General features: G+C 35.2%; 1 long non-coding RNA gene across 1 annotated transcript; it reads left to right on the top strand.

Moving 5' to 3' along the window:
- The first annotated feature begins 65,169 nt into the window (after positions 1-65,169).
- On the top strand, positions 65,170-71,001 carry LOC131033966 (uncharacterized). The gene is made up of 2 exons (XR_009103723.2): positions 65,170-65,303; positions 66,731-71,001. It is a non-coding gene; the product is annotated as an uncharacterized LOC131033966 (long non-coding RNA).
- The last annotated feature ends 1,088 nt before the right edge of the window (positions 71,002-72,089 follow it).

Here is a 72,089-nt window from a genome sequence, read left to right as displayed (position 1 = left end):
GATCGATGTCAATTATCTTTCAAGACCTAATTTGTCTTCCAGGGTTTTTGATTTAATCATTTAACCTTGTGTGTCATTTCTTCCTCTAGGATTAAATAATTTATTTATTTATTCTAGGTCTTCGTGTCGCAATTAAATGTTTCATTTAATTGGCTAATTAATTATTCCTCTTTTTGTGAATTAATTAATAAATGAAAAATTATTAATTGATTCACTTAATTTCCTAATCTTTCATCAATTTTCCTCTCTTTGTGAATTAATTAATAAATGAAAATTATTAATTGATTCACCTAATTTCCTAATCTTTCATCAATTCTCCCTCTTTGTGAATTAAATAATAAATGAAAAATTATTGATTAATTCACTAATTTCTAATTTTCATTAATTCACTAATTTCTAATTTTCATTATTTCCTAATTCCTAATTTCCACCTATTTTCTAATTCCTAATTTAATTTCCACCTAATTAACTTGTCTTTAGTGCTCCCTATTTTTGTGCTTCATGCGCCATAGTCTTGGCATAGCAAGATGTCATAAGGTCCTAGTTCTCTAACCATTGCATTGGAAATATGTCATAATTCATGATATAGAAGGTGTCATAACCTTCCCTTTTCCACTCAATTGTGCCAATTTTGAAATTAATTGCTTCTAATATCCATTTCATGCTAAATTTGATCCTATCTCCAATTTATCTATAACTATAAATTGGATGATCTTCATCAATCAAAGGCCTTGAATCCCTAATTAATAATCAGACTATTGAATTTCTAATCACTTTGTCAAATCAATTCTTCTAGTATTCTTGTGCCAATATCAATCTTGCTTTCACATTAGGTTTGTGCACTTGAAGGTGAGATCCACAACAAAAGGCTATTTGGAGAAGAAAGAAGGACAATGGAGCCGCATGGAAGGAGCATTCAAGTCTGCATTTGGTTTGCATAATCTTTCATTTTTGAATGCTTTGTTTTTATGTCTCTATTGAGTGTGCTTAGGATTAGATCATTGCAATGTGTGATTGAGCTAATAATGAATAATATGTCCTTTTATATATTGCTGTGATGATTTCCTATTTCCTAACGTACAACAACATAAATTGAAATCCCCTAACTGGGTAAGCTCTAACAAGCTTGGTTACTTTCTAAATCCTCTAACAAGGTGGTCCATTAGTTTGGATTTTCAAATCCTCTAGCGAAGTTACTCCTAACAGGGTATTGCTCTTTTCATCAAGGCATATTTGTAAATCCTCTAATCGGGTGATTCCTAACCAGAATTAGTTCTTAACAGGACTTATTGTAAAAGCTTTAACAAGCTTGGCTCCTAACAGGGCGAACTTCAGAAGAGTGCAGATAGCTATCCTTGTGAGTCTCATCTCACCATAGTTTTTACCTATTTGGGTTTTCCACGTATAAATATTTGTGTCAAGTGGTGGATGCTTTTGTGGTTATGATCTTATTTATTGATTTGATTAACTACTTAACTATTTAGATAAGGCATGATACTGGAAGCATTGAGAGATGAATATGTTGATATTTGATTAAGCATTTTTTATGTTTACAAGATTGATGTTGTTTACTGTTGAGTTGGTATAATAGTCAAACCAGTTGATGTTAGTTGATATTGGTTGATGTTGAGTAATCTTTGAGATATTATCTTGACAAGAGTTATTTGTTGATAAGTTTATTTTGAGTTTGGGAGTTTGTATCAGTTTTTCAGTTTGTTGATTCACCCCCCTTGCCTTTTAGTAATCTACCAGATACTATTCTTTCATCATACCATCAGTTTCATAACCATTCACATGCATCATATTGATTGAAGAAGGTCTAGTAGAGATAAAATCATGAGGTCGTTCATAAAGAGGATTATCAACCTTAAATATTTCTTCGTGAATAGGTTTTTATTTGGATTTGATGAAAGGGAAATCCTCATAGAGAGGAGTATTGAGGATATCAAGCCCTTGTGACCTAAGATCATTCTCTTGTTCCAAAGTATCATTACAAGGGGTGTACATTTTAGAGAAGGATCAACATCATTCATATGATGGGAATTATTTATAGAATTATTGATAGTCTCTTGTTCCACCGATATGTTATCATGGATAGGATCAATTTTGGGATAGAATAGTAATATGCATTAGTGCTTCATCCCTGGAGGGAAGGTTATTGAAAGAAGGTATAATGTGACTAAGAAAGTTAGCTATAATATATTCCTCTATCACTAAAGGATCCACATGGGGGAGGTACGCTCTAGGAAAAGGGTCAACATTACTTTTCAAAGATTCATCCTTGAGAGGGAGATCTTTGAAAGAAATGTTAACAATCTTTTCTTGAACTATGGTATCCTCATGAGTAGATCCACCTTGGGGAGGAAAACTATTATCAAGGGAATGGTCAATCATATCACCCTCTTTTACCATAATATCCTTTTCTTTCACCGAGGTATTCTCATCAGAGAGAAACAAATTAAGAGAATAATCAACATCATCATCCAATGGTTCATGCCAAATAGGAACTAGTACATTTGGAGCGGTTTTTTCCAACGACCATTCATTGAAACTCAGACAACTAAACGTCAGAATTAAGATGTATTTAGGGAGAAAATCCTGATCGCTATTTTTTCGTCGGTGATTTCAACGACGGGATTCAAGTCGAAATTCTGACCACACCACGTCGGAAATTTCTATGCACCTGCGACATGTTTTTTTGATGAGGAGACATCAAAATTCTGACCTTGTTGCATCCTTTATCGTCGTAAACTTTGCTGATGACCTTTTATTTATTGTCGTAACCTTTGCCGATGCATTTTGAAATTGCTAGTGTCCATCAAGATAAGTCTTACCGATAGCCTCATCGACTATCGACAAGAAAAGATTTCTCCATTGCCACTAGGCGACATGTTTGTTTGATGAGAAGACATCAAAATTCTGACCTCATTGCATCCTTTATTGTCATAACCTTTGTCGATGACCCTTTATCGTCGTAACCTTTGATGATGCATTTTACTTTTGCCAGTCTCCATCGGGATAAGTCTTACTGATAGCCTCATCGACTATCAGCAAGACATGATTTCTCCATTGTCACTAGTGTGTGTTCTATCAATGGACCATCTTCAAGGAAATATCATAATTTTGATGATTACAGTGATAGACGAGGCTACATCCTACGATGTTTTTGTCATCGTAGGTATGGAACATTGTCGATTGTCTTTTGGTGTTCATCATAATTCTAACCTTCCCCAACATTTAAAAATAAAAAATAAATCCCGACTGCTTTTCTCTATGTTGATTATTGTCATAACCTTTGCCGATGCATTTTACTTTTTGCCAGTATCGATCGGGATAAGTCTTACCAATATCTTGATCGGCTATTGACAAGACAAGATTTCTCCATTGCTGCTAGTGTGTGTTCTGTCAATTGACTTAAACGGTGTATGCTATCCCGATAACATACTTCTACTTGTTGGTGTTACCATCGGGTTGACTTTTGTTGATTACAAAGGATTAATATCAGTGAGCTTACAAAGGATTAGGCACAGTAGGTACTTCATTTTCAAGAAGATAAAGATGAAATAGCTACAAGAATGTATGATAATACTTATCATAAGGAATCATAATAGTAAATGCCATAAATGTCTTTCAACCAGTACATAAAGAATTCATAAATAGTCATACAGATAGTCATATTGTTGTTTAAAAATACTATCAAAGGAGGATATTATAAAGATAGAGACCTAGAACTTAGTATGCAGTCATGGATAACAATGTAGGGTTAGGTATATTCCTAGACCTTGTTTAAAGGGAAACATGTGATAGTACATGTGCCCAAGGAAAACTATACAAAATAATGAGCAGCAAGACTATCAAGAACAATATTTCAGTCTTAGGCATACACAACTCAAGGAGATAATCATTAACAAAGAAAGCACTTACAAAGATATATCTAGTCATAAAAGATAATCATCTGAGTTGGAGACATGATAATATTGTAGAACACAAAGTAGACGATGCCATGATAAGGTGTACACTCCATTTCAAGGCTCCAAACTTAAGGGCAATACAAGGAGATTCCATCAATGCTAATTGTAGTCCATAAAAGCCTTGTCAAAAAGAAAATCAAAGACAAAGTACAATCATAGAGAGATAAGAAGATCAAGTCTATGAAAGAAAATAAAGAACTCAAAGGCATTCAAAGATGTAATAGTCATAAGGCATGCACAAAGTCTCAGTACAATGGTGATACAATATTGTAGACCAATAACGAGGAGTGAAGAATAAGGATTGTGATAGAAATTAGGTCCTAAATATAGAGGCACATGATAGTAATTTTGAGATTAGACAATGCAACATGGAGATATGATCACCTTCTATGAGAAATGAAAGTGCAGTCATGATAGTATTTTTTAGTAGATTGGACTACCATAAAACATGGGGCACATGGAAATGACTAAAGGGTGGGAGTTTCAATTAAGTGAACTTCAAGTTAGAATGCGAGTTCTTAGTATCATTCATTAGTTTAAGCATTAGTTATTAGAGAAAATGTGGATTTCTAACTTCATCATCAATTTGAGGCTTGAAAAGGTGGAGTTTTAAGGACAATTTCATCAGTTAGAAACTCCTCATAGATCATACATGAGATAAGATGGCTTTTAGATAATTTAATAGCCAATTTACCAATTCAGGTATGCATACATATACAAAATTAGGTATGGATTCATAAAATCGGCAAAAAAAATCATTGGGTATGGGTACGGGTACATCTGTACACACACACACATATATGACATAAAATCTACTCCAATTATATAAAAGTAGCTGAGACAAAATTTAATCTTGAATTTATTTAGTTTATGACAAATTAAAATGAAATCAAAGTAAACACTCATACAGTGAATTACATAGATGCAAAAATTGATTTGATTAATGATGTTCAATTAGGTCTTGAAACCCTCAGAAAAATATTGAAAATACTTGATCTAGTCATCAAGATAGTAGGACGACAAAATCTAGTGATAAATAATTCCACTATAACTATTGGAAGATCTCAGAGCTGATTATTAATCAATATGATAACCAGATGACCAATAAGAAATCACTAATAGCAGTTTCACATCCTTATGACAATATGAAGAAATCAACAAAAATAGAAATAGAGATTAGATTGCACCAATGATTATAGGTTGTGTATTTATGAAAATTGCAATTTGAATAGTAGTTTGGGTCAGATCACACCCCTTACAAAAGGTTGCAGCGTATATGAGATAGCCATTTAAATTGTACACTTTGCAACCAACACTACTTTATTAATTTGCCCCAAAATTAGGCACAACAGATGATGAATAATCACTGAGGACCTAGCCACCTAAGAAGGACCTTGGAGGAATCCAAGGGGAATCAGGCTCAGACTAGGACCCAGGCAGAATCAAAATTAGGATCCAGGGGTTTTAATGAAGAATCAGTAACTTAGTTTAACAATCAATTTTCAGCAGCTCCACCTCCTTTTATGCATGCTCTTTCTTCAAATTCAACCCAAAATAAACTCAAAATGAACAATGAATGAACAAAATGAGGCAGTGTGTCTATTCTAAAACAAAATAAACAAACGTTAAGGAATAAATAGAGAAGGTATGTCTATTATAGAACAAAATAAACTCACAAAACCAATATCGCATGCATTCACTTGTAATGGGTAATTGTCTCATAGAAGCATGTTCACAAGCAGCAACACTGAATATGTAACCTGGAAACAAGATGCTTAGCATCAATAATATTAACAGTGGAGCATAATGAAATATTGAAAAGTGTGTTACCTTATTGAGCTTCTCTTTGTTTCAAGAATAGTTTAATATTCTCTACTTAACATGGCCAACTGAGCGAAGGTGGAAGCTCATTTAGCCCCTTCCCCCCCCTAATATCACTCTAAATTCCCCGTTAACATCTAAAATTATTTCATCCATTAATGAAACATAAAATTCATTCATTATCACGTAACATTCATTAACACATAACATTCATTAACATTCATTAACATTCATTAACACGTAATATTCATTAACATTCATTAACACGTAACATTCATCGACATTCATTAACACATATCATTCATTAACATTTATTAACATATAATTAAATTCATTAACACATAAAATCCAGTTGTTCACATAATAAGATTACAATAATTTATTTTCTTTCTTTTTGAAGCTTGGACGTAAAGACTAAGTGGACCATCGTTGTCCTCATCATTTGTCCCCTCTTCAATTCTTTGGTCTTTTACTCGTAGTCTAGTCAATGTATGCATAGTCCTGTACTCACGACGATGACGCGTATGCAAGGGGGGGGGGTCTGCTGAAATAACAAAGAAATGGGTTAAATTCATGAGTTTTATTATTATTGTTACAAGTATTTCATTAATTAAAAGAAAATTTAAGGGGTGCTCTTTACTTGATGGGGCCACATCATCTTCCTAATCATTTTGTCTAGCCTCATTCTCAACATCCTAAACACCCTCTAAATCCTCTAGAGTTGAAACACGAATGGTTTCATTAATCAATACACCAATTGTCATTAAATCCGTTTAAAGGAATAACAATGGTCCTCTTTATCTGATGGGGCCCCATTGTGTTCCCGATGTTGTCTACCTGGATTATGCTCAACTTTCTCACCATGGTCTACATGCTATAAAATAAAAACAAAAAAGGTTACATTAATTACTACACCAATTTCAATTAAAGATGTTTAATTGTAATAATCGTTACATAATTTATTTTTTATGCACGTAAATACCTCCAATACCGGGATGCACACCACGACTTTTATCATGTGCAAGTTATGTTCCACCCTGTGCAGGCTGCATTTCAATGCCATGTGCATTGTTATGATTGCTTGATTATTTAAAACAAATATAGTCACATTATGTTGGAAATTAACATCAAATAGATTATTGCTAAAGTATTCAATTTTAAATAATTTTTATTTAGCTTATTTACATGATTGATGCATGCACTGGATTCTTCTATTTTCCCACTCAATCCTTTTAGACATTCAACCATGACTCTATAGCCCTCTCGGAAGGCAATTTTCGTGTCATCTTCTGTGGGCACTCTATTGAATTCAAAGCCCTGCATTTTTTGCTTAATATCATGAATTTTGCTTGTATTATTTAATGATTAAAAAAATTATTTACAATTTATTATTTCGATGCGATATTGTATTTATTGATACTTACAATTCGTGTGACAACTTTCATATAGCCACCAGAGTCGAGTTTGTGTTGCCCATGCTTTTCTAGTCTTGCCTTAGTTGTCATTGATGTGTCGAACAATCTATGAAAAGTTTGAAATATGTTAGATTATATAAATATAAAGAGTAATTATTAGATAATTACGTTCTTAATAGTATCACATAGGGTGAACCCACAATAGTGGGTTATACTTTTTTGCCAACTTTGACACTTCAATTTTCATTTTCAGAAAAAAAAACCTCACATTCAGACACTTATTACTGCTAAACCATAAAGAATCTGCAGATGATGTGTTATTGGTCCTCCCACAAAATAGTCCTACAAGAAAAACTATGAGGGGGGGGTATAGAATCTGAACCCCCTACTTTTCTAAAGGGGGCAGGGCCCCGCCAAGGTAGAGGTGAGCACACATCTATGGGGGAGGGAGCACACACATTGGCTAGGGAAATCAATATTCTAGGGGGGATTCATTTGAATGAGGAAGAATGGTGGGGGGAATTCTAGCAGGGCCTTCTCGACTATCTAGAATTCCTCCCCACCCTGCAGGGTCGTGATTTGTGATTTTTTTTTGTGTAGATTCTAAATATTTTTAATTTTTTTTTTTGAATCAATTCATTTTCATTTTTCTATCTCCCTCAAAAACTAGTTGTTTACAAAAAACAACATTTTTAAAGAGTGATAATCATTTGGTATGGCATAACTTTTTTTTTCTAAAATAGATATGAATGTGATTCTTTCGAATTTAGTTTTGTGACATCCACATCTAATGTTTCCAATTGGTTTCATAATATTATCTTCAATGTTTCATATTTTATTAAGTTTTGAAATCAAGTTAACTGTAATTTTGACATATGTTCATTTGGTTGATCATAACTTGTTGTGTGTGTATCCAAATTTAATTTAATTTTTTTTTTTGGAAAGAGGACTTCAATACCTAGTGCACAAATATTTTTTAGAATTTTTTTCACTTGTTTAGTATTTTCCATAACCATTGAACTCAAAAGTTGATGTTTGGTATAAAACCTATGTTTAGTTAATCTAAAAAAATCATAAAAAAAAATTTATATATTAAAATAATAGTCATTAGAAAGCTTGCTTCGAGTACTACTATCATGCATTTGGGTTTGTCAAAATTCATCCATTTGAGTCCCCAATTTGAGCTTCGAAGGCCAAAAATTTGTAAAAACAATGAGAGGTTTGGGGGGAGTCCAAAACCAAGCACTTTCGATAGAACATATGTTCTATCGAAGGGGGTTCGATCGAACCCCCTAATACAAATTTTGTATTTTATGCTTTTTTGGGTTCTATCGGAAGTGGGTTTTGATCAAATATATTTTTTACATTCAATCGAAAGGGGGTTCCTATAGAACATGGCTAAAATTGAGTTTTGGACAAAAGTCAATTTTTTTCGTTCGAAAAATTGTAACCCACTATTGTGGGTTCACCCCATACCTTCTTCTGCCTGGTGGTGTATTTCCTTTTTTCCTTTCAACTCTCTCCTTTGCATCCAAAATCAGGTCCTTCCACTCCCTCTTTGGAATCATGGGGGACACTCGTACTTTTTGTTCTTCTCTAAGTGTGTCCTATATTGGTCCCTCACATACTTTAGATGTTTGCCAGCTTGGTCAAAGACCTTGCTTTTCTCGAATGCGTCCTTTCTGAACAACTTGACCAAATAGTTTATGAGCTCATCTTTTAACTTTTTTTCTTGCTCATTCCACCATTTACATATGGTGGACCTGAAGATCTCCAATGTAGTTTCATTAAGATTTTTATAAAAAGTATCATTTCTTGCAAACAAATTATGGGATTATTAGTCCAAAACAAGTGATAAATAAGTAAATTACAATTACTCTATATAACATAGTGATTTTAAAGTACCCGAAACCTTCTCTATCTTTATGGGAAACAAATCTTTGGTCACCACAAATGTGACTGGCAACATTCTCATACTAGCAGTACGGGAAGATCCAAGAAATGCTGCTATGGTATCACCACTAGTGGCCTTTACATCTTCATGTACATGTCTTGCTATAGAAAATGAATCCACTATGAAATGCCCCCAAGAAAGAACACTTCAAGGGAAATAAACACATAACAAAAGAGAGTTAAAAAGAGGGATCTACCAACTCTGGGGTCAGTATGATGTGCACTAGTGGATGTCTACATGTTGTGTATTGCCGACATTGCAATTGGCAATATAGGTGGGGATGATGGCCTCTGATGAGGCGACATTTGCACAGGAACATGGACATCACCTGAAGAATAATACATTAATTATACAAAACATTAAATATATGAGAAATAACACGATGGTGCAGGAGAACCAAGAGCACAATGAGGAACTAGGACCAATTTTTTAAAGTATAACAGTCAATTTTAGATCCTTTGAATAATAAAAACTTTTGAATTCCCTGCACTATTCTCAGTTTTTTGAATATTGCAGTCTATTATCCACATGTTTTCCACCATAAAATGCATTGATTGGCTTTGGAAATTGGTTTGAGATTGAAGTGGCATGAATATACTTTCATTTCCTTTTGGTTTCATTAATTTTGGATCTGTATTTGAAAAGTTATAGCCATTTTGGTGAAAACTGTCCAAACCCTACCTAGGGTTGGCAACAAGCACTCAAAATGTAATATCTTTTATTTTCTTTGCTAAATAAGCCCACAAATGGGCATAAATCTGTATTATATTGTGTAATTTCATTTCATCAAGTGTGCATGGTTTTCACTCCAAGTTTGGTATGTGATTCTAAGACTTTTGGGACTCTTTTGGGTGTCTCAGTCCAAGAAGGACAGTGAAAAGGCAGATTTGTGAGGGTTTGGTGCAAAAGTACATATGAATGAGTGTTGATATATTGTTGGGGGTTGAATAATTTGTGTGGGGAGTCATCTCAGATATTTCAAAAGATTTTTGAAGCCTTAAAAGACCTTGAACCAAAGATGTGACATGATTGTCCTTTTGTATTGCCTCATGACAACAAACTTCAAAACAATGATAAAAAGCTTTTGAAATGTGAGGGTTGAATGAAAAATATTCTTGGAAGATAGTGTGGATGGAAACCTCAGTGTGTGGTGTGTGTTTGGAAGGAGGGTTGAGTGTCTTGAGTCAAGATTGGGTGTTAATGACAAGTGATTGCCTAATTCCTTTGTGACTGTCTTAAACTTTACATATACTGTCAACTTATGAAAACAGTGAGAATATTATCTCTAATGTGCAAACCAAGTGATGTGTCAGTATGTGGGGGTCTCAGTAAACCCTAGGAGTAATTTTTAATACCATTGGGAATGATTGAGAGTTCCAAAGTGAGGGTATGAAGTCTTAGATAATGGCTGTCGTAATTGGTATGTTTGAGTCAATGAATTGTGACTCGACAACTCGGGTGTTGTGAAACCTTGAAGGATGTATGAATGTATTGTGCCATGTATGGAGTCATAAAAAATAGATTCGAATGGTGTGTGATTCAAATGAAATTGAGTGGAAGGTTGTCCCTAGTTAATGAGTTATAGTGTGGATTCTCTGCAACAATTATAAAATGTGCAGGAAAGTCACATGTTTGATAACAACAAGGAGCCTGTGAACACATAAAGGATATATCAGAGCATCAAATTAGTTTTAATGTATGGAACATGTTCATCACCTAAACTACCCGGAGTACCTTGATCATGGCCACTAGCTTGACAAGGACACAATATTTATTGTAAAAACAACACGTACATATTTTAGTTTCTGACATAAAACAATATAAAATATAAACAATTTTTGAACTTATGTTATAAATAAAGATTTCATTAGTGCTTACTTGCAAGTTTTGTGCTCTCTGCATCAATTGTTGCTACCTCTCTTTTATTGCATTAGTTTGAGGGACTTGGTATGCCAGAACAATCATTTCTCTATTTTTTTTGGGATCTTTCTCATCATTGCGACAGGGTCTGTGGAATATGTGATGTCATCATCGCATAATAGCGAGTCCACCACTGTATTGTCAACAAGTAATGTAGGTACCTTTCCCCAAACATCCGTTTGTGACAAGAATATTAGTAACATTATCAAAATTACTTGAAAACCCTAAAGAAAAGAGTATAATAATATAACATTTTGCTTCTATCTAATTTGTACAATTACAATGAGGTTTACGTGCTGGGTAGAAGGGGTGGGAGATACATCCTTGTCTGTGCTATGTGGCAGATGAATGTCACCCCGTGACAAAGATTAAATATTAAAAAAAACATTAGCGAAATTAAACCAATAGACTTAGCAAAAAAACTTAATAATAAAATGGTATATTGGAGTCATTAATTGAAGGTTGGTTTAAATGGTATATAGTATGTACTACCCCCATGATAGTAACTTTGTTTGTATCTATGCGATTCAAATTGTAATCAATTAGCAATTCTTCCCCTGCACTTATTGATTTTATTGCGCATACAAATACACGATTTCCCTCGCACGCCTCAAATATACAATTGGGTTGCTTATTAGTTGAACTAGGTCATGTAATATTTATAAAACCTACAATATTCCCTATTGCTTTTGGCCTTCCATCAATGCATATAGCCACTCTTTTACTTTGATCATTATCTTTCCATTGTATATAATTCGTTGAGAGTGCATACCTACGCATAATTTTTTTATATTGAACAATCTGCATCTATTTTTTATAATAGTAACAAGGTCCAACATACTCCATCAATTCAACAACTTTGCTGTAACAGACCTTTATGTCGTCCATGGAAAATATGCCCAAACCATGTAATGACGATGGTGCTATGCGATATATCCTCACATTAACACAAAAATCAATGTTTATTGGAGGAAGTTCCTTGGGTACACATTGTTTTTGTAGATGTTTGTACCTCAAGGGCACCTTGATGTCTCATATTCTCTCATCATCATAAGAACATGACCCCCCTTGAGCAAGAAAAAATTACATGCGTTTATTCAATTTTCTCCTAATCTTTTGACATCTAGTTGATATCCCTCTTTTAGATGCACTACATATCTCACTTTTGTCTCCTCTTCTTGGATTTCCCTCGCTCAAGGAAGACAAATTTGACAAATACCTATTTGGTGGTACTTGCACTCCATCAAAAGAAGAAGTCCAACCTAAAGTTGATGTTGAGATTAAAGTTTGAATGAGCCCAACTGGGGCCTCAAGTGTTGATAATTGTATTAGATTTGTTGCATATAGGAGGGTTGAGAAGGTGGAATGAGCTATAACATGTGGTTTTTATGAGAAAAAAAATCAAAGTTTTGACAAAATATTGTTGCTAAAACTTAGCTTGTTTTTAAAGAGAAAGCAAGTAATTAATAAATGGTTTATATAGGGTGTATTGACTTATACCTATTGTTCCATGACACTGTGCAAGATCCTTGTCAAAGGGGTTTAGATTCTTGCATATGTAATTCATTTATCTTATGCTAGCTAAAAATTACATGATACTTATGCTAAAAATTACATAGTAGATAACATGAACAATATGTAGACATCATAATCATTGTATATTTTTTTTCCTTACCTTTCGTTTATCTAGAAAGTGTAGGGTCATCAACAAAAGGGTTGATGATGTTTGCAGTCAATTACCTGTTTCCACCAAGGATGACAAAATCAGACAAAATATATACATATAATCAACACCAACAATTGAGCATCATAAGCATTACATGATACATACGCTAAAAATTACGTAGTAGACAACATGAACAATATGCAGATATCATAAATATCATTGTTTTTTTTTGCTTACCTTTCGTTTATCTAGAAAGTGTAGAGTCCTCAACAAAAGGGTTAAGCATCATAAGCATTATATTTGCAAATTGATAAAAATAAATACATGAAATATATGAGTAATTCACCACGTATGTATCATAAATTACCATTCATCACATAGCTACTAAATAGTCCACATTCAATAAATAAATATAAACTTCAAAAAATGTCACACAAAATGAGGCTAGTCGACACTCTATCTGTCTCCATCTCCTACAGGTGGCATGGTTCTACTATTAGGATATCATGAATAAATTATTTAGTGACATTAGAATTTAAAATATAATGAATTAATTATGTGACCATATATATAAGTGAAATAAATTTCTATCAAGAAATCAATATCAAATAGATAATATTCTAATCGCATACCAATACATTTCATTCATGTCATTGATCTTCTTCATCATCAAACTCATCATCATCATCATCATCATCATCATCATCATCTTGTTCTTCTTCATGAACATTTCCGTTAGGAACATCATCAACTAATTGTTGATTGTGATCATCATCTACATCGTCTTCTACTTCTTCGGTATCTTCTTCTTCCATCACATTATATTTTACCGACCTTCCTTTTGGATCATGTCTAACAACAAATGACCAACTTGGTTTATGAGGAACCTCTGAGGAAAATACCTACTCACATTGGCTTGGAAGAACATAGGGCTCATTTCCAGCTCGCTCAAATGACTTCATATTAATCAATGTAAATCTATTATCATGTTCAATAACAATTCTTTCAGGATCATTTTTATTCAATCGTAGCCTGTATCATTGGACGACAAAAAGAACTAATTTGAAGGACATAAAGTCACACTCAATTGTATCATCCAAAATCCCATAGTATCGATTTTTAAGACTCGACGATGTATGTCGCTTCTACACGAAACATTAGTCACTTGAAATATTGCACTTATTCCAAAATCACAAGTTTTCTTCGTGTCATTCAACTTTTTGATGTGAAATCTATGACCATTGCACCATGTAGCCTTGTGGTGTTTCACTTGCAAAATGTCAAACATATATAATATGTACATCATTACAATTGAAAGAAAAATAAATAATATGGGTGATTAATATATTTACACATACATGTTTATCTCTTAAACCATATGCTAAATCAATTTCCCTTTGTGTAACACTAGAATCTCCATTACAGTGAGCTTCTTTAACTAATGAAGCCACACTTTCTCATGTTAATGCGCAACCATATTGTTGACATTGTTGAATCCATACCATCATCCAATCAAGATTGTTTGCAACATACAAATGTAGTGCATCCCACTCTCGAGCAACTGTACAAAAAATAACTAGAAATTTACAACTTAAGTATATTGAAGATTATGAATAAATTTTCTGTAATATATATAAAAATAACTGCAATATCGAATAATTACGTCTCACTTTCCTCATTGTACCTTTCCCCATCAGGTAATTCCCTTCAAATTTGTTAATGGAGTTGGGATCCCAAATACGATCTACATGGATCTTTGCCACGAACTAAGAAAGGTATTCAGTAATGTTAGAGTTATCTTGTATTAGCTAATAACTATTTATTTAATTATTAGTCTATTATACTCTACGCTTAATCTAAACTTAGGCTTTTAATAATATTGTAGGTATTTAATAATTAGAATTATTCTAATTATTTAAATACACATTATCCCTTTAGGGTTGCACATATTTAGGGTTGCACACCTTTAGGGTTGCTATTATCCTTTTATAAGGATTGTATTGTACTTTTTCATTAATTAAATTTCCTCTTTGAATGATAATATTTTTCTTCAGAGCCATTATTGCTTTTTTCCTCCATTCTTCTCTTGTGATAGGTATTTTGCTTCCAGGTGTTCTTGGGATCTCTGAAGTTGTATTTTCTCAACTTCTTCATGGTATCAGAGCCTACATCTGCTACTAATTGTTCTTGAATTTTTCAGAAGATTTTTGGAGGTTAGGATTTCTATTTTTCAAAGCTTTTTTATTGGATTTGGGGTAGTTGTTTTGTTTCTGATCATTTTGGGCTCAAACGGTCCTCACCGTTGAGCTCAAAACGCCCCAAAACCCCCATTTTCCATATAGACAAATTTGAGTTCTAGACATTTTTTTGGTTTTATCTTTTTTTGGCATGAATTTTGAGAAATTCATCAGAAAAATCATTAAAAAAAATTTCGAGCAGTTTGGGCCAAAAAAAGACCTCACTGTTGGCTTCCGAAGGGTGTTTCCATCCATTTTGATATAAAATTTGACCTATTTTGGTGACAAGGGCATCTGGGCCATGATTTTTTCATTGGCATGCTTTACGAGACACAAAAAATCCGTACTGATGTACCTGCAAATGCATCAAAAAAATTTCGTCAAAAAAATAAAAATTAAAAGGGTTTTTTTTTCTTTCGATCCTAACTTGGTCATTCAGAGGTGCTTTCTCAAAAACTTTATATCGTCGGAAAGCTCTCTTCAAATCTGGAGGTTTGATCTTTTGATTTTTCTTTTTTGATGGTGTTTTTTGCTGTTAAAGCTAAAAGTTCCTTTTTGTACTCCGGGAGACATAACTTGAGTATCCAAACTCTGTTTTAAAAAAAAATTATATCGTTGGAAAACTTGTTCTGTGCACTTTCCAACCATATGAGTTTTTTTTTCAAGATTATGCTTCAGGTACATTTTATTCAATTTTTTATTTTCAACACTCTGGTGAATATCTTGGATATTTCAGGTCTTGGGATCTCTTTCTTTGAGTAGGATGTCTTGTCTTTGGTTGTTCTTTCTGTTTTTCCAGCCTTGTGTCTCTTTTGATCATTGTAGACTATTTTTGTAAGCATTTTTCTTTATGCTAACGCATTGCGATAAAGTGCCACTATGCATTGTATACTTGGGACCTTGCACATATTGTGCCTTATTGTACATGCACTACATTATAAAGTGCCATGGGGGGGTTGAAGTTTGCCTTTGTTTTCCATCTACCTTTGTCACGTAAGTGTTCCTTCCATGACATTAGCCTCATGATGTGTGTCAAGTGAGTGTTCCTTCCATGACACTATGTACTTTCTCTGCACCTTCGATGTTCCTGGTTCTTTGTCATGTAGTTCTTGTTGGTAATATTTTTTAATGAACCTATCCCTCACCCTTATCTGCTTTATGGGGGGGGGGGGTTTCTCCTGTTGGTTGTTAGTTATAATGCCTCCTTGGTTTGTTGGAATGAGCTATGTATTTAGTATTTATTCCTATGTACTAGGTGGATGCAGTGGCTAGTTACCTATGCATTTTGGTGAGATGGATCATTTCCCATATGGACACTCTTTCATTCCTATTTTTGGACGCAACCTTCCATATTCGATTGATTAACTCTTCAAACTTTGGTGTTTTTTGCCATATGTATCTTCGAGTTCACTTGTTTGCCTTTGTTTTCCATCTGATTCAAATAGTGTTATTTGAGGGTGTATATGGTGAAAATGGATTAACAATAATAACAATATTGAAAGGCTAAATGGATTCAACCACAAAACCCTAGTCTAACAACAACAAAGATCCACCATAACATATGAAGATTACCTAAGACAATGCAAATCAAATGAAATCACAAAGATTATACCATCACATGTCCAATAGGGTTTGGATCTCCATTCTTCCTATCTCCATTGATCTTGCTTGATATATTTGCTCTCAGATTTTATGTGCACAAGAGCTCAACGAAGAACGGAATGTGGTTGCAAGTAGGATCGCATATGCCAAGTAGTCAATTGATCAAGTAGTCAGGTCATTAGGATTTGATAATGAAGGAAGTATCCTCTTATATAGAAAACACTATAAGAAATGGAGGGATAAGATTGAGAGGTGTAAAAGGAGGTCGGCTATGATTAGAGGGTAGGTAAAAGAAATAATAAAACAATGAAAGGGGTAGGTAGTGTATGAATTAAGAGATGAATGACAAGTGTCATGGGTAGAAAAGGTTAATGAATTAATTAAATAAATAAAGATTTATTTAATTAATAGAAGGAGTGAGATCAATTAAATAAATAAAATATTTATTTAATTTAGGAAAAGGATAATTTAAATAAATAAATGTATTTATTTAAACGAGAAATAAGGCTAGAAGAGGATAAATGAATTAATTAAATAAATAAAGATTTATTTAATTAATAGAAGAATTAAGTTAGATAATTAAATAAATAAAATATTTATTTAATTAGACATGACAATTTTAGGTGTATACATTTTGCCCCTCTTTGAGACAATGCGACTTATCGCGTTGTTTCAAAGAAGATAAGATGAACTGATACAGAGTTGCCCCAAGATGGGAATGATATGCCCCCTTGAGAGATTGGATGAAAAAAAATGTCTGGAAAGATCGCAGACAATCTCTCGATAAGAAAGACGGGATAGAATGGGCTGACCGGATTAAAGTGACACAGTCACGGGATAATGAAGATTGACTCAGGAAATGAGGGCTAGGGCAGTCTATAGGATAGACCACGAGGGAAAATACATCCTCATTGTCATCTACACCTCCACGAGATCAGAGTGCAGAGTGAAATAAAGCAGCAGCAGTCAGCAGCGATGGCTTTGATTCATAGATTCGATCGCGTTCGCCGATATCAGAAGCCAGCAGAGGCAGGAGAGCCAGTAAGTACCGCAAAACCTCCTTGTACTTTGTTGCATTTATTGTTGTCATTAATGCATGCTAGATAAGGTAATAAATGCGCTCTAGGTTAGGGTCCAAAAAATGTCAAAAACGTCCAGGCGCGTCTGCGTTGGTGCCAGGCGCATCTATGCTCGCTAGGCGCGTCTGTGCGGGAAAAGGCGTTTGTGCACAATGCGGTCACGTCTGCGCTGTGCAGGCGCGTTTGTGATAGGAAGACATGTTTGTGTCATCTAGGCATGTTTATGTAGAGCATAGGCACGTCTGTGTGCTTTAGGCATGTCTGTGTAAAACAGGTGCGTTTATGTAGTCTCTAAGTGCGTTTATGTCAAGAAAGCACGTTTGTGTCCAAAAATGTAAATTTGTGTCTTCTAGGTTAAATCGATAGTTCTGTGATGAACATACGCTGTCGATTGGATAAGCTTCTGAGATGATACACTCAAGCAGGTCCTCTAGGGAAGACTAGGATTGCAAATAGGGCTAGGATTGACAATTCTGTGATAGAACATACGTTGCCAATTAAGAAACTACTCAAGAGGATTCACTCAAGCAGAGGCCCTAGGATAAGATAGATCAAGGCACTTTGTGATGAACAGTGAGTACCAAGATATAGTAATTTGTGATGAACAGGGAGTACTAAAATATGAGCAGCACTTTGTGATGAACAGTGAGTACAAATGTGAGCCACACTTTGTGATGAACAGTGAGTGCAAATGTGAGCAACACTTTGTGATGAACAGGGAGTGCCAAACACGTAGTATTTTGTGATGAACATGGAGTACCACTAGGATAGAAGCAACACTTTGTGATGAACATTGAGTGTCACTAGGATAGAGTACCATATGCACTTAGATAAAAAGTAGCATTTTGTGATGAACAGTGAATGCCACTATGACTGATATGATTGATTTGTTTGACTGTAGGAGTATTTGCCTATGTTGGAGTCACGGGAGAGATTCCCATCGACTCAGAGGTTGCGACCTAAGTTGATGTTCGAGGACAGAGCTGCTATTGAGGTTATGGGTCTGAGACATATTCTGTATGTGCCTGAGTTTCAGGCGAACATGAGATTGCTGACTGCACTGGCGGAAAGGTGGCACTCCAAGACTTGCATGTTCCATTTGCCGATGGGGAAGATGACAGTCACCCTGGAGGATGTATACCGGATTCTGAGGATACCGATCGATGGGGAGCTGATTCCCTATGATCGAGATAGAGACAGGGAGGCCCTAAGACGAGTGTTTCGAGACCCAGGACTGGAATGCGGGCAGGGCATGTGGCATGGGATACCATGACACAGACAGGATTGGCACTACCGGCAGTGGTAGGAGGAGCGATCAGTGGGTTCCTGTGTCCGGATAGGGCGACACGAGGGTTGGCTATGGGCTGGGGGAGCACATTAGAGACATTGGTGACACAACACACCAGATATGCCTGGGGACCGTGTGTGCTGGCACACCTATATTATGAGCTTCATCAGTTTGTGTACCATGGGTCAGTGGGATTGGGCTGCGGGGTCACATTGTTACAGGTGTGGGCCTATGAGCATCTACCGGTGATGCAACCGATACACTTTAGGGGAAGAGGTCACAGACACAGTTTCATGCATTTATATGACATGATCACCTCGCAACCACGGATTGGCAGGTTAGAGCACTGACGGCGGGTTATAGATGATATTGATATGGTTATATGGAGGCCATACCTTGGATGTGAGCAGTGAGAGGATGATGCAGTAGAGCTACCCTATACCTTCCGGAGCAGGTATCTGATTGGGCGGACGCCCTATGTATTGGAGAGGCAGCTAGTTGATAGGGTGGGCAGGCAGTTTGGCAGGATCCAGCAGATGCCACGAGGTTCAGGCATGTATGCGCGAACGGTCAGGGATCAGGCGCAGTTTGGGCCATTACTATGATATGATCAGGCTGTTACACAACTAGTGGAGATGATGCCCCTACCCTGGGATATATGGCCAGATATCGAGGATGCCGGCATGGATGCAGAGTACACAGCATATTTGGTCAAGCATCCATTCCCACGCCTGACAGATCCAGGAGAGCTGCTAGATGGAGATGGTGGTGGGGATGGTGATGATGATGGAGATGATGGGGGTAGAGGCCGACGGAGGAGGAGGGGGGCAGTTGGAGAGAAGAGGGTGGCACCGCAGAGGGAGGGTGGAGAGGACAGACAGGCTCGGGTGGTGAGGGGTCACGGTGGATTACCGCTATAGGTGCCAGTAGCACAGGGTCCCAGACAGGTGCAGGGATAGGGACAGGTACAAGGACAGGTACAGGTATAGCCACCAGTACAGGCATAGGCATAGGGGTAGGTACCCGTACAGGGGGAGCCACAGGGGGCTGAGGCAGAGGAGGATGAGTTGACTGAGCTGAGGGAGATCTGCCAGAGACAGGCAGATGAGATCCAGGACCTGGAGAGGGAGAGGGATAGACTAAGGAGGCGGCTCAGAGATATTGAGCAGGAGCGGGACCAGGCCATTTAGTGCTACACAGAGGTTGAGACAACACTAAGAGCTGGGAGGCAGGCGACAGAGGACACAGGGGCTGGATATGCCTATGTCCTACGGGCAGGGGAGGAGATTGCCTACTGGCGGGATCTTTATTATGGTGCAGTGCCAGCTGATCAGCAGGCGAGGAGCTTCCATAGACCATCGCGGACAGCGATAGCTACGGGAGGGAGCCGAAGGTGACAGGCATCCAGCGGTGGGGTTATGGGTCCTCCACCACCACCAGATAGAGGGGACAGGAGGGATGATCTTGGGGCAGGTCCTTTGGGGGCTCAGATTCCATCGAGGCTAGGTGGCTCCGAGGGAGGGAGTTCATCATAGCTATAGAGGGCTCCCTATGTATCAGTATTGTACCATTTTGTATGATGATGTAGACACCTGTGGGTGATTGTACCCATATGATTTTGACATCATTGTATCATGACACTTTTGATTTATATATATGAGATGATTCTCCTTTGCGACAACTATATGCATGTGTACCTATGTGATGAGATGCTTAATGATGTATGTTTTATGTGATATGGATGCGAATATGTACATGAGGAAATGCAATATTTTTGTTCTTTTATGTTTTTAATATGCTATGCAAATGAAAATGTGAATGTATGAAATGCAGATGAATATGATAATGCAAATGACTATTTACATGATGAAAATGTAAAATGTGCTAATATCTATATGTATGTATGAAATACTTATATGTGGTAATGCAGGTACAACTACATGAAATGTAAATATTTTTGGCGTGCCATTATACTCAGTCATGTGATAGCAGGCTACACGGACTCGAGAAGGACTATGGAAGTCAATCAAGAAATAGGGATGGAAGATAGAAGATATGAAAGTGAAAAGAGCTTCTTGTGCATTATCATCATTGAGCTTTATTATGACAAAATAGGTTATGACAATCGAGGCATATGTTTGACCTAGAAAGTCATTGTACCTATTTGCATGGAGATAAGACAGTCACAAACAAGGAATGCCCCAGTTCATACTAGACTCACAGTGTCCTCATATCCTTGGACAAGTCATAGCATTACTAAAAGACAATCCACAGATAGCAAATACAAATAGGTGACGATACCCCATCCTCGCCTTTCTAGTCAAAGACATCCTGGAGATAAAATCTCTAGTCAGAGACATCTTGGAAAAGCTAAAAGATATGTCACCAAAAGATAAAATCAAAAGAAAACCAAGACTCGACACCAACATCCACTGTAGTCCTCAAGTTTAGTGTCTCTTGTCACTTGTATAAGTCTTATTTGATTGTGGTCACAATGTTTACTTTCACAGAAAGGATAGATAGCACTGAACCATATGTTGTTTGAGTCTATTGAAAGATTTGATTTTGTTGAAGCCCATTGTTGTTGCTATGTCTCATCTGAAATTGACTGAATCCATGAAACTGATACTTTATTGTGGAGAAGATGAAACTTTATTGCGGATTTGTGATGCAAATGTTGCTTTATTGCGGATTGTGTGCAGATAGACTAAAGGAAGTTAGAAGAAACTGTACTCCTCGAAACATGTGATGTTCTCAGTTCTACACCCATCACTAGACGTTAGATTTGCCTTAGCCACAGATAGGAGCTGATTTATTATGAATGGAAAGGGGTGAAAAGGGAGGTTTATTATGAATGGCAAACAAATCTTGGGTAGATCAATAGCAAGCCATGATGGAAATGTGTAAGTTTATTATGAATGAATAGGCTGTGAGTGTGTGCAAAGTGAAATGATGAAAGAGAATCCTGAAGGATGGATGAGCAATGTCTCTACACATGGTGCTGGTGACCTAGTTTTCACCATGGTACTTGCCTAGGGTGCCACCAAAATGGTTTTCACCTTTGGACGAAATTATTTCTCTTTACTTTTTTTAATTTTTCAATGTTTTTTGTGTCACAAGGCGCCTGTTTGCCAGGTTTTCACCAAGTAACAATTTTTTTTGTTTTATAATTTTTTTTGTATTTTTGAAATTTTTGAATTTTTTTGTATTTTTTGAATTAGGATACTTTGAAGAGCTATGTGTAATACCTGCGAAGGTGCATGCTATTGATAGGATCCTCCAAAGGTTCACCTTCTGTAGTTGAGAGCTGATATGCCCCAGATCCATATGCTGTTGTAATGATGTAAGGACCAAGCCAATTTGGTTCGAACTTGCCCTTCTTCTCTCTGTCTTGCTGATTTTTGGGATTTTCTCTGAGAACCAAATCACCTACCTCAAATGTGCGAGGCTTGACCTTGTGATTGTAGCTGCGACTCATTCATTGTTGATAAGCCTTGAGATGATTAAAAGCAGTTTGTCTTCGTTCATCCAGTAGTTCAAAAACCCTATAGTCTTCATCATTGATAATGTTTTGCAAAGAGACTCGTAAAGAGGGTAGATCGACCTCAATAGGAAAGATGGCTTCAGCACCGTAGACAAGTGAATAGGGTGTAGCTCCTGTAGGTGTGCAGACACTTGTGCAATATGCCCAAAGTGCAGGATTAAGTTGGATATGCCAATTATAGCCAGCGTCGTCGACTATCTTTTTTAGGATTTTAAGGATTGTCTTATTAGACGCCTCAGCTTGACCGTTACCTTGGGGGTAATATGGTGTGGAGAAACGATGAGAAATATGGAAGCGGTCACAAAGTTCACAAACATCTTGATTTTTGAAGGGACGCCCGTTATCAGTGATAATGGAAACATGAATACCGTATCGACAAATGATATAGTTGAGGATGGACATAGCAATCTATTTTCCAGTGACTTGTGTAAGAGGCACGACTTCAATCCATTTTGTGAAATACTCTGTGGCAGTGATAATGAATTTATGACCATTGGAAGAAGGAGGGTGAATCTTGCCTATGAGATCGAGTCCCTACTGACAAAAGGGCCAAGGAGATGCAATTGGTTGAAGTTTTTGCGTTGGCGCATGGATGAGGTCTCCATGAATTTTACATTGCTTACATTTCTTGACAAACTGATATGAGTCTTTTTCCATATTGGGCCAGTAATATCCAATCCTGATGAGTTTCTTGGCTAAGGTAGGACCACTAGAATGTGGACCACATATCCCTTCATGTACTTCACGTAACGCAATTTGAGCTTCATCACTTTCTAAACATCTAAGAAGAGTGCCATCTAGACCTTGCCGGTATAGGATATCAGCTAAAACGACATATCGAGAAGATTGGCAAATGAAAGTGCGATGTTGGTTATTGGATAGATCAGGAGGTAGGGTATTGTCACGAAGGTATGTGAAGATGGAACCATATAACTGGGACTCAAGACCGATGACACATATCATCTCAGTAGGAATGATTTCATATGAAGGAACCAAAAGGTTATCCACCAAGAACTCATAGCGGGTCTCATTTGGAGGTAGATCGATCAGCGAAGCAATTGTAGCCATGACATCTGTGGCTTGACTCTGCTCTCTTGTTATCTGCTCAAAGTCTATCTTTGTGAAATGTTGTTTCAAGATATCCACCATTTTTTTGTAAGGCATTAGTTTTTCATCTTTTGTTTGGTAATCATCAGTTGCTTGACGGATTACAAATTGAGATTCCCCAAAAACATGAAGTTCCTGGATCTTCCACTGAACTGCAATCCGTAATCCAGTTGTTAATGCCTCATATTCTGCTATATTATTAGTGCAAGGAAATGATAAGTGGTATGATTTTGGTATAGAATCCCCTTGAGGAGTTATAAAGAGGATGCCAGCTCCTACCCCATGCTGTGTGTATGAGTCGTCGAAGTACAGTTGCCATGGCTTCGCATGTGATATTGTTAAAATGGATTCATCTGGAAATTTTGAACTTAGAGGAACATCATCTATCATGGGAGCATCTGCTAATTGATCTGTGATGGCTTGTCCTTTTATTGCTTTTCTGTCCACATACTCGATGTCGAATTCACTCAGGATCATTACCCATTTGGCCAGTTGTCCAATAAGCATTGCTTTATTGAGAAGGTATTTCAATGGATCTATCCTTGCAACCAACTTAGTCTTATGAGTGAGCATGTAATGTCGTAATTTCTGCGAAGTAAAGACCACGGTGAGACATGCACGCTCAATTGGTGTGTAGTTTAGCTCATATCCCACCAATGTGCGACTGATATAGTATACTGCTTTTTATTTTCCCTTAGCAATTTGTTGTGCTAAGAGTGCCTCCAGTGCTGTTAGAGTAGCTAATATGTATAGTAACAGAGGCTGATCTGGAACTGGTGGCATCAGAACTGGCGGATTCAAAAGATAATCTTTGAGTGTTTGGAAAGCTTGTTGACAGTTATCATCCCAATTGAATTTGATGTTTTTATGTAGCATGTACTGAAAAGGACTACACTTATCTGCAAGTTGCGCTATGAATCTTCATATGGACTAGAGTCTCCCTTGTAAAGACCGAACTTGACTGATATTTCTTGGTGGTTGCATCTCCAGGATGGCCTTGACTTTTGCTGGATCAGCTTCGATTCCTCTTTTTGATACAATGAATCCTAGGAGCTTCCCGGAGGTTACTCCAAAGACACATTTCTTGGGATTTAATCTTACTTTGTATTTTTCCAACTGATCAAAGATGACTGAAAGTATGTCCAAATGTGTATTTCTGTCTATTGATTTGGCCAAGAGGTCATCGACATAATCTTCCACAGTTACGTGCATGAGATCGTGAAAGATAGTAGTCATGGCTCTTTGATATGTAGCACCTGCATTTGTTAGCCTGAAGGGCATGACATTCCAGCAGAAGGTTCCCCAAGGACAGGTGAATGATGTTTTATGTTGATCCTCAGACGCAATCTTTATTTGATTATAACCAGATAATCCATCCATCAACGATAACATTTCATGACCTACTGTGAGATCGACAATCAAGTCAATATTTGGTAATGGGAAGTCATCCTTAGGACAAGCTTTATTGATGTCTCTGAAATCCGTACATATTTTGATGCTACAATCTGTTTTACTGACAGGCACTAAGTTGGAGATCCATTCAGGATAATCAATTGGGCGTATGAATCCGACATCCAATAATTTCTCAAGTTTTGCTTTGACTAGTAATGCCACTTGTGGATGCATCTTTCTTAATTTTTGTTTCACTAGTTTTGCCCCCAGTTTAACTTTTAAATGATGCATTACCAAATCTGGATCCAATCCAGGCATATCAACGTATGACCATGCAAATTTGATTTGTCGATCTTTGAAGAAACTTATGAATTTTGACCTTTCTGACTCCGTCAAAGATTGAGCCAGGAATATGTTGTTTAGAACTTCTTCTGTACCAATGTTTGTTTTGATAGTCTCCTCTACCAACATGGATGACTTTTCCTCATATGATGCTGGGAGAATGTCGAGCCTTCCATCTTCGGGTGCCTCTGAGAGGTTTTCGCCCTTAGATACATCCTTTCTTTTTACTTTTTTGGGGTCAGACAGCGCCACAGTGTGGTTTTCACCATAAGACCCTTGGTTTGTTCTTATTTTCACATTTTTGCGACTGGAAGGTCCGACGCCCTCACAAAATATGCCACACTATGGAGTTCTATAGTGTATCCCGCTTTATTGTCCCTAGGGGGAAGATCATCTTGTATGCCAAGATAGTCAATAAAAGCTTCATCATTTTGGAATGTGTCAAAGTGTGTAGGTCCTTCCTGATCCCAATCAATGAGTTGGTGGTGAACAAGGGGAAGGCCTTTAATGTCTTTGAAGTTAGCGAGGCTAAGAGTGAAGATGCAGTTATATTTGGGTATGTCAAGGTAATTATCGAGGTCATCAATGGCACTCTCCTCATCAGTCTCGATCATGAATGAATCCAAATTATCATCACTAGTAGCGCATTCTGGGACAGGTGTTCTCATCCTATGTGATTTCAACCTAGGACCTTGAGACAAGGACTGCGTGGAATCCTCATGGGTTGTTTCTTGACCAACTTTGAATCTTTTATAAAATTCCTCTTCTTCTATGGGTTCATCTGGTTCTCTAAATGTCTCGGTGAGCTCGTAGTCACTGGAGGATTTATCTGAACCCCATTCCCATTTGTTGGAGTCTGTGGAATAGCGATCCTCCTGTTGAATTTTGGCAGCTTTAATTTGTAAGGCTTCTTCTGTCCTTTGAGTGTGGACCTTGGAAGTCAGGAAACCAAGTCCCTTCGAGCGTTCTCTTTTGAATGTCAATTCAGGTTGTAAAGGTTCAATGATGCCTTCCTTTCGTAACCCAAGAGGGTTTTTTCCATCATACCTGAATTTTTGTAGAATCTTGAAACCTTTGCCATATTTCTCACATGGTAGACTGATATGATCTTGTGTATCATATTCAAGGTCTTTGTAAAGCATTTTGTATATGTCTTCTTCTTCCAGTTCGCCCCATCTTTGAAAGGTAGTAGGGTCCCATTTGAGTACCATGATGGATACTTGCTTCTTAGGATGTGATCTTCCATATTCTTTTGGTGAACTCATGACTTGTTGTAAGTACATGGTCTAATTTAAAGTGTATTTGCCCATGCCCTTGTCCTAAAATTTTCCTTTAAGCTCACCTTGTTTTGATGTCGAAGGTTTTAATGACTCAGGATCAATGTATGCCGAAGAAGGAACAGCTTCGTGATTACTGGGAATGATGGTCTCAATTTTTGATCTTAGGTTATTGCAGTATATGAACGGATTAGGATCACCGTTAACTATTACCTCCACTCCATTGTGAGGAAACTTAATGCATTGGTGATATGTAGATGGGACTGCCCTCATTTCATGAATCCAAGGATGCCCTAGCAATATGTTGTAAGTGATATCTAGATCTAGGACTTGACAAACCACATCCTTCGTAACTGGTCCAACTCTTAGAGGTAAAGTGACTGTGCCCTTGGATGAATGCTCTTCATCATCATATGCCTTGATGGTGATTTTGTTTGTAGAATTCATAGCTTTATCAGAATATCCCAATTGTTTAATAGTGCTCAATGTACAAATGTTTAGACCCGCTCCTCCATCTATCAGGACTCGTTTGATTCTATGTTTGTGTATGAAGGCTTCAATGTGTAATGGTGCATTATGTGGCTGACTTATGGAGGCATCATCGGCTTCTGTGAATGTAAGGGAGTGTGGAATGGAAAGGTGTCCCACCATGGCTTGAAACTGGTCCACATTCAGATCAGTAGGAACAACAATTTCTCTCAAGATTTTGTCAAGAATAGCTTTATGTGCGGGGGATATGCGTAAGAGCTCAAGGATTGAGATAAGCGCGGGTGTCTTCCCTAACTGTTCTACAAGGTCGTACTCAGGCTTGGTTGATGAAGAAATGGTGTTTTTGGCTGGAGCACCTTGCAAAGTGAATTTACCTCGACGGGTTGTAACATGACATTCAGAGGTAGGTTTAGAAGAAGATCCAACACCTTTTAGGACAATCTTGGGTCTCCGGGTAGAATTCTTAGGGTTTTTGTCCTTGATGATAATGGTAGAGACATAATTGTCCATCAAAATGTGATTGATAGTTGAATCATAGTTATAGGTTGCTCTGGTATAATTGGTTTGGTCATCTGCGGCTTTATCTTTTCCCTTGTCATGCTTTGGGAATGGTTCCTTAAACATCTCATGTTCTTGATTGGATGAGTGTCCTTCAATCTCAATGTCACCTCTATCAATAAGATCTTGTATGATGTTCTTCAGTCGATGGCAATTTCCTGTCTTATGACCCTTGCTCTTATGAAATTCACAATACTCATCATCATTCCACCAATTTGGTTTGACCTTTGGCTCATATGGAGGAAAATCTGGAATAGTGATTACCTTGTTTGCCATGAGCTTTTTTAAAACTGACTCAAGTGGTTCTCCCAATGGAGTGTACTTCCTTCGTGATTTGGAAGTTGTTTGAGTATTCACTTGATTGTTTGTAGAACTTGATCTTGAAAAAATGAATTTGGGTCGCACTGTATTGGCATCAACAACACCATCATTGACTGTGTTCTTGTTTTTATTCCAAAATCTTGGCTTGTCTTTTTCTTTAAAGTCATCTTTGTTTTCCTTGAATATCTTAATGACTCCTTGTTCAATTAGGACCTTCTCTGTTGCTAAGCCTTTTTCAATGACGTCCTTGAAGGTAGACAAACAAGCTTTTCTTAGATCATAACCAATGTCTTTGTTAACATTCTGGGTGAACATTTCTACCATTTGTTTTTGTGGAATTTCACAAGAGCATCTGCTAGCTAGATTCCTCCATCTTTGTAAAAATGATGCAAAAGACTCTCCCTTTTTTTGCTTGGTGTTGCACAAAGTAGTGACTGATATGTCTGTCTCTATATTGTAGGAGAAATGTTGAATAAATTCCTCTGCTAAGTCACCCCATGACTTTATTCCAGGTGGAAGTTGGGAGAACCATTCCATAGCTTGATCGCCTAGGCTCTGTGGGAATAATTTCATCAAATATGTCTCTTCAACTGCTACCTCAATGCAAGATGTGAAAAACTGTCTTATGTGTGCCTTAGGATCCCCTTTGCCTCTGTACTTATCAAATTTAGGCATCACAAAGTGTGTAGGAAATGGAGGCATTGGAATGCTCTTGTCAAATGGATAGGGACATATGTCTCTCATTGTGTATGTTGGCTTTGGTGTATTTATGTCCTCCATTTTCTTTTGTAAGTCCCTGATTTGTTGCTCCAAATTGCTCTTAGGTGGAGATCGACTTCTTGGACCATACCCCATGCTTCAGGCACCAATTGGAGGAGAAGCATGTTGCATATATGGATGATATTGATCATACACATGTTCATATGGAGGAGGTCTATAGTGATGCTGCATATATGGACCACTTGGTATAGATTCATGTTGAGGAACACCATATCTATTTTGTCCATGTATACCATACTCTACAGGCATGTCATGTTCTAATGTGTTACCCCCAAATTTGACACGGGGTTTCCTTGTGTCCAAATTTTGAGCATGCCTTTGAATATCCAATTGCTCTGGTGGTTGATCCTTAGCATTGGTATGTGATTGAGCATATCTTTCTGCATAAGACTTCCATAATGGTCTGCGAAGGTGAGTATCATATGCTTGACCATGTGTATGTGGGACCCCTGGTTTTTGAAACAAAGATGATGGTGATTTAGGTACCATATGTGGTCCTCTATTGCCTCCACTATTAGGCCTTCTTTGATCCATGTTGGAGTGAGTTTGTTGCAAAGGCCTATGTTCCATTATTTGAGACATGTCAAAATCATGAGGTATCTTGGCTCCACTTTGTGCCATCATTTGTAAGAAACATTGTCTATCCCTCCTCATTATTTCCTCAATCAATCGATTGAAGTGGGGGTCCATAATGGATTCTTCCACATCTGTTGAATGTATGGAAAAGTTGTCCATATTGTCATTGTGTGTATCATTGTTGTTTGTAGTGTCCATGTTCTCAACATTTGGAATGTTTCTATAAGCATCCATGTCAGGTAATGTGTTATGATCAGTATTGAAAATGACATCATTGTCATACTCATAGACACTCATGTTTGCGGACTCTTGAGCCTCTTTAGTTTCTCTCCTAGATTTTTGAAGACGGGTTTCAACCATGAACTAGGTATTGACCGAGATGTGTGAGACTAGAGGAAAAATGGAAAAAGTATGGAAGACCAAGAGTTGGATGGAATGTAAATGAATATGAGGTTTACTTGCAATGTCCAAAGTGTAAGACCAGGTATGTATGTAGTAGAGTAGGTGTGACTTCCAAAGAGAGGATAGTTTCTCTTGATGAGGTAAGTTGACCTTGACTCTAAGTAAGACCAAATGAGACCCAAAGGTGATAGACCTTGATGAGGGACCGCTTAGAAAAGTGTTGTTGTATGTAGTGTGTTGACAAAGTATGGTGAGGATAAACAAGTGACCTTTTGACTCAAGTTTAGACAAATGTGAATGTAATGTAAGGTGTAAAGCAATGATGGACTTTGTAAGACCCAAAGACAGGTTTAATGCTAGATGAAAACCTAGAGAAATAAACTAGGAAGCTCAAGAATTCTGAGACTGACTGTGTTTGTTTGCTGGACTGTAAAAGTTTTTTTCAATTCTGAAAGACAGACGTGCCTGTATACTGCACAGATGCGATTTCCTGACACAGACGTGTTTCTGTTTAACACAGACGTGTTTCTGAGATTTTTTTGGTAAATTGCAATGTTGATTCTGAAAAAATAGACACGTTTCTACCCTTCATAGACGCGGTTATACAACACAGACGCTATTATGTCCGACACAGACACGTTTCTGCAAAATTTGTGCAATTTTTTCAATCTGTGAAGTCATTTTTGTTGTGACCAAATCTGACTGTTTGACTGTTTTTCGTGACAAGAGGATACAATGTTGATGAAGACTCAATGTTTGCAAGTGTCTAGACTCCAAATGACTCCTAGAAAAGTGTGTTGTTTGATGTAAAAATTTTTTGCATACACTTGAAGACACAAAAGACACAATGTTTTGTTGTTTGGTCTTGAATGTTTGAATGTTTAAAATAAGTCAAGCACCATTCTTATGGCTGGCCAAGACAATAGTTGTTGATCCCACATGGGGTTTTACCCCCGAGGCTACGCTATTCAAAGTTGATACTTAGATGCTTGACCTCACTGGCTCCACCCTCGGCACTCACTTCTCAGGTCAACCAAGCATCAGTCCCCACGAAAACTCCTCGTGGTGAACTTTGTATCTCTACTAAGAACCATATGTGTGTGGGCCACTACCAGAGGTCCGACCTCCTGCCCCAACAACTAGAAGGATTTGGGCTTCTAAAACAAAAAGGTGCTAGTAAGGGCATCCGCTCATGTGGCCATACATGCGGCACTTTCAGCTCTATAAATACAGAAGGCTCCCAACCGGTAGGGGTTACGCCCTACAAATGATCAAATAAATTTGATCAAACGGGTTTATGAGGAGACATAGTGTCGGTATGAACTAATTAGCACACGTTATTCATATTTTTCACCATGAATACAAATATTTATAGTGGTTTGGAAGAAGATGGCTTTTCTTTTGCTACCACTTGGGTCGTTCTCTTCTCACTAGTAGTCCTAATGACCACACGAGAAGACAGACCCTCTAAAGATTAAACAAAAAGAGCCATTTGCTCAAGACACAAAAGACAATGATTCAATTTTAGTGCACCAATTGAAGTGTTTGCTAGTCTATTGAAAACAAAGCATACAAAAAAAAATCCAAAAACTTTTGCCAAGGACCTGCAACAAAGAGTTGTTAGTAGTTTGGATTGTTTCAAATAATCACCCCTTCCTGCAAGCACACAAGTTAGGTAAATTTTAGATCCAAAAGACTTTGTGAAAAGAGGGGCCTTCAACCAAACGATTTTGCTTTCAAGGCAAACTGCACCAATTTCGTTAGCTAGATCTGAAGATGTTAGCTCAAAATAAACTGAATCTAAAATATTGAATGACCAAAAACTGAATCAATGAAGCTAAAAAAAGAAATCAACGCACACAAATGCGGTTACCCCAAACACAGACATGCCTATCTGCTGCAGACGCACTTCTGTGAGACACAGACGTGGCTCCAGAACCCAAACGCGTCTAAAAACACCTTAGATGCGACTGAGGAACACAGATGCAGTTTTCAAAATCTGGAAAAAAATAAAAATGCTGTCGAAGATGTAGATGCGGTTCCAGATGTCACAAACGTGATTTGGGAACCCAGACGCGATCTGAAAGTTCACAGATGCGACAGAAAGCCAAAAATGCAATCCGAAAGTACGCAGACGTGGAAATATCAAAATGTTGTCGAAAAATGTCAGATCTGCTACTTCAAAACACAAAATCTGCAACAAAAATGTTAAATGCAAAAGGGACAAGAGTCCCACCGGGTGTGCCAAAATGTATATGGTGAAAATGGATTAACAATAATAACGATATTGAAAGGCTAAATGGATTCAACCACAAAACCCTAGTCTAAAAACAATAAAGATCCACCATAACATATGAAGATTACCTAAGACAATGCAAATCAAATGAAATCACAAAGATTATACCATCACATGTCCAATGGGGTTTGGATCTCCATTCTTCCTATCTCCATTGATCTTGCTTGATATATTTGCTCTCAGATTTTATGTGCACAAGAGCTCAACAAAGAACGGAATGTGGTTGCAAGTAGGATCGCATATGCCAAGTAGTCAATTGATCAAGTAGTCAGGTTATTAGGATTTGATAATGAAGGAAGTATCCTCTTATATAGAAAACACTATAAGAAATGGAGGGATAAGATTGAGAGGTGTAAAAGGAGGTCGGCTATGATTAGAGGGTAGGTAAAAGAAATAATAAAATAATGAAAGGGGTAGGTAGTGTATGAATTAAGAGATGAATGACATGTGTCATGGGTAGAAAAGGTTAATGAATTAATTAAATAAATAAAGATTTATTTAATTAATAGGAGTGAGATCAATTAAATAAATAAAATATTTATTTAATTTAGGAAAAGGATAATTTAAATAAATAAATGTATTTATTTAAATGAGAAATAAGGCTAGAAGAGGATAAATGAATTAATTAAATAAATAAAGATTTATTTAATTAATAGAAGAATTAAGCTTAGATAATTAAATAAATAAAATATTTATTTAATTAGACATGACAATTTTAGGTGTCTACAGAGGGCACTCATGTAGATTACAATGTTCTCTACTTGATCATCTTCTATTTCAGTGGAGGTTCTTCAGATCAACAGTTATTCTTCGACAGTGTTTGCAGGTTCTTCATGCTTCAGTGATTCTTTTGCTCTTATTTTGTTCCTATCTTTTGGAACATTCTTGTTTGGAGGCTTCTTCAGTCCTTCACTTGTATTTTATCTCTTTTTGGAGTAGAGTTTTTTCCCATGAGGTTTTCTCTATTTCTTCACTTTATACAGATCTTTTGTATTTGGGTACCTCATCAGGCCTTGTTGTCGAGACCCAAATTTGCCTTCATCATGTAGTTGCACCTTTTGCTTCATGCATTTAGTTTTTTAGCTACTCCCTAAGCTCATCTTAAGGGGGGTGTTAGAGTTATCTTGTATTAGCTAATAATTATTTATTTAATTATTAGTCTATTATACTTGATGCTTAAGATAAACTTAGGCTTTTATTATTATTGTAGGTGTTTAATAATTATTCTAATTATTAAATACATATTATCTATTTAGGGTTTCTTTAGGGTTGCACACCTTTAGGGTTTCTATTATCCTTTTATAAGGATTGTCTTGTACTTTTTCATTAATTGAATTCCCTCTCTGAATGATAATCTTTTTCTTCAGAGCTATTATTGCTTTTTGCCTCCATTCTTCTCTTGTGATAGGTATTTTGCTTGCAGGTGTTCTTGGGATCTTTGAAGTTCTATTTTCTTAACTTCTTCAAGTAATGTACACCATAGTCTGGTATACCATATATCCCTCCACCATAGAACCCTCAGGATGTTCTCTTTGTCAAACCAAAGATTTAAAAAATTTCAAGTATTTACCTCATGTATTTTCCAAGATCATATATAACTTGCTTGACATTATTGTCAAAGTGGTCTGGAAGGGATAGAGATAGAACGTACTGCAACAATTATAAAATGACATTTCTCATTGCTTTCTAACATAATACAATGAAAAATATGTGCAGTATACAAATATATAGTAAATACACAAGAACATAAATTAGCTTAATAAAGGTATGCCAATCATGCATTTTCATCCCTGACCCAAATTCACTTTTCTTTGTTATGAGATTGTTTATGTTTGCAACAAATCCTACAGGAAATCGAATTTTTTGTATGATTTCTTTTATAACGTTGCTTTGTTGCTCAGTTAATAACCAATGAAGGGCACTTATATTAATCTAGTCTTCAACGCCATTTGATTGAATGACATTTTTCATTGCATGATTGGATTCTTGAATGTCACTACCAATTTTGAAGATTTTTTCTTTGTCACGCCTTCCATCTAATATTTTCCATAATGTCTCTGTTATATTCTTTCCAATATGCATAGTATCAAACAAATGCACAATTTATAGCTGCTCGTAGTAGGGATTATCTAGGACAACTCTTTACTCCCTTTGGAATGTGGTCATTAATTCCTTGACTACCTTCATGAGACATATAATATGTTAAAAAAATTATCAACGATGATCATCATCAATTACATCATCAATAAACAAAACACAATATAAAAATGTAAATTCCAAACATAAACCATTAGATGGAATGACATTACCTTAACGATTAATTCTATTATATTCAAACTTCCATAGGCGAGGTTTCATTCTTTGTGGCTTTGATGTAGTCTCTTCTTTCCCATTGAAAAGATGTTTTTCAGTATTTCGATACTTATGTTTTTTGTGGAGGAAGTGCTTATACTCATCAAATGCCTGCTTTCCTAAACTTTTTGAATGACTAGATTTCATATTTGGACCACAAATTGGACATGCAAATTTTCCCTTTGTTTGAGGACCTACAAGATCATGTTTAATTGGATTAAATATGATAATTTTTATATTTAAAATTATGCGCAAGTTGATCACTATAACATACCACAAAAATGTGTTAGCCTTGGGGCATCATGAATTGTCCATGCAAGCATTGCATGGAATTGAAATTGTCTTTGTCCTATTGGTTTAGAGACGTCATGCATAGTGACACCATTCCATAACTCCAACAACTCATCGATAAGAGGCTCAATATATACATTCATATCTTTATCTTGGTACTTACCTAGTTGAATGAACAAAAACATTACATGATTATTATGTCCATTTTGCTACAATATTTATAATTTAATGTGGATGACTATTAAATGAAAAAATACCTAGGACAATCATTTCCAACATTATGTGCTCCCTCTTTATTGACATCCATGGAGGAATGTTATTGTTGATAATAAAAATAGGTCACACCAAGTAAGTAGATCTCGGCTCTCCAAATGGATTGACACCATCCGCTGCCAATGAAACCCTGAGATTACGAGGTTTTTCTTTAAAATGTGGCCACTTTTTGTCTATGTCCATAAATTTAGAACCATCCACATACATTCAAATAATGTGATCTTGACTTCTATTGCATGCATGGTAATCCATAAATTGTGCCAAGCTTTCGCACCTAAATAATCGTTGCAAACATGGAATAATGGGAATATAACAAACAACCTTGTGAGACACCCTCTTTGTTAGTTGATTTGTTCGATATCTACTCATATGCCATTTAGGGAATTCTATTACAAATTCATGTTGTTTATGATATATAATATGATCATTGAGACACACATCTATTGCTTGATACTCCATTCCAATATCTTTCATAATGACAGATAATTCTCGGTATGAGCGAGGTAGAATATTGGATGGTGCTAACAAAAACTCACCTATCAATCTACAACCAAAAATATAATTTGTTAATATAAAGAATCTTAATGGTGCATGTTTCACCCTTTATTAACTATAATGAAATAACAACAAAAATAGATGAAAAAAGGACATATATGACATACCTTAACATATGTGAGATTGTTATGTTGAATAAACCATTCATAACCTTCAAGTTCACCAACAACAATACAACAAAGAGAAGAGTTGTTTGGGAGCCTTCGTAAAGGGGCTCGTATGCCTTCTCAAGTAGAGGTACATCATGAACAAAATCAAAGTCATTTTGATCATCATGATCAGTTGTGCTAGTACTAAATGTGTCATGGATCAATGTATTTGTACCATCATCTTCAATTATGTTTTTTGGCACATGATCATCTTCTTCCATAGGATCATTATCTTCAACTTCGATATTTACACCTCCATGTTCCTCCACTTGGAAAACCACATTCTTCGGGTTGTGGTAGTCCATTTCATGTGCCCTAGGGTGCTCCACCTATATAAAAATGATCGACATAAATAAACCATGATCGTGATCATGATCTCATCATCAAGTGATTTCTTATGTATATAAATCATTAAAACAATGTACAACCTAAGATGGCCTAGTGGTAGAGAACTTGTGTTCTTAAAAGAGAGGTCACAAGTTCAAATCCCAAAGGGGGTAAGGAATGTACATCTCATTGGCTTTGGCCCATTACCTATTAAATTTTTTATTTTTTTTTAAATGATATAATGAACAACTTACCAATGGACGATAATCATGCCCCCCTTCAATGTGACCATGCTGCCTACAATGTTTTTCAGCTATTGTGATTAAAAGTCTTCTAGTCTTTAAGCCCTTAAAATTTTTGCAGGGACAATAACATTTTCCATCACCTTTTCTTTTCAAGATAGACCACAATCTAGAAATTTTCTCCTTATTTTGTTCTTTGCTGATATTATCTGACATGATCTTTCTTCATAGGCAAAAAAAATCGAGCTATGGAAACTTCGGTCTATTACCTTCACAAACTAAGAAAAACAATGTCGTAAGTACAAAAGTCTTCTTAGAACTAGCTATAAAGAACTTGAAATGTTAGTTATGAAATGATGTTTCAGAATAATATACCAAATTGAAATACTTAAACATAGAAAAATTGCAAAATGAACGAAAACCATTGAACATTCAACACAATAACATCATGAATAACAGTCATTGACAGATCACAAGAGCATCAACTATATTACAACAATGTTAAACACTCTGATAAGATCAAATTAGTGATAAGGTCAGGAAGGTTTACAAAGATTTGAGGGATCCTATAGCCTCTCTACATCACTAGGATTCTCTAGAGTTTGCAAACTAGACCAAGCAGTAAGTCAAGAGTAGCTACATTTAAAGGAGCTTGAAGGTGACCAACTCCCGTCCATCTATGATTTGGCTCCTGTAAACCAACCATCAGCTGGGAAGCTTGAAGGTGGCACTGATATGAGACAAGGCAGACAAAGATCCTCTCAAGGTGCAGATTGGAGGATAGAAAGCTTATCAGACATTTCTTGGAGTGATAAAAAATGCAAATGTGATTGTGGTTACTTATCAAATGGTTTTCAAGATTCCTTTGAAGCAAAAACATGTGTTGTTATCAGATGGTAGATATGGATGAGCTTTCACTTTGATAATTTTTGCCAAAATGTATGCTTTAAAACTATCTTAAAGAATAACTAGGAAGAGTGGAGTCCATTTTTGTGTTACAGGTTTTCTTCAATTTATATTGAACCCATTAAGCAGATTATAAACATTTGTATTCATAAGGAAAAGAAAAAGTTACAAAAAAATTGAAATCTACACTATCGGCAAAAGTCAACCCGATGGTAACACTTAAGACAAGTCGAAGCATGTGACTGGGATAGAATACACCGATGAAGTCCATCGACAGAACACACATAAGCGGCAAAGGAGAAATCTTGTCTTGTCGATAGCCGATGAGGCTATCGGTAAGACTATTCTCAATGAGAATGTTGGAAAAGCTTATGCCAAGGAGACAACGTATTAGGAGGATCTATACCAAGGGAAAATACATCGGGGAAATTATGCCCACCACCTGAACACATTTTAAGCTATCTCGATTCCTGATGAGACTAGCGGGATAACTCATACTGATCAATGGGAAGATAGGTCATCAATTTATGTTATTCTGATGAGTAAGAAGAAATCAGGAGGCTATAAAAATCATCGGACCAACATATGTTGATCAACAAGTAATCTCAATGTATCGAAGAAAGGGAGAGAGTTATGTCGATGGCGCCAAAATAAAATTTCATCGGAGAGACCTATGCCTATGAGCTGTTGTCAATCAGATTTCAAAACTAAAGCAAAGGACTTATTAAATGCTTGCATTGGGTTCACACAAAGCCAATTTATGGGATGCTAATCATTGTGAGTTTGGCATTGAATACATTTGTTATATAATTGAAGTTGCCTAACATAAATCTCACATAGTGAAGGAAATTGGCAAAATAAAGACTTCTAGTTTGTAAAGGGTAGAGTGAGAAATTGCAGTTTCAGAAATGGAGGCATCTAGTTCTATAGGGAAAAAGAGATCAGCCAAGAGTTCGAAGTCAGGAGCCAATAAATCCAAAACAATAGAAGACGCCCCAATTAGAAAATTGAACCAGGATATGATAAATCAAATGCAAGCGCTTGGCCCTAAGTCTAGAAGATTAAAACAACATCTATCTGGTCAGGATCAATTGGAAGATAGATACAAGGATGTCGGGGATGTTTGGACAAGGGTAAGGGGCTATGAATTGTTTTTATTCTATTACTTGAGGAGAAATAGGGAGGTGTCGCTCTGCAACCCCTGGGTTACAAATCTGGGTAAGCTAATTGTCCCTAATGTTTTTGTTACAAATTTGAAATTTTTAGAGATTTTAGTGAGAAATTATAATTTTGTGGGCAGATACATTCAGACTCCAAATGGAGAAGCCTTGATAAGGTTTTCAGTAAACACTATAAATGAAGTGTTCAACCTAGATTGTGGTTTTGATAAACCTCTATTTTTTGGGGAATTGGAAGAGGAATATAAAAGGATGGACACTACATACCTTGGGTGGAAACTAGTTGTCCATAAAGAAGAAGTAGTAGAACTTACAAAACAGGACGAGCCACCATTTAAAATTGATTTGTTCAGACATTGCCTTCAGTACACCTATATGTCTTGTGGGTAGTTAGGAGGCATTGAGGTTCCAGACCTCACGAGTATTGGGTCATTAGTTTTAGCTTCAGAAATTCAAATGTATGAACCCAAGCCATTTGATTATGCATCATATTTGGTGGAGAGATTGCATGAGGGTTTTTTGAACCTTAGAGATAATAATTACCCTAATTATAAGTTTTACTCATTATTGATACATTTAATCTTATTCTATGGACATTTTATGACCCGAGGAATTGAGGCTTAACGTGAAAAATAGGCAAGGGGAGGAGCAGCCTGTTCAATTATGGACCTTTGTTTGGGATTCTCGTTACACAAGATCAAATTATATCAAATTTGAGGAGTGGATAGTAAAGCCAATTTATCGAATGTACGGATTTCCTTATAATGGATCAATCTTAGATGACATTAAAATATTTTTAAGACCTAAAGATTTTGATGACAGAAAGATAGTGAATCATAGTTGGGGAGATTGGTATGTCCATAAGGACTTCACATGTTTCAAAATATATGGGTTTGAAGGAACTCCCTATATGCTGCCAAAATATGTTCACGACCGAATAGCATACTTAGAGATTGTCAGACAATTGAGTGTCTCAAATGCTAAACACTTTGGGGATCTGAGTAAGCAGACTTTCTTGCCAGGTATTCTCAGCTTTGGAGATTTCAAAATTGTTTCAACAAAAGCCTATGATTTAATTGACAAGAAATTAATGGAAGAATTTAATTTATTCAAACATTTTTCCAAAAATAATTATGATCTGGAAGGATATATCTACTAATGCAAGAAAAGGCAAAATCTAGGTGATTATTTGCATGTGAGTCTCGAAGCGGAAGACATATTTTAGGAACATGGAAGATGTAGATGCTCAAGAAGTGATTGATAACCTAAACAAACAATTGGAGGAGAAAAGATAGAGGTTAATAGAGATGGAGTCGGAAGAAGAAATGTCATAAAATGAACCAGAAGACACTAAAGCCATTTCTAGGTCACAGACAAAAGATGTGGAAGAAGAGTTCAATGAAGATGATCAAATTGTAACTAAAATAGAAATTTATAAAGGTGCAAGATTAGATGGACATGTTGCTTTTGTGGCAGATGATGTATTTGTTAAATCCAAAGAATTTAAGTCTTTTCATTATAATTTCAAAGACAAAAGGCTGAGGGAGTCTATCCCAAATGTGACACCTGAAAACAAGGCAAAATTATTGAAGAAACTAAAAGAGGATATAGAAGTAGAATTGGTGAAAATGACTCCACAGAGAGGGAGACAATTACTGATAGAGGCTAGAGTAATTCTTTTTCTAGGATGGGACCCAAGTGCTTCTTTTATTTTTGATGGTTTATTGCACTTTGATAATAAGGAATTCAAACTGGATATTCAGGGAGTTAATGTCATTTTTATTGAGTCAAGGTTTGATCTAGATGAGGAAGAACTAATGCTATGGGCACTGTATCCACCAAACAAGAGACCAACAATCATTGATATGGATAGGGATTTTGGATACATGATGAAATTAAAGGTGGGAGAAATTGATCCTATTGTCTAAGTAGCTATAGGAGTAGATATTTCCAAATTCAATATGGCATAGACAGTTAGAGTGGTAAGGAAAATGAATCAACACAAAGCTATGCATGAGGAGGCCATAAGAAGAAGTGGATAGTCTAAACCCATGTTTCTTTCTCCTAAAAATTCAAAATGGAAGAAGAAACGTGAGGAATTGCAACAGGAAAATAAAAAAGTTCTCAAACATATGCAAAGTGTATGAATTGATACTACTTCTTTCTTATTGAATAAAAGATTTGAAAAGTTGCAAGGTCACTTGGAAGACTTTTAAGTTGTGTTTTAGAAAAAATGTGGACGATACAGTATCACATAAGAGGATAAAAAACAAACTGGGGGTCAAGCTGCATGAGAAGAATTTGGAGGGAGTCGATGCCAAAGAGTTGAGAAAATTGAAAGGCTACTTGCAAAGCATGATAAATTCAATGCATAATTACAAAAACAATATGATGAGTGTAAAGATGTAATCCAACATGGTATTCCTATGTTAGCTAACCAGAAAGGCAAAATTAAGGATAAGGATAAATGGATTGCTGAATGCCAAAGTCTCCTCAGTGGTTGCCCTTGATGTTGCTCGGACAAATGGAATAGAGTTAAAGGAAACCACTGCACAAATGGAGCAGTTTTTCACATTGGATATTTTTGTCAGGGACATGATTTATGATGCAGATACCTATAAGTCGAAAAAGTATTTGGAGCATATTAATAACTACAGCGAAGTGCTTGGCAATTAGCCCTTGTTCCGAATGTTTCAAATTGTTGTCTTTTAAAGTCTTATGTAATATGTTTGTTATGTTGGTAGTTGTGTTAGAGTCAGTTAGTTGGTTTTTTTTAGTTAATATATTAGTTAATGTAATTCTGAATGAAGGGGTATGCCCTTTCATTTTGAAATTGAATCCTCATATGTATATATAGAGGATCTTTTGATGAAATGATAGATAGATTCGGAGATGCAATTATATACAATACTCTCGGGGTTTATTTTCTGAAAATACCAAACTAGTGAAAAGACATTGTGCTACATGTAATCAATTGATTATCTTATGTTTATTTCAATACAAAGATCAAGGGTTTTTCATCTCTGATGGTATTTATCTTTTTGATTGTTTGATTGGTTCCTTGTGATAAATATATTCATTTAGATTGTTTCAATGTGCTATCCTATGTTATTATAGTTTGGGTTAAGTTTCAATTTGATTATCAATTTGAAGGATTGGATGTCAAGCTTCATTCTATCTTATTGGTCTTTCATAGCAAAGTTAAATTCAGTAAGACTAGCAGCAACATTATGTCAGGGGTGAAGGCACATGTCTACTATTATTTGACGATAATTTAATTAGGTTTTTTCAGAGTAATCTCAATTAATAAATCATACTTATAATAAAGTAACATTTTATTTAAAGCATTCATTCACAAGCAAGCAATTCAAAGTTTTCAATAATTATTTAATTGAAGTGACAATCTCAGGAATCATTTGCCCTCTAATGCACATAAATCTTGGAAATATTCAATTCCAATTAGACATACTTGACAACAATGGGATTAATACCCATCAAAATTCTCTTCTCAATCTTCAAAAAACCCTTGTCAAGACAAGAACTTAATAGACACCAACCATACTTTGAGGAAGAAAAACATGACAAAGGTTGTCCTTACCTTATAATGAATCCAATCGCTCTGGTCATTCTCTTGATATAATTGTTATAGACTTATCCTCCAATTTATAGAAAGATCCAACGATTGAAATGAAAGTTATGATAATTATTCCAAAATTGCTATAGGATACAAGAAAGACAATATTAAGATAAACTATACAAGATACACATTATGGAGAAAACTAGTCAAAATTATTGATAATATCAAATGAAATATAGGGCTTGATTAGATTATATTTTCTTTTAAAGTTATATACAACACGCACATTTCTATTAACCCATAATAAAATACACAACTAACAAATAAAATGAGATAAATTATTCATATTTGAAGCCTCCAACTCAAAAAGATTCTGCATGATAGAACCAATATCTATTAGGACTCATTTCACCTTGTGTTTTATGATGATGAATTAAATGTGTAGGGAAAAATTTATGGGTTGGATCACTCGGTAGCATATCTTTTTGATTTCAGGCTAGTTGATAAGAGGATGATAGATGACATGTTGGTGCTTGGAATTAGGTAGGATGAATGATAGTAGGCACATGGGCATCTTTAACACTTTAGTAAGTATCTCTTGATGGATTGATGATCATTTTAAAATATCAAAAATAGATCAATCAATCCTTATGAGAGAAGAACATCTAAAATAGGGATTGTGAGGCATGTTGTGGCTCTTGGTCGGTATCTTCTAAATTCATTGGCCATGGTTGCAACATTATGTGGTCCTAGCAAAGAGATATTATCATTGAAGCTTCATTCACTAGAACATTTCCTTAGTCTAGATGACAAGTACGAAGATGTCGAATAGGTAATGGTTACAGTAACCAACCAAGTTGGTGTTGACATAAACCTAGCAGCGTCACATGAATGGATGTTTTCTCCTCTGCAATTTGTAGTTGGCCTTGGACCTAGAAAAGTTGTTTCCATACAAAAGGCTATTTTGAGGGCTGGAAGGGTTTACAGTCGCAGAGAATTGTTGACCCCTCTAGAAGCTATGAAGTGAATTGTCTTTATAACTAGCAACCACAAAATGGAGAGGTTAAGGAGGTTGAGTATCCATATTTTGCCAAAGCAAATACCATTAAACAAAGTGAACAAGAGAATGCAAGGAAAGCAAAAGAACTTGCAAAAAAATCTTGATGACAAGAACAAAAGGACCAACCTCTTGTACAGTTATTGTCAAGCATCTATATGTAGCAATTGTGTCTGCTTCCTCCCAATTTTTGCACCCTGAGCCCGGGTATAATGATGGCGCGTAATTACTTTTTTTTTCTTAAATATCATGTGTTCGTCGGAATTTCAATGTGAAATACGAAATCTGCACTATGGACAAAAATCAACTTGATAGTAACACACAAGTAGAAGGATGTGATCGGGATAGAATACACCGATGAAGTCTATTGGCAGAACACAAACTAGCGGCAATGGAGAAATATTGTATTGCCGATAGCCGATGATGCTATCGGTAAGACTTATCCTGATGGAAACTGGAAAAATTAAAGTGCATTGGCAAAGGTTATGACGATAAAGGGTCAAATCTTATGTTGAGGAGACATAATGTATCAGGAGGAGCTATCCCGAGGGAAAAGACATGGGGAAATTATTCCCATCGCCTACACACATTTTAAGCTATCCCTATGCCCGATGAGACTAGTGGGATAACTCGCACCGATCAGCAAGAAGAGAGGTCATTGACTTATGTTATCCCGATGAGTAAGAAGAAATCAAGAGGCTATGAAAATTATTGGACCAACATATGTCGATCAACAGGTAAAATCCATGAAATTTTATCATGTTGGAATTCTGATGAACACGAGGTAATTTTTGAAAAATAAACAAATTAATCCGATAAAGCAAAAGAAATCCCATAGCTCGTCGGAAATGCTCGTTGGAAAACCACTCAAAATGTACTAGTGAGGGAGATCATTGGGAGGAGTGTTAAAAATATCTTCTTGCACAATGGTGTCCTCATGGGTAGGGGCAATTTGGAAAGAGGAAATAACACTATTTATTAATGCTTCATCTTTAGGAGGGAGGGCATTAATTTAGGTGCTATTCAAATAATCCTCTCACCTCAAAATGTACTTAATAGGATTTTTGGGAAGCGGGTGAAGTGTTAGAACAAGGTCTAAGAAACTATTATGATGCAAAGACAAGTTGATCGAAGGTCGACGTGTCACCTTAACATTGGTGTCATAGAATGGGGTTTGAGGTAGCACTCCAAAAAAAAAATTGGCATGATTTTTTTTTAAAAGTCCCCTTTTTAACAAAATGCAATCAAAGAAACAATGCAAGCAATGAAAGTAAACTAAATGTATAAGCAATGAAGTAATTATACAATTAAATAAATGCAAACAAATGAACTAATCAATACAATTAATGAAAGTTCATAAGCTATATGTCTAAGAAATGAATATGAATTAACTAATTGCATATAAAAATTAGAAGTAAGCATAGGACATGTTGGGTTCACCAATATGTGATGGTGAAAAATGGAATCGAGTGGTTTAGGACCTAACCCTACTTTCCTCCACATATTGGAATACGAAAGAGCCTAAGGAGATGATTCACTTTGACTACTCCTTGCAAGTGAGAGAGAGAGTCAAGTAATATCTTTAGGGTTTCTATTTCTTTGCTTCTTATGAGAAGGAGGTATGCAAAATGCAGTGATATGTTTAACTAAGCTAGAGAGATGACCTAAAATGTTGAGATAAACTGAAATATAGGAAAATGCAGATTTAAAACTGAGATGTAGAGTATAGAGTGGGAAATTGAATTTAGATGTGTACTTGTCATCAAAATCTGAGCTTGACTGAGTAGGACCAGGGCACCACACCTTGGTCCCTGATATTGCGCACAAAGTTGTACTTCTAGAAACCGTTGTTTGAGACTCTGCATTGTCAAACTGCCAAAAGAAGCAAAAAACTTGGGAGGACCAGGGTGCCACACCTTGGTCCTAGACTAGGGTGCCACACCCTAGTCTCAGGAAACTAAGACCTATTTTTGAGCTTGGGTTTGGTCCTATATGTTTGGTCGGTTCTAAAGATTGTGCGTTTGTCGTATTTCTATAGCTGCACCTGCAACTTGAAAAATGGTGTTTGGGTGGCTATATATGGTTTTGCCTTAGTAAAACCCCTTGTTTTGGTGATTTTCACCTCAACAAATAACTAATAATGTGAAAATGTGCGTGCAAGAACCTTGTGTGTATGTAAGATCCTAAATGAACAAGAAAGTTCTACCCGACGCTTAGAGAGTAAAGCCTAAATGAGTGTAAATGTAAATGTAAATACTTCAAATCACAAATGTAATAATGGATCTAAAATATGAATGTAAATCTAAAAAATAAGTGTTATAAATCTCTTACAAAGATACAAAAATAACATGAAACCATACCAAACCCTAAGGGAGAGGTACAAGCCAATCAACAGTGGGTGATCTCCTATTATTCTTCAATATCTTCAAAGCTTCAATGGTTGATGAAGGCTTGAAAAATGCTTGATTTTTTTATTAAAGACTCCACATAACCTATACTTTCATTTTATGAGAGGCTCCTTCAATTGCTTGTAGATGGATCCTTCAAATGAGGAAAGGAAAGGCTATATGTATGAAACCCTAACATTGTTTTTTACCATAGTCCGACCTAGAATCAATATAATTTCGCAATCCTTTGGTTTTAAAGATTAATATACCGTTGAAACATGATCCAAAAATTTGGGGAGGAAAAGTAGGGACCAAGAGGCATCACATCGACCAACTTTTTGCCAATTTTTAAGAGAAGCAAGGTATTGTGATTCTAAAGTCAATTATAGAAAGATGCGATGATTAAAGGTTTTTAGATCTATGAAATTTGGTCTTGAAGGTCAAAATAGGACATAATTAGGGCTTTTGATGAATTAATTAATTGAAAGAATAAAATTAAAAGGGGCACAGTTAGGGTAAAGGGACCAATTTTATGATGTATAGAGGGATGAAAGAGGACTTTATATTTAATTAAATTAATTAATTAAATGCTTAAAGGGAAATTAAAGTTCAAGATGCAACACACTAAGGTGAGTGCTAACCTAAGCGTGGAATTGTACCATCGATGCTACAATAGCTTAAAAGACTTTGGAAGCAAATTCTACATAAAAGAGATGAATATAATCTTGGCAAGTTTGATGCAAGGTTAGATGAAGGTTACTTTGTTGGCTATTTAAAGGAGAAAATCATATAAATGATATAACACGAGATTGTACGGATTGTTAGAAGTATAAATGTTAAGATAGATGTAGGCTCACATGATGTGTCAATATCAGACATTAATTTTTATCAAACAAAACATAATCAATTTAAGAATAACCCTAAAGGAAAGAGACACATGCACTTGCAAGGTATGTGCAGAGAGATCACTTTGAAGAATAAACTATTAGAGATAGGGTTATTGGAGTTTAGACTAGGAGAAAGGTAATAAACACTTCATAGTTAGAAAGTTTCTCTAATTTATCCATGATTGAACCTAAAATTTTCTCAGAAGCTCGTAAAGATGAAAATTGGGTTGAAGCTATGCAAGAGGAAATGAAACAAATATAAAATAATGATACATGAGAACTTTTTCCCAGGTCTTTAAAATATAAGAATGCCATTGGGACAAAATGGCCATTAAAAAAAAAATTAAAATTAAGATGGTCAAGTTATAAAAAACAAAGCAATACTTATCTACAAATGATATACTCAAGTAGAGGACATTGATTTTGAAAAAACTATTGCTCTTATGGCAAGACTAGAGCTAGTATGATTTTTTTTTGGTATTTTGAATCTTCAGTAACTTCAAAGTATATTAGATGGATGTTAAATTTTACATTTCTAAATGAGAATCTTGAAGAAGTATATATTGAGAAATTTGAAGCCCTTTAGTCAATAGAAAAATCAAGACTTTTTGTGTGAATTGAAGAAAGCACTATATGGACTAAAACATGCCCTTAGAGCTTGGTATGCTATATTTGTTTCATATTTGTTACAAGAAGGTTTCAAATGAGGTATCACAAATAGAAATGTATATATAAAAATGGAAGGTGGCTATTATTTGATTGTAGTCGTATAGGTTAATGATATCATAATTGGTGGAAGGAGTAAAAAAATGTGCAAGGACTTTGTAGAGGAAATGAAAAAAGAATTAGAAATGTCTATGCTAGGTGAGTTATCATTTTTCATTTGTTTGTAGATTAATCAGTCCAATAAAGGTATTTTCATTTGCCAAATCAATTATATGAAAGAAATGTTAAAAAATGTTTGACATGGTAGACTAAAATCTATTTAATACACCCATAGTGATAGGTTGTAAAATGAGTAAGATAATGATTCTCCTATGGTTGATGAATTTTTGTATAAATCTATGATTCAAAGCTTATTGTATCTAATTGCATTCAAGTCTGATATCATACAAGCAATATACATGGTGTCAGGATTTCAAGTAGTTCCAAAAGAAACAAATGTGAAGGCAAAAAAAAAATATTTAGATACTTGAATAGTACAATGGACTATGGCTTATGGTACCCTAGGAATGATGATTTCACTCTAATTGCATACATAAATGTTAATTATATAGGATGTGCCAATGATAGGAAAATCAGTAATGGTGGAAATTTCTTTCTTGATAGATTGATTTCATGACACAATAATTAGGATTTAGTCTCACTTTCTATGTAGAGGCATAATACATTATTGTTGTCACATGTTGCACTCAAGTACTATGGATGAATCAAACCTTGAAGGCTATCAAAGTGAAGTATGATTATACCATCCCTTCTTTGTGATAGCACACACGTGGCCAATATTTTAAATAATATTGTAATGGATTAAAAAACCAATCATATATTAATTAATCAAGTATCACTTTTTGAGGGAGAAAGTATTTGATTAGGAGGTCAACCTAGAGTGTATGGCTCCAAAGAATCAAATTGCAAGTATCTTTACCAAACCTCTTCCCAAGGGGACATTTGATATTTTTAGGTAGAAGTTAGGAGTGACAACCCCTTCTCTCTAAATGAGACATTTGGTATTTTTAGGTATAAGTTAGGAGTGACAACCCTTTATCTCTAAATGTCCAAGGTAAAACACCTATCCAAGGGGAGCATGCCAATATTTCATTTCATATTCTTGGAGATAATATTTTCAAATTACCCTTCATCATTGATGTCAAAGGGGGAGAAATTCTAAAAAAAAGGAAGATACAAAATAGAGGAGGAGAGATGTAAAAATTAAGGAAGATTCAAATGAAGGAGGAGAGATTTACATAACAAATATATAATATTGAAGGATAGATGCAGAACAAGGATATAGTTCTGAGGGGGAGTACATCGCTGAGCAAGAAATGTCAAATGCCAAAACATTTTTTGTTGTTATGTAGTGTAAGAGTTGCAATAAATGACAAAGGGGGATATTGTTGGCCACAAGTGTTTTCATTGATATCAGTGTATCTCTTTAATATCAGGATGTTGAATTGAAGAAGTTTTCTTCATAAGAGGATATAGTCATGTGTATAAATGTTGCAAACATTATCCAGAAGTTGTTGTGTAAAGTTGCAATGTTGTCATGGTTTAGCTCTATCTATTGTAGAAGGTTTATCATGTATCCCACATGTAAGAAAATGATATGGATTTGTTGGGCATGAAGTTGTAGAAGTCACAATGTGCTTGAAAATCAGTTAATGTGACTAGTTTTGGCCTTAAATCTATTTTCCTATGCTTTATGGCTTGATTAGGGTTTTTGCGTTGCCATATTCCTTAAAACCTAAGTGTCTATTTGGGTGTGTGCAATTTTCTTTTAACAAATTGATGACTTGATATTGCCTATTGTTGGTTACTTAAGTTATCACTTTGTGCAATCTAGTTGTAGTGTTATTGACCCATTCACGTAGAAATTATTGACTTAATCAGATGGAGAAGAGTTCAATATTTCCTAAGTCGAAAACTTTGTATCTAGTAAACAATCACAATACTATCTATGAAGATCAGATGGTGATTGCATTTGTATTGTATGAAAATGGAGTTAGGTAGGACTAAGAACAAGGTTAATTTCCATACAAACATTGGAATACAAAATCACCTAAAAGAGTGGTTGTATTTGACCAACTCTTGTAGAAGAGAGTCACATGATACTTTTAGGGTTTTTTTATTCCTTTTGTTGCTTTGGAAAGTGAATTAACTATGGAGATATGTTGAAGCAATGTGAAACTATGATTAAATTGTGAAGTAAATGAGAACTTAGAATGTTGCAATTGAATAATAATTGAATAATAAACAAACAAATTTTTGCAACAAACATAGATATGGATAGGAAATCTGATTGTGCACTTGTATCTGCAATCCAAAGTTGAATCTATGGGATTAGGATACCCAAAACGCCCTGGTATTTTGAGTATAAGCCACTCTCTGAAAAATCTACACCCTAAGACTACCTAGAATCCGCCTATTAAATTTGGTGAAAAACATTGAGGATAAGGGCGCTTCGACTACGTTGGTCCTGGACAAGGATGCCCCAACCACCCTGGTCCCAAGAAATCAGGTCCAAACTTTGATATTAGGCTTGTATCATCTTCTTGATGTTGTTATGGGATTCTACCTATAGTTGTACACATGAAGAAAGAGAGGGTGTTATGGATAGGGGTTTGCCTAGGTCAAACCCTAGGTTCAAAATTAACCTAATTGAAATAGAAATTGAACTTGAATTGAATTGGAAAATCTTGCCTTTTGAGGGAAAGGCGAGATATGAAATTGAATTGCTTGAATGTAGAGGATTATACATTTAATAGGTGATGCAATTCTCTTAGGATAAGTCTTCCATGTGTTTGATGCAACATGGTAAATCACGTAAAATTTATCATGAAAACATAGATGAAACATAGCATGAAGATGCCTTGATGAAGTTTATTACTCCTTGGATCAAATATGCTCTTGAGGAAGAATAATTGCTCTTGAATTGGATGATAATGTTAGCATGAGATGAGATGTTAAAAATGAAATGAAAAGGATACCTTATATAGGGATTTCATAATTAAAATAACTTTAGGCCAAATTATATTTGGTGTATGTTTGCATAGAGCTGGACTTGGATAGGCTAGGACCACCTTATTCTCCTCTTGAAATTTGAGGTAAAAAGTCTAGGACAAAGGGGGTGTGTCCGTCTTGATCTCATCAATTTTATCTCAAATTTTTGGGGATGTAAGATAATGGGGTTCTAATGAAAATTCCATCTAGGTGGATCAAAATATGAAGTATAGAATAACGATAAATTAGGATAAAAAGATAAAAGACACACCTAGATTTATGGGCCCAAATAATAATGTGATGATGTAATAAAGTGGAACAAGACTCATAATATTGAATTAAATATCAATTGATTACAATAAAGGTCCTATAATTCATAGAGGAATGAGAAATACTAAAATGGGTGCTAGGAGAGTGTGAAATTGGACACACTAGCAAAAGTGTACAATTTACAATGCTACATTTAGCCCCCACTTTAGCAGAGTGTGATCTTATAGTCATAATCTCAGTAATCTAGAAATGAAGAGATAGAGAATCTGAGAGAAAGACAAGCTAGGGATAGGAGAACACTAAATTTGAGGGGTGATCCCAAGCATATAATCTTATCAATCCATGTAAGCAACCTTCACAAAGTAAACATTAGTACTCAAACACAATGTTCCAAGTCAACTAGCTAAAGAGACCTTGATAATCCAAATGTCTCAACCGCTAATATCATTCTTGACATGTTATTACAAGAGCACATAGTGGACTTATACAAAAAATGAGGATTTACACCAATTAAAAGGAGAAAATACCATGATCCAACACTAGAAAAGTGTGTTATGCTATGAGTTCATGGGAGAGATAGGAAGGAACATGAATTATATAGGCTACTAAAGTGTGCTATACTAGGTGATCCATGGAAAAGAGAGATTTGAAAGGTCTATAAACTTGTGTTATGCTAGTTAACTCATCATGCTATGATGTTCTATAGTTTTAGGAATGAAACCCCTCATCTAAGACTTTGGTTTGGTTTTGAGCATGCAACAACCTGCATAAGGCACATGTTAGAAAATGTCTAGTTTTGGGAATGCAACAACTCATCTAAGATAAATGGTGCATAAAATAAGGATGAGGCATGAGGATGCAAAATTCTCGAATTGATTAGATAAAATAGGGATGAAACATGAGCATGCAACAATCCTACAAATGGTAGATAAAATAAGGATGAAACATGAGTATGAAACAATCCTAAATTGATAGTTGATAGTTGAAAATGCAACTAGAAGGCCACATATATGTGCCTCACTTAAGATATCAACATGGTATTGTGTTGATGTCTTAAGATAGAAAAGAACTATGATAAACACCTTCATCACTGAGGAGATATCCTTTAGACAACAATATTCATGCAATCCAAGCCAAAGAGGGTATAACTCTTTTGAGACAAGGAAGAGATAGTTTTAAAATAGGTATCTTGCAACAATTGTAAAGGGATACTTTTTAGGGATACATTATTGATACCTACCTCTAAAAATAGAGGAGGTCTTGTATAAAGATGACATATTTGAAAGAAGGAAACTGAGAATATGCACCTACTCTAGTGCTTTAACAAAAGTGGATCAGTGAAGGATTGCACACATTAACTAAGGAGCGATTATTTATAAAAGGAAAACCATTTAAAGGAAGACTAGGTCCTAAACAAGGAACACACATGTACTCGCATGAAGGATAATTCTATGTGAGAAATGATATCTAATTATGAAAAAATGTAACAAAACAAAGGAAAAAGTAGGTCCTTTAGAAAAAATGAATGATTGAATGGTTATTCTTTCCTCCCAAGCATGGAGACAAGAATAAAAATACTATTATGTTGCTCACTAAGTATGATTGGACCTAAAATTGTACCAACATTAATGAAAATGAGCTCCCAACAAGTAAGATAGCAATGTCACATAGTGAGGAGCAACATAATGGGAACTTAAATGTTATGTGAAAGGAACAAGATGAGATTCCAACTTATTTTCATTGAGTATTTGAATGATACCAATTATGATATGGTGAATTTTATCCCCCAAATCAAGGCACTCATTAGCAAAATAGCCATGTATTTGATGATACTTGTAAAAAGAAGGACTGTGTTAATTTTTCTTATGATTCCTTCTTTGAATTTTCAAAGGGAGAGTAATCAAGTTGGCTTTCAGAATATCACACAAAATACTTTCTTGGTATGATAAGAAGTTGTAAGATGATGCATTAGACAATGGGGGAGGGGATGTCAACAAAGGAGAAGGTTGGAAACCAAAACCTTCTTTATAAAATCATGATGTAGATTTCTCAGGACTGTGAAAAATTTATTGTACACATCTTAAATCATGTCCATTTCATATATGTTTAGAATCAAATATAGGTGTTGAAATGTCTAGAGGAGAGGGTTCATTCTTAGTGTCAAAGTCTAAATGGCTCCCATCATTATCAAGACATGTGTTGGAAGGAAAGATGATAATTGATTTAGAAGAAACTTGGATAAATGACACGCAGTGCTCCTTCAAGGCTTCATACTTTTATTGAGGGACCTTATATCCATTAAAGGAAAGTGTAATTCCTAATGAGCCCGAATAATTTTCTAAAGCATCATTGGTAGGAGATTGTGTTGTTGAATGAATTCTATTGTTAAATGGATATATGCATCCCACTTCATCTTGAATAACTTCATAAGGATTAGGATCAACCTTTATTGTGTGAAGTTTATTGTTATATGTGAATTTGATGAGGGCAAAACCTGAGAGACATAAAAAAAAAAGGCAACAAAAGACAAATATTATATTATTATTATCTTCAAATATGCGATTACAAACACTCAAACATGCAACTACCTATAAGAGGAAATAATCCTCATAGGCTGCATTACACAACTTACAAATTTTTCTAGAAAACCCTTACAAAGCAATTTCCCAAACCAGAAGCAAACTCACATACAACCATTAACTTCCAAGTTTTTACATATTAGTCTTAAATAGAATTTCTTCCATTTTGGAGCTGAAATTACAATTTAGGATTTACATATTAGAGGAAAAATTCCAAAACATGAAACTGGAAATATGAAAATGCAGCTAGATTAAAAAATTGAAACTTTCTGAAAAATTGTCCAACTTTCGACAACCATAACTTTTGATTCGGGAATCGGATTGACGAACTGTTTGAAGCATTGGAAATCTATTCGAGTGAAGAATATGCTAAGAATCTACTTTGCCAATTGCTACCATTTTCTGTTCAACACTATTTAATGCCTCAAATATGATTTGGAAGATGTTTTTTATTTTCTGGGAAACTAAATCTTTAATAAATTTCAAACCGTTAATGATTTTAATACGATTCTTTCACCAATGTGATTATTTTTATGTTCTCAAGCTTCTTGCAAAATTTGGGCTCCATCTACCTTTAAATAAAAACCTGCTATTTTTGGTATTTGGCTAGAAAAAGCATCTTGTCAATTCTGAAAGTTGTAATCTCTTGTTCGCCCAAATGGGTATCAAGAACTGCCAAAACATTAAAATAAAACTAAACAAAAAGAAATATTTTTGGGTGATGTAGGATTACCCATACAGCACTGGATGCTCCTGCATTAGAATTTTATCGTGAGATGAAGAGTAGAAGGGATTTCTTTCATAGCATTAATCCACAATCTACCTAGAAGAAGGTTATAACTGAGATCATTGAGCCTAACATGAATATGAGTAGATAAAGTCACGAGTCCTAATTTAATAGGTAGTATGACTATACCAAGTGACTCTCTAGGAAAATTATCAAAGCCACAAACACAAAATGATCAGGTTGAATAGAAGAACAATCCTGATTTATCTTTTCTAATAATTCAACATGATAAATGTTAAGTGCTAGCCCATTATCAAATAAAGTGCCTCTTATGTTTGTTCATAAATGCGAGTACTAATTTTAAGGGGACCATATCTATTGTAAACCTATATAAAATGCAATTCACCTTGTGAGAATGTAATATCATTTGGTTTAGAAGAAGGGGATAAAACCGACTTTGTAAGGCTTCTTGGATCAACTTATGGTATGAAGGTGAAGTTTGAATCAAGTCCCAAAGGAAAATATGAGGTAAGATACCATGATTTTTTTCAACAAGATTGGGTTCCTTATCAACATTTTGCTTAGTACAAGGAGAGGGAGGAAGAGAAGTGAGAAGAAAGTTGGAATTTTTATTATTGATTCTAGTGATATATGTGTTATGCATTTCATAACCATGTTATTGTACTAGTTGCCTTTCCGTGTATCACCTTTGTCACATATGTATTTTTCAAATTTTAAGAAATAGACAAGAGGTATTTTTGGCTTAGGGTTCTCATGTTTATTCAAATGATAGGAAGCACAAATTGTATTAGCATGAGGTAAATTAGGCTCTCTGTTCACCAAAGGTTCATCTTTAGGAGAGAAAGCATTGGAAATATTTCCAATGACATCATTCTCTTGCACCAACGTGTCTTTGCGAGTAGCACAAATTTTTGGAGAGGGACAATAATAACTCATCACTGCTTCATTTTTAGAAGGGTGGATATTAATTTCGATTCAAGGTAATGCATCACAAGAAGTAGGTATGATAGCATTCTCTCACACCAAGTGATTTTCACGAGGGAAGTAATTTTTAGGAGAAGGAATAACATCATCCTTTAAATCTTCCTCCTTGAGAAGGAGATTGGGGATATAAGTGTTAATAATCTCTTCTTGCACCAAAATGTCCAATTTATGGAGCAGATCTCAGGGAAATGGATCATTACAAATGTAACATAAAACATCTACCAAAGCATTTTTCACAAGTTGCAAAGTGCCTCATAGGCTATATGTTATTATAGCATCGTAAATTATCACCTGACCAATTTACACCTCATGTTTGTGCCCCTACTTTAGCATGTCTTATCCTTATCTACCATCTAGGTCTGTTTTATGCCCAATATCTGGTTTTGATCCCATGTACACCCACTGATAAACTTACTAGAGGGTTTCCTTCTCCCCAGAGCTTAATTGTGGTCCCTTTCTAGGAAGGACCAAGGTGTCCACACCTTGGTCTTGGACTAGAGTGCCCAACGCTCTAGTCCCTCTTAGTTGGGCCAAATTTTGAAATGGGGCAAGGGTCCTATCTCTTCGATGGCAATTCAATTCTGTAGCTCCGCATGATTGTTGGAGATCGACCTAATTAGTAAATGACCTAGATACCCCTATATAAAGACATTTAATCAACCTAATTTCATTCAAGCATCATAAGTTGACATATCCTAACAATCTTACATCCATGGAGCATTCATCATCAAGTATTTTCAAAGATCTTCAAGGTTGCATATTTTTCATTCAATCATTGTGGAGCAAAATTACATCATTCATATGTAAGAATGTGTGTGTGATTAGGGTTTTGTCATGTTCATGCCATTTAATACAACATATGTGATTACATTTAAGAAGCACAACATCATCATCAACAATTGTAGATCTTAGGTATATCTTTCCAATATTTATTTCACTATTTGCATTTATTCATTCAAGGTTAATTCCTAAACCAGGTTTTGAATTAGGAAAACTCCTATTACCCACAATTTCCCCTTTCTTTATTCATGCAATAAATAGGTACACACCTGTAATTTTTAGGATTGACATTATTCGCAAAGACGAATAGGTTCTCTTTTGGGCAAGGAAAATTTTGGAGGACTAGAGTGACCAACATTTCGGTCCTAGTAATTTAGGTTGGCCTTCCAGGAATAGATTCGAACACTCATATATTGCTCAAATCTAGGTTCGTAGCTTCATTTGATGATTGTAGCTCACTGTTTATACATATTTTCTTTAATTTACACACATTTCAACATCTTCAATAAATTAAATTCAATTCAACTGAATGAAAAGAAGAGGCACATCTAGGACCCCTGGAATCATATTTGAATCTAGGTCTAGATTAGAGTTAGATCTATCAAATTCCTATTGTTCCCTAATGTAATCGGTCCTTAAGAAAAACTAGTGATTTTATTACCTTACTGATGGAAACCCTAATTTTCACCACATTATAATTACCACTTTCAAAACATTTACTGAGACTTTTAAGATCTCAAAAGTGAAACATAGATATATGTATCGGGGCTCTCAAGATAGTAAATGTGAAACATAAGGCATTTTTCAAAGCTTGTAAAAAATTGAATATAGAATAAAGGACATCTTTTAAAACTCTTAAGAAATCAAATGTAAAACATAAGACATCTTTCAAAATCTTTAAGAAAGTAAATAATAAATATAGAAAAGAAAAACATGCTTAAAACATTTTTTAATTATGATTTAAGTGCATGGGAGATATGTAATGCAAATACAAATCCATTAAGTGCACGCTAAACAAATGAAAGAAAAAGGTGCAAGTGTAATATGTCAGGTTCACAAAAATGTATGGTGTGAAAATGGTACCAAGTAGGACTAAGACCAAGATCCACTTTCATAAAACATTGGAATATGAAATCACCTAAAGGATTGATTGTATTTGGCTCTCTTGTAGAAGAGTCAAATGATACTTCTAGGATTTCCATTCCATTTGCTACTTTGGAAAGTGAATGTACTATGGAGATATGTTGAAACTATGTTAAACTATCATTAAAGTATGAAGTCAATGAGAACTTAGAATTATGCAATCAACTGATAAACACATATTTTGTAATAGACACATAGATGGATAGGAAATCTACCTATGCACCTTTATCTACAATCTGAAGTTGAATTTTTGGGACCGATATGGTTGTAATGCCTTGGTATTTTGAGTTTAATTCATTGTTTGGAAATATGCAACCTAAGACTAGCTAGAATTTGCCTATCAAATTTGGTGAAAAACACTAAGGACAGGGGAGCTTGGAGCACCTTGGTTATGAATAAGAGTGCCCCAACTACCCCGGTCCCAAGAAATCAGTTCCAAATTTTGGGAATAGGCATGTATCATCTTCTCGATGTTATCTTGGGCTTCTTGGCTCCACTTAATACCTATAGATGTACATAAGAGGAAAGAAAGGGTGTTGTGGATACAGTTTTCCTAGATCAAACCTTGGGTTTCAAATTAACCCTAATTGAAATAGAAATTGAATTTGAATTGAATTGGAAAATCTTGCCTTTTAAGGTCAAGGCTAGATATGAAATTAAAATTCTTGAATGTAGATGATTATACCAGCTAATTTAAGATTTGTAATTTTCTTACAACTATACTTCAGTTAAAGTTAATCAACAAATAAGTGAAAGATAGATTTAAAGCATGAAATATATCCATATTTATAAACATTGTCTTGCCCATAATTTATATCTTTAATCAAATAAAAAACCAAATTATTGAATGATAAAAAATAATAATAATTAGGGTCGTGACATGAATAAATCTTAATTAGTTGTCAATAAACAACTAATTTAAGATTTATAATTTTCTTACAATTATAATTCACTCATAGTCAATCAACAAACAAGTGAAAGATAGACTTAGAGCACAAAATCATAGATAAATACATGAAATCATCATGTGTTGATGTAACAACATGATAAATACATAAAATACATCATGAAATCAAAGATAAAATATAACGTGAAGATGCCTTGATGTATTTTTTTTAATCCTTGAATCAAATCTTCTCTTGAGGAAGAAGATTTTCACTTGAATTGGATGATAATGTTAGCCTTGAGATGATATGTTGAAAATTAATTGAGGAGGATACCTTATATAGTGATTTCATAATTAAAATCACCTTTAGGCTGACTTATATTTGGTGTATTTGTGCACAAAGATAGATTTGGATTCAGTAGGACCACCTTATTATCCTCCCAAAATTCTTGGCAAAAAGTGTTGGACTAAGGGGGTGTGTCTATCTTGGTCTTGACAACTTTATCCCAAACTTTTAGTGATGCAAGATAATGGGGTTATAATGCACATACTATTTCAGTGGCTCAAAACATGATGTATAGATATGTGAAATGTGTTTTGGAAGTTGAAATTAGGGTAGGAATAAAGATAAATAAAGATAAAAAGATAAAGGGCACATCTAGAATTAAGGGCCCAAAGAAAAATGTGATGATGTAATAATGTGTCCAATAAGACTCATAATATTGAATTAAATATCAGTTAATTACAATAGAGGTCCTATAATGCATAAAGGAATGAGAAATACTAAAATGAGTGCTAGGAAAGTGTGAAATTGAACACACTAATAAAGATGTACAATTTACAATGCTACAAAATCATTTCAAGATGGTAGCTGGGTCCTCTACCTTTGGCTATGAAATTAAGAAATGAGTGAATGTTAGCTAGGTTGTGGGTGTGTTAAAATATCCAGATAACTGAGAGGGGGGTGAAGCAATTATCAATTAAACCTTTAATTCTTCCACACATTCAGAATAATCAACTTAATAATTATTTAATTGGAATAGATGTGAACTTGAAAGCACACACATACACAATGAACACCAGATATGCCATGGAAAATCCTAGAAGGGAAAAACCACGAAGACTGTTATTCTCAATATATAACACCTGTTAGGGTGACCCAATTAAGGTAATTTTTATTAAAGGACGATCATTGCCATAATGCTCATCGTAGGAGGGCTCACTGTCCAGAAAGGCTCGCTATTAGAAGAAGAAGAAAGAAAAGTAAATCCACCACAAATACAACTCCCATTATTTGCAAGACTGGAACTACCTTCGGTGCCTAACAACAACACCTCATGAAACCAACTTTACACACCTTCACACAACTTCTCATATCAACATTACCTATATTTTTATTTTTAATCTTGCACAATTTTCATCATCAATATTCATTTTGATCATCCTTTACTTATAATGTCCTCTTAATTACATAACCTTCCAAGTCAGCCAAACACAATTGGAAATAGGTATGCACTAAATGTTCCTGTGGTGGAAAGGAATGAGAAGTTGACCACACCACAATGCACTTCAATGATTAGATCAACACACTACACCTCCATCACAAATATCGGAACCAAAAAAACACTTACACACTACATAAATGTTATTATGCAATCTCTAATTCCAATTTGGCTAGACCCAAAATAACACTGCTCATCTTGTCAAAAATAAGAATGAAGACAAGATAAACAAGAATCCAAGCAATCAAAACCATATCCACAAATATAAAGAAATTCAGATCACGAACAACACTATCAATCACCAGTCAACATTAAATATTATCCAGAGAACCAAACAGTCCAGGAAACATATTCCAGATCACCAACTTAGAAAACCAACAATAATACAGTATGTTGATATCAATGACAACAATAACGATGCCATTAACATCACATTTGCAACAAGGTGATTGAATGAATCCCTTGCACTCATAATGATTCTATGAGATCTCTTCTTCTTGGCTGCAAAATTGCAGGAAGGCAACGCATTAGATCTTGGACAATGGAACAACAATCATCATAATTTTAGAAGATTATTTATGGGACCAAGTCTTCTTGTTGTGATGCTACACAAGTGTGCCATATGTTTGTGGAGGGCCTAGATGGAAAACTATTTAGTGCTCAAAGAAAATATATCTTATTCATTCATTGTGACACGAAAAGAGGAAATCTATGACTGAGGTCTAAAATAGGTAAACAAGTAGCTCAGGTTCATTCAAATCTAACTAGTGTGGTGTTGATTGTATATTGGTAGAATAAAATGTGGTACATGCTGACACGCTTGATCCATTTTATTGGGTTGGAAAATTCCTGGATGACATATGAACAATGTCAATTTCACATATGTATATAGAAATGAAAGAGATAATTTCTTTGTGGAAGGTGACTATAAGAGATGTTGTGGGCATAACAAAGAGTTTACCGGTAACATAAAGAGATACTATGTGTTGATCATGCTCTATCATTTAATGCAAGGTGAAGTGGTTGGTGCAAAAATAGTGTATGGATTAGAGGCTGGTAATTGACAAAGTAGAATTACAAGGTCCATTTTGATTTTTTTTTTTTTAAGATAGAGGTATGTTTGATATTCAGCTATGAGGTTAGTGTCTTATGATTTGTAAAAGGATTAGATAAAGGGGATTGCAGTCCTTTAGGGTTGGTTCCCAAATTGATGTATTGGTAAGGGGATTGTAGTATCTTGAAGGTTGATGCTTCCATACTTGATTGCAATAATTTATTTTCATTGTGAGGTTGTATTAGACCCAAGCAACTTGCTTACCATGGTTTTTACTCCCAAGGTTTCCACATAAATATGGTGCTATGGTCATTATGTATCTACTTTGATTGTTTGCACTTATTGATACTTTTGCTAATGCTCCTAATACAGAGAGGATTGGACTCGAAGTTGATAAAGTTAATTTTGTAAAAGGTTGTCATCTCATTATTTTTATAGGGTTGGTGCTCATTTAATATTGTATTGATTGGATAAAGGGAATTATAGTCCATTAGGGTTGGTTCCCAAATTGATGTATTGGTAAGGGAATAGTAGTCTCTTGAAGGTTGATGCCTCCATAATTGATTGTGATAATTTATTTTCATTGTGAGGTTGGATTAGACCAAAGCAACTTGCTTACCATGGTTTTCCCTCCTAGGGTTTCCACATAAATATGGTGCTATGGTCATTATGTATCTACTTTCATTGTTTGCACCTATTGATACTTTTGTTAATGCTCCTAATAGAGTAAGGATTGGATTTAAAGTTGATAAAGTTAATTTTGTGATGATATTTTGATTCACCCCCCTTTCATTATATTGGTGTGTTCTAACATCTAAAACAACAATAGATGGTTATATTGTTGCATTTTTGTCTCCACAATCACATTGTAGAGACCAATAAGATCAAGGATTTCCAATTTTATGTGGAGGAGATATATGTGGTATAGACTTTAGGAGATTCAAGAAGGTCAACATATGATCTGGATGAATTTTAGGAAGATAACCAAAGTGTAAATGAATATGTAGGACCTAATGCCCATCTCTTTAAATATCTTTCAACATGACATAATTTATCGAGTACTTATGAATTTGAGCAGTCATTAAAGTAAAAAAGCCATAAATAGGTTAGTGATAGTGCACTTTGGAGCCTATACTTGAAGAGACTACATTCTCCCATGCCCTCAAAGAGTCAAGGAAATTGCAAGAAATTAGAAAATGCACTTCTATAAAGATGCAAGATCAATTTTTGAAGATTCATGATCATTAAAAGAAGTTATAATGACATGCTTCCATCACCCACCAATTCACAAAAATAGAGACAAATGTTGAGCTTAATGAGGAGGTCAACCAAAGTTACCCCTATGTCTTGGTTGAAGATTTTGTTAGATGTTCTAGTGGAGACAAAGTTATAGGAAATAAGAACTTAACACCTAAAGAGATTTGACTAATTATCGAGGATAGTTAAGGACATTTATTCTAGAAGCACATGCCTTTATTCTCATTCATGTTCATTAGACATGCCAGAAAGAGGATTCCTAGGGTAAGAGTTAATAAATTCTTTCATTTTTCTACTAAGTATTGTAACTTGTAAAAGTTATTTCTAGTAAATATATTGTCTTGGAACTTAGAAACATCAATCTTGAAGGTTGAAACTACATGCAACACTTTAGTTTTCAAGCAATTTCAAAGTAGTTTTAAACTTGTACTACTATAAGAGAACCTTATTTATGAATAAAGTTCAACATTTAACCTTTAAAAGTCCATTTATTTTGGACAAATTCAATGATTGGTATGTATTTTCTATGATTTCACACACAAATCCTCAACTACATGTCTTGTCTTGGTACCTTTGAATAGAAAACATTTTCATTTATGCAACTTGTAAGCTATGTAATGAATCTAGCCATTTGTTAGTTGTGAAAAAATAGAATTTTCCTTCTCAAAATTATGTAAATTTAAACCATCGTGCAAAACATTGGTGCATTGATAATTTTTCTTCATGGATGACCTAGTCATTGCCATTGTCCTCTAGTGCTTTTGGGCATTGAAAACCCCTTCACCAATTTGACCATATTTGAAACATTATCACCATATAGATATAGATTTCATGATTTTATTCCCCTCTTGGTGAATCTATTTCTACTGGATGGTTAACTTCACCACACATATGTTAACTTCACAATTTTCACAAGGGTTCATGGGTGAGGTAACAAATTGTACATAAAATTCAATAAGACAATTCAAAAATGGACTTAGGATTTAGATAATGTCAGGATTGAAGGATGACCCAAGACATTTGATATAAGCTCTTATATGACAATGTTTTGACAACCTAAGAGGGTTTTTTAACCTTTACCATGCTAGTCAAGGACTTCACTAATCTTAGAGAATTTAAATAAAACTCTATATTAGAATTTTCACATGTGAACTCTTGAATGCTTTAGCATATCCGAATCTTCAACAATATAAGGTATATTTGAAGGCATACCTGGAAGAAAAGTGCAAAGAAATTGTCTAAATCCTTCTCCAATCTCCCAACAATGCGCCATCAACATTCCATAATACCTACAATGTGCCCTCTTATTAGTAGTTGCATGTTCTCCCAGTTCCAATTATGAGGAAGACTCTTTCAACTCTCCTACAACGTGGTGCTTCAACTCCATACAAGGTAGCCAAAATATCTTCCACACCAAACATTGAAGCACCTTCATGTCAACACAAAAAAGAACTCACCTTCCTTAACCATGTGCTCTAACATTTCCTCAAAGGAGACTCAATATGCAAAATGAAATTCTTTTTCCCTTTTTTGACTTTGGTGCCTAAGAATCCCAAATATTTTCTTTTATGAAATATGACTTTAAGTAACCATGCCTTAACACCCCTTTAAATGACTATTTAGACCTAAGGGATGAAAGTAGGGCAACAATGCCAAATCATACACAAACTATGTAGAGAGGAGAATATTCTTTGTCATATTTTGATTTTGTAGAATATATAAAGGAATATGTTGAAGTTTCTATTGACATGACTATTGACACTTGTGAATCATATGACCATGTTTACATTCTATGGATCCATCTGATTGTACACATTTTTTATAGACATACAAACATTATTTAATGATCTTTGTCAAACACTAAAAATTTTGATTTTTTATCTCCAAAATATAAATTACCATATATGAAAATGAAGTTTTTTTGGCCTTGTAGACTTAATAATGAGATCAATTTTGTTCCAAAGTGAACCTTGCAAAAGTTCTTACTTGATTATCTCTTAGATCTAAGAAGGGGCTTGTAGATTTGGAACTCAGACACCATATTAGAGTCACCACTAGACTTAATCCTTTAGGATCACCTAGAAAGTTAAAAGATGAATTCCATAAGAAATCAACAAGAGCTAAAATGTTGCTCGATTATATGGTGTCTTATTTATAAATGTAAGAGTGAGAGACATGACTAGAAAATATTATGACAAGTGTCTTTTTTTTTGTTGTCGTCAGGGTATCCCCGCGGCCCTAGCCCAACGCCCCAACCTTACTCTGGTTTAGGCAAGGGGCGAGCTAGGGGCGAGACTAATCCCTGCGGCCACGGTGCCATCATCATCGCCCCCAAGTGTCCGTGGCAGAATAACTACGGGAGAGAGAGTCGAACCCAATACCCGAGGGAGCAAACCCGAGACTTAAGACCAACTACTCTAACCCGTGGGGGCTTATTATGACAAGTGTCTTAATCCTATGCAATGAGGCACAAAAAATAAATGCCAAGATAAGATAGGACAAGATTACATTATAAGCAGAACTTTTAGAAAGATTTCTAGCTCTCTAAGTAAACTTAACATATGAACATGTAAAATACATAATTATAAACAAGTTAGATGACATGCCCTATTCATAGTACGCAGGGGCTAATCAGATAGGAAAGTCCCCCTTTCCCACTAACAAAAAACTCCTTTTTATAGGTATTGCTAGGACAACTAATATAATTTCTCTTTTATTTCACTTTTCCTCTTAATAATAAAAAGAAAGTGACGTTTCAAACTCTTTTAATTTGATATTACTTTTAATCCTTATTTTCTAAGTCACTTTTAATATTCTTTTAAAAAGAACCCTTTAAATCACCACTTTGCACACCATGCCTAATATTATGACTTTTGGTCCTCTTTTAGAAACACTTTATGATGTTGGTCATCCTTTAATATAAATAAATAAACATAAGTTATTTTTTAATTTTTCTCCTAAAGTGACCTTTTAATTTAGATTTATTTTCGGTCCAACAATAAGTCACTTTTTTTTTGTAATGATTCTCTTTTTAAATATTTAAATATAACTTGTCTTCTAATTTTTTATTTTACAAAATATTAAATTTTTAATCATTTAATTATTTTTGGCTTAACCATCAAAATTACAAAAAAACAATAAAATGAACTAATTATGAATTCTAACCACACCAAAATATTTGTGAGCTCTCATGATATTGAACATTATGAGAATTGGTGCTTTTCAAAAATAGCAAACTTCTTCAAGAAGTGTGGAGAGCTCTCTAAATATTGCAATTGTATCCAAAGTACCATCAGGTTGATCTTGATCTCTAAATTCACTACCAATGTCAAAATTATTTTCTAATAAAGCTGGAGCTGTAGAAGATTCTTGAAAATTTCCAAGAATGTTGGAATGGTTTGACAAAGGGACATTAAAAATAAGCTAGAAGACACAAAACAATTTATGCAACTTATACATTGGTTTGTAATGAATACCTTAGATATGAGGGAATGGATTTTTGAGCTAATATACCATAAAACTAAAATTTACCGATCAAAAATAAAATAATTTTTTTATATTAAATTTAAATAAAATATATTAAAAATATATAATAATTAAAGAGCTTGAAACAAACTACTGTTAAGATTATGCCCTTTTTCATCCATACATAAGAACAACGGTCTTGAGTGAGTCCCTTACCCCATGTCCCCATGCGGCTGCTTAAGTCTAGGAAAATTTGGAATCTTTTCCTAATTTTGTGGAGCAGCTGGTGTTTGATAATAAAAAATAAGTTGGAAAAAAAAGGAGGGGCTGGAAATAAGCAACACCTGCTTATTAAAAAAAAATGACACATGGCTTCACCAAGTTTTTTTACTTTCCTTTTATTTGCCTCAAATTTTGCTTCTAAATTTTATATGTAAAAAATATTATTAAAAAATTCATTTAAAAATGTCATTTAAGAAGGCTGCATAAAATAAGCATAATTTTTTGTGCCCTTAATATTTACTATATATATTCTGTCCGGGCTAACTAATTTCAGCATGTTTGAAGGAAATTCATAACCTAAATAAAAACTCAAATTCATAACCTAAGTAAATTCTCACCCTTACCATCTTTTTACTTATATTTTCAAATGTTTGAAGATCTGACGGCGCTGTAGGAGATTCAACATTATTTTGCTGAGGTACGTAAAAAGCGCTACCATTCCTGTTATTCAGCTGTATTTTTAATGATGCTTTTGTATAGATTTATTTCTTATAAAAAATGTAACCCCTGAAATTCTGTCAGTTTAAAGAAAATAACGTTTCCAAAGAGACTAGTTGGCGAGTTGTAGTACAAACAACCACGAAAACCTAAAAATCGAGGTTTTAGAGCAAGGGATCATCGCTCTTTAGCGTTTTTGTTTGTTTGGATTTTGGGTTTAAGGGTTTTAGGGAAGCACCGGGCGTCTTGCAGTTCCTTATCGAGTTTGCTTACCAGATGGATTTTACTGTGTGCTCATAATTTGTTTCGAATATACCGCTGGCATGTTCTCTTCTCATTTGGAAAAATCCTAACAGAGTCCAAAATAGGACAGTACCATTTCACTGCAATGATGTTTTAATAAAATTCTCGGCAGCATAACTTCTGTGATGCCCTTTCCACGAGACGTCTAGTTTAGCATTTCTCTGTTTTAGGCAATGCTTCACGGAATATAATATATAAAAACTAATATTTGAATTTTTAAAATGCAAGTAAATGAAAATACTCAAAATTAACTTCTTCATGCACGTCTCCTTCGCAATCTGAAGTTTGAATATTGATTTGAGGCTTTGATTTCTGAAGTTCCCGAGCAAATTATTCAGTCAAATCTTGCCCCCCAACTTCAGATTTCATTGAAGCTTAGTGCTGAACAGCCCCAAACCCTAAACCCTAAACCCTATTGCATACCGGTGCAATATCTTGTAAAATTAAAATGAAAGTGGGCATTGTAGACTTTTTCATCTCATAAGTCAATCATAAAAAATGTGTTCCAGAATTGCAAAATTTTATTCAAATCAGAAAGAAATTAACATCCATCGTCAGAACTAGTAACTTATTCAAATTTGAAAGAAATTAACATCCATCTTCAGAACTAGTAACTGCTTGTTCACGTGTGGAAGTTGGGGCCATATATTCAATATAATCCAGGTCAAGTAGATAAGATTTAGAACAAACAAAGTTTATCCTAGACCTCTGTATGCAGAATGGGAAAAGGAACAGCTAGAAAACCCTGCAACTAAGTTGCCAGTTTGGGTTTGGTATGCAGATTTGGCAAATTTGTTTTTGGGATTGGCATGGTCCATATAAAAAACATATAAAAATCATAAATATATACAAATTTGTAGCCGAAAAACAGGAATTAACTAAACTTAGCATTTATTTCGACTGTGGATTAGCAAATTGTGAATTTAGTATACCAACGAAATGGCTCACTAGAGAACGTTTCTGGTCTTTTTCTTTGCTTTTGAAACATTAGTTACTAGGTAGTAAAGATTTCAACACATTTTACACCTTTGCCTTTGCTTGTGAAAATATTACTGACCATTTAGTAAGGATTTTGACCCACTTTATACCTTTGCCTTTGCTTAGGTTTCATGGCAGTATTATGCAATTGCAATGTGCAGGCTGTCAGGTTTTATCTGAGCCATTTCCTTGTGATATTTGACAAGTTTGCACTTATGTACTTTTTTCCTTGAGCAGAGATGATAAAGCACAGTTATTTTTTCGCCAAAATGATAAAATTTTAGTGATCACTAGATAAGAAATCGCTGCCATTTATGAGGGTCAAATTTCTGCTTGAAAGATTAAATAAACTAAGAGTTTATAAGTTCCACTATAAATGGTTAACATATTATTTAAAATTAAAAATTCCAATAACTCATTTAAAAATATTAGTTTCATCGCCTTTCCAATGGCTTTTTTTCTTATCCTTTAACATGGGTGCCATTACTGTTCATTCTTTTGCTTTCGATTTCCTTTGTCTTTTCCTCTACATGAATAAGAAACTTCTGCTGGGAGATGATGGTGGTTTTTCCGCTGGTGAGAATGAGATGCTGAGGAATCATTAAATGATGGCTATTCTTTCTTGTGAAAACTTGGTAGCAAATGTTTCAGAATGGAAATGTTAACTTTTTTGATTGTAGCAGAATTATCTGTAGCTTTTTAAATGATGGAAGCTTTTTCTGGTGGGACTCACTCGAGGACAGGAACTTGCTGAAGTGTTATTTGATAGAGATAAAGTTGGATTCCTCTAGAAATGTCACTCGATTGCCTGGGTTTGTTCAGGATGAATCCACAGCCCACAAAAGTGCCCTGGCAGGATCTCCATTCAAATTGGCACAAATTCTGGACTACTTTTGAACCCACAGGCCAGTAAAAGTGCCCGGTAGAAACCCTGCTCAAATTGGCCCAAAACTCAGACCAGGTTTGAACCTGACCTATATCTGGGAAATGCAGGGGATGAATTGGCAACTTAGATGTGCAATGCTGCAACCCATTCAAATTTATAACGAAGAGGTCATCCCTGAACCTGTGACTGCGGTTGAGATGCAGAGCAGTTTTTTTCCTCATTATGGTATGTATCATCCAAAGTATCTAAACTTTGGCTCAGGTGATGGCAAACATACACATTGTTCATACTAGATTAAGAAATCAGTTGCCCCCTATTTATACTAGTCCTCAACCAATTTCCCAAGTGTATCCAGTTTCTGAAATTTATCAGATGAATGCTAGGGCCAGAGCTTCTTGAACAAGTGGGCTGTTTCCTGATACTCGAACTTAAGTCTTCCAGTTTCTTCCATGGAATTCCAGCTCCAGGAGGGACACGAATCAAGTTCTTCCAATAGAAACTCAGGAAATTAGGCCTTCCTTAACAAACCTGTTGAAAATCCAAGCACTGCATCTACATTCATCGCTATCATTATTGAAATGGATGCATCTCTCTAGAGAAATGAAAACTTGGAGAAGGGGTAACAACCCCTATCTGGCTGTTTGTTTGGTGAGGCTCCTTCCTGGGTTTCAAAAGCAACTGGAGTACATTGACATCATGAACACTTGTATTTATCAGATGGCCACTATTATTGAGTAGCACAAGCAAAAACTAGAGGTGACAAATAGTGGTCTTCTTTCAGAAAATGGAAAGAGAAGGTTTGCCATCTTGCAGATATGATACAGCAACAGGCTGAGCTTGCACCATATACAAAAAGGCAGGTTACTCATGCAAAAATTCAACTGCTACTAGAGCATGGTGTGCAAGATTCTACAAATATAAAACCACCTCTGCTAATCCAGCTTGGACAGCCCAAAGCAGCATTGATGCAAGTAACTCTGTCCTTCCTGCTCATGGAGTGCCAGTGGCACATACTTAAATTAATTTTCTGTAAAAATATAAGTATTTTGTCTCTGCCCTGGCCATGAAAGGAATGGAATTGATTTTTTGTCGCAACACAAATATTTTATCTCTGCCCTGACCATATGAGGAAGGACATTTCATTCATTCAGTCAGGGTATTTGAAGTAGCAAAATGTATGTTGCTCTACATATAAGGAAATTTTACATATAGTTTACAACTACTGTGAATAAGCATAAAGGCATATCTAGTGATTTGGATAACCAGTGGATCCAGAGGAAGGCACAACAAACTCAAAAATCAAGAGTTCTCATAGGTCAACGTTATTTTAATATATATGCGGAAATTATAGAGTAGCTGATATCTGTCCTTGAGGCATCTGACTGCAGTACCTGCACCATTTATATCAATATAATATAATATTTTACATTTTATCAATTTCTTTTGTCGGATATGTGGTACTAACCATTAATTATATTTTGATACAAATGCTATTTGAAAATAAATTTTCAGGTTGCAGAAATAGCTGACAGCTTGATCTAATTTTAAAGTCATATTTAGTTATTGGACTAAAACAAAGCAATTGCAAGCTCAAGGCACATGGTTTTGGCTGTTTTGTCTTAAGGTTTGTGCTCATAATTTGTGATGGGAATGCAAAACTAGTATTTATATGCAAATCCGGTTGTAAGTTGTCCAACTTTCCAGCTGTATTTAGGTTGGTGTCAATGCTTGATTGAGCTGGTGTATTTATTGTTTTCATTTGGGTTTCAATTTATAATTAACTGTGCGAGACTATCTAATGTGCATCAAGATACACCTCCTCTTCAAGTTGTTAGTTGAGGTCAATAATGATGCAAAAGTAATCTTACTGGTATATCAGACTCTATGATGGAGGAGATTTCGGAGTTTATTTCTGCCAGTTACATTTCAATGCAACAATTTTTGAATAATATTTATTTTTACCTTGGAAAGAGGAGCTTGATAATAAAAGGAGCCTTTTTTGAACTTGTTTTTTAAACATCTACTGTTTCTGTTTTGACTATTACCTCTATTATGTTTGTCCACTTGTGTTGTTCCTGACCTGTGATACATCGGGTAAGGTCTATTTGGTAAGCCAATTAATAGATGGTGCCAAGAATAAACTCTTTGATAGGCAGGGCATACTAGAGATCCATATAAGATGCACTCCAGTTGAGTTATCAACAGTGTTCCATGGGGATGCCTCCCTGGGGTCCAGGGATGTCTCTCGGGACTTGGAGGGGATGTCCTCGTTTTCAGAAGTGGACATCCCCCCTCCAAGTCGCTGAAACCATGCCCCCCTGTCTTTGAATCTCTATCCAAAGTAACATAGAGAAACGTTGCTTATAATCATTTGCAAATGGGATGAATACACAATATTGCAATTGTCGTGGGTGGTTCATTTATCCTGCTTCATTTCCTCTACTGGACTGACATTTCTGATTTTATATATTAAATATTTAGTTAGTGCTTCAAGGTATCAGTAGATCAGGGTTAAGTGTATTTGAAGTTTTCCAGCTGTATAAGGTTAGTTTGAATGTGTACTTGTAGCAGTCATTATCATCCCAACCGATGTTAGGTTTAACCATATTAGTTGTACTGTTTTAGAGTTCAGTCATGGATGTATTCGGAGAGACCTGCCGTTCTCATAAAGTAAGATTGCAGATAAAATCCTGTGCTTTTGGTTAGTCAAGTTAGAATATAAAATTATTGAAGAAATTGAATATTTATAATTATCTTCAAATCTATCGTGGGAACAAATGTTGAAATACTGCATACAAACAAATCTGTTTTCTGGAAGGAAACGTAATTATCAAGGGATCAGCCAAGTGTTCCACTTAATTTGTGTAGGCCTCAAGGGATCTGCCAAGTGTTCCACTTAAGTTGTGTAGGCCTCAATTTTTGAAGCCTCTTCATCTAGGTTATGCTTAGTTACCCAAATTTCTCTTCCCACACTGTCTGGGTCTCTTGGCACTCAATCTGCTCATCTCACTTGGCTTGCCTTGGATTCTGTCAAGTTTTTATGTTTGTTGATACACAACATTCTGATTCTGTTTGAGAGTAATTGATGGATCATCCATTTACAATAAATGTATTGACAATTTATTATAAGCCACGAAGGGACTTTTGCAACTAATCAAGCTATTGCTGGGAGGCATTCCATGGTGGTTCAGCTGAGAAACATGAGATTTTGATTATGCCAGAAAGTGTGCTCAAAAAAGTAAATTTCAGCGTGATGCTGTGAAACACAGACTGAAAGTCATGTTTCTTCTGTACAATGCTATATGTTGGCCCTTTGTAATTTTTATTAGTTTGGGATGTAATTCTCTTTCAGCTGTTGGTTGTATCTGCTGCCATTTGATGCTTTATTGTAAAACATTTTAATTTGTGTTGTATTCTCTTTCAGCTACTTTCTGTAGCTATTATTGTTTGTATTCTTTCTTTGATTCAGTATAAAAAATGAAAATTTCATTTAGCACAAATGCTGCTATTACATGAGTATTCTTGTGGGCCTTATTGAATGTTTAAGAGATATTTAGATGTATTTACCAACATACAACTAGGGGAATGCTTTTTTCACAGTAGTTATAGATTTTATCGTAAGTGTCAATTAAAGTTTTTTCTTGATCGGTTTTGGACCAACCATTTGAAAAAAATGGAAGTGAGAAAACTGACCACTGGAAAATTGAAAAGTATTATGTTATTGCATTGATTTTGTAAGCATGCAAAATTATAATAAATATAAGCATTATTTTAAAAAAAATTTAAATTATTCTAATACATGCAGACGTCTGATCGAGAATTGAATGTATATGCTCTCAATAAAGTTGATGTGTTTGCCCTTGTTTTGTGAGCATAACGTTAACTGTAGTGTTCATGAGATTATTAAATTGACGAGTATATTGCATCGAAGATGGTTGATGAAAATGAATGGTTTTGAACACCATTTATATATTTTTGGAAAGAGGAATGAGCGGTTCAGATTTAATCATGGATGATGAGTTAATTCACATTGATTGTGAAGTTAATGTGGAGAACTAGAAAGCATGGATGAGTTGAGAATTGTTTAATTTTGTGATTTTTAGTTAATTAAATTTTATGAGTGAATGAATCGAATTGATTGATTGTAATGTCCCTTTCCTAGGTGATAGGTAGTTGAGCAGGGATTGGCCTATCATCGGGGTTTTGTAGGTCAGCAAGGTGGTTTAGGGGACCCAACCGAGGGGAGCCTTTCAACTTGGAGTTTTGGGGTGAAACCATGATTAAAATTGAAATATTAAAGTTGGTCTTATGTGAATAGTAACAAAGGAACATAAGAGAAATAGTGAAAAGTGCCTCCCATCTTAGTAACTTAAGTTGTTTTTTAAAAGGGGGTCAAGTTCACAATGAGAAATTAGACCTTCAAGGATATTTTATGATTTTAAAGCCAAATGGTAACTCTAAAATAGATAAAACTGCATTTTTCTTACCGTTTGGATTAATTCTTATGCTTCTATTTTCAAATTAACAATTTGTACGAGGGTTTCAACAGCTTGAGACTTTCAAGAACACCAACTTTTAGAAGAATTGAGGGATTTGGAC

This window comes from Cryptomeria japonica, chromosome 7, assembly GCF_030272615.1.
Source record: "Cryptomeria japonica chromosome 7, Sugi_1.0, whole genome shotgun sequence".
In the NCBI taxonomy this organism is placed as follows: domain Eukaryota; kingdom Viridiplantae; phylum Streptophyta; class Pinopsida; order Cupressales; family Cupressaceae; genus Cryptomeria; species Cryptomeria japonica.
Note: the sequence above shows the minus strand (reverse complement) of the source record. Positions and strands in the feature narration are given on the sequence as shown.